General features: G+C 38.1%; 1 pseudogene; it reads right to left on the bottom strand.

Moving 5' to 3' along the window:
• Positions 1-20498: 20498 nt before the first annotated feature.
• On the bottom strand, positions 20499-64089 carry LOC118576205 (annotated as a pseudogene).
• Between the last annotated feature and the right edge of the window lie 8000 nt (positions 64090-72089).

The raw sequence follows: 72089 nt of genomic DNA, 5'->3' as shown, positions 1-72089 counted from the left end.
AATATCTTATGCCCTTCAACTGAAGAATGGATGAAGAAAATATGGTACATATACACAATGGAGTACTACTCAGCAGAGAAAAACAATGACATCATGAGGTTTGCAGGCAAATGGATGGATCTAGAAAAAATCATCCTGAGTGAGGTAACCCAGACTCAGAAGGACAAACATGGTAGGTACTCACTCATAGGAGGATACTTGATGTAAAACAAAGATGACTAGACTGCTACACAACTCCAGGGAGGCTACCTAGAAAACAGGACCCTAGGAAAGACACAGTGATCACCCAATGACAGAGAAATGGATGAGATCTACATGAGTAACGTGGACTACAGTGGGGGTAATGAAGGGCAAGGTTTGAGGGAAAGAAAGCTTAGGGGAGCAGGATATCCCAGCTGGATCAAGAACAGAAAGGGAGAACAAGGAATAACAGACCATGATAAATGAAGACCACATGAGAACAGGAAGAAGCAAAGTGCTAGAGAGGTCCCCAGAAATCCACAATGATACATCCTCTGTAGATTATTGGCAATGGTCAAGAGAAAGCCTGATCTGACCTAGTCTGGTGATCAGATGGCCAAACACCCTAACTGTTGTGCTGGAACTCTCATCTAATAACTGATGGAAGTGGATGCAGAGATCCTCAGCCAGGCCCCAGGTAGAGCTCTGGGAATTCCAATTGTTGAGAAAGAGGAGGGACTGTAAGAGTGTGAATTGTTGAGACCAAGATTGGAAAAACACAGGGACAAATAGCCAAACTAATGGAAACACATGAATTATGAACCAAAAGCTGTGGAGCCCCCAACTGGATCAGGCCCTATGGATAAGTGAGACACTTGAACAGCTTGAACTGTTTGAGAGGAACCCAGGCAGTGGGACAGGGACCTATCCTTAGTGCATGAGCTGGCTGTTTGGAACCTTGGGCTTACACAGGGACACTTTGCTCAGCCTGGAAGGAGGGGACTGGACCTGCCTGTACTGAATCTACCAGGTTGAATTGAATCCCCAGGGGAGTCTTGGCCCTGGAGGAGATGGGAATGGAGGGGAGGGGCTGGGGGAAGGTGGGAGCAGGGGCGGTATGGGGTAGGACAGGGGAACCCATGGCTGATGTGTAAATTTAAAATACAAATACAATAAATAAAAAAGGAGAAAAAATGTCTTCTTAATAATAAAAAAAAAAAAAAAAACCTGGAGCCAGATGATGGGGTGAAAACCGAATGATCAGATGAATAGAACAAGCTGATCATAAATTCTTACTGCTAAAATTGTCAAACCAAGAGAGAACTTCTTCATATATACCCATTCCTTATATACACTTCTGTACCTTGCCATCTTACTTCTTCTCTCTATCCAGCTACATCACTTCCTCTTTCTGTCAAGATCTATCACTTTCTGTTTGTCTGTACAGACCTCCAGACCTCTGTGGTTAACTAGTGCTGGGATTAAAGGCATGTGCCACTAAACCTGTGGTCTTGAACTCACAGTCATCTGGATGAACCTCTGCCTCCTGAATGCTAGGATTAAAGGTGTGTGCTACCACTGCCTGACCTCTATGTTTAATGTAGTAGCTGGCTTTATGCTCTGATCCCAAAGCAAGCCTTAATGTTATAGCGCAAATAAAATATCACAACATTTCTCCCTTTTTGTCTAAAATAAAAAGTTATAACTAATATAAGGAAGATGATATACAATAAGTACAATAAATATATACAATAAATACTGACAATTTCAGTGAAAATTCAATTATCTATCCAATTTTTATGAATCCAAAATGTACCTAATTCACTTTCTATCCTAACTTGTATTACCAATTGTCAACTATCTTTTGACGTCTTTCAAACTTATAATCTTTACACCTCTTTAGTGTGTTTCTTTACTGAATTTGTTAACAAGGAAAATTATAACTATAATCATCGAATGTCTAAACTACATAAGGAGTTTCTTTGATGTCCATCATTTCCTCTGAAGTAGATTGTTGTTGTCAGGAGCAGACATGTCTCATTTTCATAAAAAACACAAAACTATGTTATCAAAGCATCTTAAATGTCATATTCTGAAGATCTCTGAAGTGTTTGAAGATGACCTGGCTATCTAAAATACATTTCCAGTTAACCTTGAAAACATACCTAATATGTCTACAGATTGTAGTGGCTAACTACTAAACTACTTTTCTTTATTATTCTAAATAGTTGATAATAACTTTCAAGGACTAGAAAATTGCATTATATTGTTAAATGAACTGTATAGGTACAATACCTTGAACAAGATTAGAAATCTATGGAGAGTATTTCCTAACAAAATTAATCTCAAATTTGTATCATTTTAAATAATTTGTATGTAATATCCAAAATCCAAACAATGTAAAATATTTAGAACTAGTAGTTGCCTTTTAAAATTAGATTCAAATCTACCTTTTTATTTTATCAAATTTATATCTTCCCCCTTTTTCTTTTTAGAGTAGATTCAACAATATACTTCTTACCTATATTCTCTTTTCTCTTTATCTTTTACTTTTTTTCAAACAAGAACCTTAAATATAATCTCCTTTTTTAGCCTTTCTCTTCATCATTAACAACAACAACTTGTAACCAATCATCCTAAACAATGACAGCTATTTGTAAGTCACTGAAAGGCCAAAAACCACCCATCCCACTTCTAGGGCATGTGGGCATCATGTCCTTAAAATTACTTCCTGCTATCTGATGGCAATGGTATCTTTAGGGAATCCTGAAAATAAAATTTTGGGGTTAATTGTCAAGGTCTGGGAGAGTTAGCTGTATCATTTATTGTCCAGTCTCTGCATACTGTGAAAATACAGGGCTCATCTCAAGTCCATGCTGGAGTAGTCTGTGAGGCTGCATCATCTCAGCTAGCCATCTCCAAATTGTCCTGAGCAGTTTGTAATCCAAATCCAATATTTGGGTGGTGTTTCTCAGCTTAGTGGTATTATCATCATCCTAGTGGAATCATTGTTGCGGGGCCTCATCATCTTTTTGGAGACTTCAAATTTGCTGTTAGGCTTAGTCATGGTTCCCTGCAGAAAACTGACAGAGACTCAAACTCAAAATCATGTAAAGGAAGCTAGATGAAGCCTTTTTTCTAGAATTATTTAGCACTCTATATAATCACTAATACCATGAAAAAATTAATGTATATTTATACATGTATATCTTATAGATTTTGATGTAAAATTCATACCTTTAGACAAATTTTAAAGAGTTATAATAGAACCAAAGAATTATGAAATTACTGGCAATAGAATAGTCTCTTAATTTTGGTTTTCTTCTGTCTCATATTAGATGGATCTTCTGACATAATACAGAGATTTTTTTCTTTTTACAGTTTTTTTTTTCAGATTTCTTATTATAGATGGTTGTGAGCCACCATGTGGTTGCTGGCAATTGAACTCAGGACCTCTAGGAAGAACAGCCAGTGCTCTCAACCTCTGAGCCATCTCTCCAGCTGGATTTTCATTTTAACTAGCACATTTGGATTTAGAGAAGGAGAGAGCTATAAACCAACTCCAAAGCCAGCTTTAATTTTTAATTGAATTGGAACTACATAAAGACCATATGTGTTATGTATTTGTAGAGAACAGCAGAAACAAATATTTAGTAAGACTCATGAAATTTCATATGTGACACACCTATAGGTAAATTTACTCTTTTTCTTGGGACAATTTTTTTGTGGATGATTTGTCCTTTTTCTTCACGTGTATTATTTTTCCAGTGTTCTTTAGATTCTTTAGCTGAATACCTTCATTTTACTGAAAACAACAACATCAAAAACCCTTCCCCAATCCTAAATTTGAGGAGGTTCCTTTACAGGCATTTGTTTCTTTAATTGTTTTGGGAAGGGGTTTCTTTTATGATGGCAGGAAAGGACTGAACTGAAATTCCCTTAGGTGCCATGGGGAAGCCCCTCAGGGAGTTTCCCAATGGCAAAGGCAAAGGGTTACTTTGTCTGTCCCTGGTTGATCTACATTTGTTAGTCCAATGTTTGCCTTTACTCTGCATAATCCAGAAGGGAGGGCATTCTGTTGCCATTGTTCCTTGAAAAAAACATTGTTTCTAGGAATGCCCCATTTACCGTCTTTTTTGAGGTGACCTTGTTTACTGCAATTAAAGCATCTCACATTATTATTTTTCTTCAAACCTCTGGAAGTCACCTCTCCTATCCAAGTATTATCATGGTCGTGAGATTCACTATTAATTGTATCTCAGATTCATTCTTCCAAAGGGTGCTGATCTTGCCTATAATGGCCTACTTATCCTTTTCCATACTGCATTAGCATTTTCAAAAGCCAGATACTCAACTATTATTTGCCTAGCTTCTGAATTTTGTATCATCCTATTTATTGCTGAAGACAGTCTTTTTAAGAAATCCCCGAACGTTTCTTTTGGGACCTATATAACTTTTGTAAATGACTCACATTTTTCTCCTACTTCTTCAATTCTGTCCCAAGCATTCAAGGCATAAAATTAGGATGTGGTCATCATATAAATATTGTCTTTGTATATCAGCATAATCATCTTCTCCAAGAAGTTGATCTTGGGAAATTTCCATACCTCTAGTCCTACATCATTGTTCTATAGTCTTAGCCTCCTCTTTCTACCAGGTTCTCCATTGTAACTGTGTTCCAGTCTCTAAAACAGTTGTAGCCAAATATTTCCAGTCTTGAGGGATAATTCTATTGCAAGTAGACCATGAATTTAACATTTGATTTACAAACAGAGAATGCATAGCTTCCTTGAATCTCCTCAAAATTAACATTTGCACAGGAAATCAGCTCCTACACAATCTTCAGTATTTGATAATGAAAGGGAAAAATCAGTAGCCGTCTTGAGAGATGCTTCTCCTTCCCCTCCTCCAAAGGTATTTGATGACCAGCAGTTTTAGAAGTGATTAGAACTTGAACTTATAAGGCTGGGATAATAAATCTATGTATCCTGGACTTGACAAAACAAGATATGGGGAGTAATGGGCTCAACTCAACAGAAGTTGACCTTAGAGGAATCTAAGACAATAAATCTGAATGTGCCAACAAAAGCATGACATAGGGAATAAAAATTTATGTATCTATAGATACCCTGAATCCTGTTAGCAATTAATAACCTTATACTTACCTCACTCCTAGCTCCCTCATCCAATCCCAACCCGCATGTAAACTTTTCCTATATAAACCCCTTAAAGTGAGTGCTCAGGGGGCCATTCTCTTCCACCAACTATGTTGGATAGCGGACCAAGCTTGCTTGTTTTGTTAATAAAAAACCTCTGTGTGCTTGCATTGAATAATGGCTCTGTGGTGGTCTTTTGACCTGGGCACTACAATAACTAAAAGGTTACTGGATAGATTAATGTTGGCTGATTGAAAACATTAAGCTGTTCCTCTGTAACTGTTTAATTCAATGCTGAGATAGGTTCTCCTTTATATTCTTCTGTCTGGGTATGAGTATCTCTGTGATCTGTTTTAACAAGTTTTTCTAAAAACTTTTATCTTGGCACTCATATCAACCAATACTCTTAATGATAAAACAAAAATGATCAAACAAATAATACTCATAATTGACATTGTATAAATCTCATCAACATTAATTATTCTCTCATTTAATTGTTCCATTTTCAGACCGCCTAACATGTTATCAAACAGAGACCAAATTCCCTCCATTATAAAAATGTTTCCCATTTTTTAATGTAGAAAAAAAAATCTCTTTTCAATAATAACTCCCTTTAAGGTATCTTAATTGACTCACCAACTCTGCTGAATGCACAGAACAGTAGAAGCCCAGGGAGTTTCAAGGCAGTCCAAGATGGGGATCCAGAGAGAGCCCACAATCCATCAGGACAGAAGAAGCCAAAGAGACTCAAGCCCACATGGGGTGAGACTCTTAACAAGTGAATGTTGGGCTTGTAACCCAGAAAAGTGGCTTTTTGGGGAATTTATGCCACAAACGTTGAGGCACCAGCTGTAACACAAATTGCTAAATAATCCTATTAATAAAAAACCCGAAGTCAGATACTGGGATGAAAGCTGAAAGATCCAAGGAATAGAACAAGCTAGCCATAGTTCTTGCTGCTAGGAAATGCTCAACCCAAGAGCCCTACTTCCTGTATACTCATGCCTTATATACCTTGATGTGCTCTGCTGCCATCTTACTTCCTCTCTCCATCTAGCTGCAACATTTCTTCTTTTGGCCCAGATCTGTCACTTCCTTTCTGTCTGTATAGTCCTCCAGATTTCTATTGTTAACTAGTATTGGGATTAAAGGCGAGTGCTACAACCCTGGCTCTATTCCCAGTGTGGTCTTGAACTCATAGAGATCTGGATGAATCTCTGCCTCCCAAATGGCAAGAGTTAAATGTGTGTGCCACTGCTGCCTGACATGTTTAATACAGTGGCTGACATTATGCTCTGATTCCCAGGCAAGCTTTATTTGTTAGAGCACAAATAAAATATCACCACAAGGAAGAAAGAAATTAAACACATCTTAGAATTCAATGTAAATGAACACATAACATACTCAAACTTACAGGATAAATGAAACACAGCTATGAGAAAGTTCATAGCACTAAGTGCTTTCATGGAGAACTTGGAGAAGTTTCATACTAGCAACTTAACAGCACACCTGAAACCTCTAGAACAGAAAAAATACAAACACTACCAAGAGGAGTAGAAGGCAGGTAATAAACTGAAGGCTGAAATCAATAAAACAGAAAAAAAGAAAACAATAACAAGAATCAATGAAACAAACACTACGTTCTTGGATAAAATCAACAAGATAGACATACCTTTATCCAAAATAACTGAAAGGAAGAGAGAGAATATACAAATTAAAAAATTAGAAATGAAAAGGAGGACATAACAACAGACAATGGGGAAATCCAAAAAAATCATTAGGCCATACTTCAAAAACCTGTACTCCATAATGTAATCCACCATATAAACAATCTGAAATCAGAAAACCACATGGTCATCTCATTAGAGTCTGAAAAAGCCTGTGAAAACTTCAACCCTTATAAAAGAAAGCAATCAGTTGGGGCGGCTTACTTATTATGTGATTATCATTGACAGAGCATAGCAGCACTCGGGCAAACTTGGTACTGTAGAGATTGCTGAGAATTCTATATCCAGATTAGCAGCCATCAGGAATAGAGAGAACCAATGGGCTTGGTTATAACTTCTGAAACCCCTACCCTCAAGGACACACTTCTTCCAACAAGGCCACACATACTCCTGCAAGGCCATACTTCCTAATACCTCTCAAGAATCACTACTCTCTAATGACCGACCATTAAAATATATAAGCCTATGGGGGCCACTGGTATTTAAACCACCACAGAACCCACAGATATTTCAGTGCACTAAAGAAAGTTCTGTGCCACACTGATATTTCATTCCATGTACCAGCACATTCTTAACTAAATAAAGTTGTGAAACTAAGCATTATAACTAATACATGGAAACTAATAGTAGAGAAAGGAAGAAAAAAAACTCTGCATATAAGAAAAATCAGTTATCTTTTTGAGAAGTTAAGGTATAAATATTATTTTCTAATAAAAACAAAGTGGGATTTTCTGCTAAGTAAAACAAATGAATGTCATACCTATTTAAGGAGGAAAACAGAAGAAAGAAACTAAATAGCTATAAGAACATCAGACATGTTTATAAAGGATGTTTTCATTGTTCTGTGTTGTTAAGACAGGGTATTTCTATGGAGGCACACAAGCATTTAACCCTCATCTGTTTATCTGCACCTCAGGAGTGGAGAGATTGTAAGAGGACAAAACTATGATGAGAAAAATGTAGGGATGTGACAGGGAAATTACACTTGTGATTAATCTTCATCAGACTTCATTAGATTTATTCATCAGTTAAAATGATGATTCCCAACATCAGAAATAATTGTAAACAAGAAGTTATCATCTAAAATAGTATGCTTTCTTGGATAAAAATGTAATCTTAAAAAGAAAAAGCCTATAGATCAGAAAACAAGATACTGTATACTGTTTTTCATACACATAGTGTCTTATGCTTTGTGTTTTCCTAAATGAAATCCTTAAGTGTAAAAGTGAAACTTCTTAAAATTGATATAGCTAGAGATTTCAGTAGTTTATAACTTCATTGGATTTCCCTTAATATTTTATAGATTGGTTTTGCCTCATTGTGAACTATGACTTTTCTACCTAATAATTTAAATATTTGTTTATTTTACTTTATACATAGGAGTGTTTGCCTGAATGCATATAAGCACCACATGGACTCAGTGCTTGCAGAGGCCAGAAGAGGGCAAAGGATTCCCAGGAAGTGGAGTTATAGGCAGTTGTGCACTGCTGTGTGGGTACTGGGAACCAAACCTGTGGCCCCTGCAAGAGCAACAACTATGCTTAACCATATTCAAAACCAAAATTCAACATGTTTTAAAAATTCTGATAAGTTTAACATCTTCCTAAAATAAAATTCTAAGTGTTATTGTACTCAATTTAGCAATACGAAATGCCTCAAGGCTCTTGGAAAATCATAGGAATACCACTCTGTGTTCAATATATATGTATGTTAAACTAATTATGTTATATATCATATAAAATTTGCCGGAGCAGGAAGAAATGCTGTTTAACCATTTGTGAGTTAGGGCAAAATAAGGCAATAGTGTGTTTTGCAGAAACTGTATGATTCCTAAGAAACTGGTTTGCCACATTGCAGTATTATCACACGTATTTATTTGTATTTATACAAGGAGTCCTCGGCAAGAATAAATTGTAGAGCTCAAAGTCATTCCTGAATGACTTAAAGTACTTTATCCTTAAAATCTAACACATTGCCTACTTTATGACATCTATATAGGCATTAATAAAAAATTCTGGTTATACTTTGGAAGACAACATTTTGTGAATATGAAAGGGGGAAGAATGTTGTATATTACAGCAAAATAATGTGGAAAAACACTTTAATAACCAAAGAAAATGAGTACAACTAATTTGGAAATATTAAGAATTTCTGTTTCTAAACTTTATTCACAATTATTCTGTATTTCCTTTTTCTCTAAAAGTGCTAGAATATCAGTTGAAGATTTATGATATACATTATATATAATATATATATATATACATAAATATAAATATACATATATATGTATATATATATATTTATATAAAGCATCCATGACATAGGGTCCTGGGTGCTCACAAATTTTGTCAAAGGTAGTCAAAGTCCATACTAACTTACACCTATAAATAGAGACAAGAGTCAGAAATTGCAGGAGCAAGTCAGAGCAGCTTCCAGACTGTGAGGAGGAGGCAAGAAGGCTGGCTAGGGGTTGGCTGCCCAATGCATGGCTTAGGTCGCCCTGCCACCACGCCCCAGCAGGGGGAAACTTCACTGCAAGCAGGCCGCCATGTGCAAGCACAGGGAGAGCCAGGAAGGTTACAGCTTTGCTGTGAGTGCTGCCCAGGACAAGAACATGGGAATGGACCATGTGGCCAGAGGTACAAGAAGCAAGCCTCATTGGTGCCCACTGCCTACACTGTGTCCCCCTCTGCCTACTTGGCCACCAGCCCAGCACTTCTCCCAACCCTGGAAACTCCCAGGCACAAGAAGCAGAAGCATTGAGCCAAGGAGAACCAGGCAAGCTGTCAGGCCTGCAGGCACCACTGGCTGTAGGAGGTGACACCATCATGGGGCAGGAGTAGGTGAGGGAGCTGCCTGCTGTGGTGGGTATGAGAGCCAGGCTGGGCAGGGTGTCCAGAGACATGAGCACCACCACCACAACGAACATCACCACTACAACACTTCTACCAGCCTTTAACCCCACCAGGCCACCACATGAAAGAAACGCCCCCATGCCTCAAGGCATCATTATTCTATTAACTACTGTTATTATAACAATTATTGTTATTAATAATTATTGTTACTCCACTAACGTTTAGCTAGCCTTCATGTAGAAGATACGTGGAAAAACAGAGCTAATCTTTTATTTATATGTTGTGGGGATGATATAACCCATCTGAGAAGTGACTGGATTTTGAAGAGTTCTTGGGCCTCCCCAGCTACAGGGTCCACGCAGATATTCCCAAACCTCAGGAGCCCTCAGCCCAGCTGTCCCACTCCAGCTCTTCCAGGAGAACACCCTTGCCTGGCTCAGCTTCAGAGACCCCCAAGAGCTCTAGAGGACAACAGCTGCTACCTCTCAGTGTTATTATGTTTTGACTTTGCCCTTAACTGATTGTAAGGTGCTACAGGGGATCTCAGTGGATTGCCTTCATGACAATGCCTCCCTGCCCTTGTGTATTTTGGCACCTCACCCTAGACACCTTAGCTGTGCTTTCTGGAGTTACTGCCTCACATTGACCCAAGACAGCCCCATCCTTGGGGGTTGGGGGGAGGCATGCACAATGTGGAAGCTCCCCTCTCCTCCTGGGCCCCACTTAGCTTTTGAATGATGGGCCTGTGTTTAATGATTGTCCATGGTGCCAGCCTTCTTCTTCTGGAAACTGCTATAGAGAGAAGCAACCACATAAAGAAGCATGAGTTACCAAGGTGGCACCATTATATGACAGAAGCTGTGAAACCTGAGTTTGCCCTCACCAAAATCACTCTCTCAAAAGAGGCTCTCTACCAGCCTTTGTATATATAGGTTAAAAAAAAAAGACTCCAAAATTGCATGCTTGAGATTTTATTGGTATTATGAAGATAAATTAAGGCCACATTATTTCACTTGCACTGCCCAGCAAGGCCATTATCTTCTCACACATTTTCTGAAAGAAACAAACACAAAAGGAAGTTATGGGGAATATAAAATAAGATGAAGTTTCTCATCCCTTTCTGGCATCTGTAAATGATGTGGATGGAAGTCCATGTCTTTTTTTCTCTATCTCTACTCTTTCTCCCTCCCCACTCCGGTTCTCTTTACTCATTCTTGCTAATCACCAAGGACATAATGCACTCTGAGTTGTGTCTGATAAAATGAAGAAAATATATTTTATTGGTTACATGGCTTTAGCATGAATACAATCCATCTTAAACTGATGATTAGGACACATGGCTATAATCAATGCATTTTGGAGTGGAGGGAACGTGATCAGGGATTCAAGGGCATACTTGGCCACAGTCCAAGTTTGAAGCCAGTGTGGTCTATACTAACCATGTCCAAAGTCTCATTACAAATCATAAGACATATTTAGAAAGATGGTTGCTGAGACACATCCTATTCTAGTGAAACACAGAAACCAACTTGAAAGGCTACTGAAAAGGCTTTAGGTAATCAATGACAGCAAGTGCCACAGAATGTGATCGTTCATGGCAACAAAACCAAAACACCAAAAATTCAACAGAAGTATGGTATCTCTTTGAAATACTGTGGCTCCTCGACTGCTGGTGGGAATGCGAGCTTGTACAGCCACTTTGGAAACTAATATGGCCCTTCCTTAGAAAATTGGGAATCCATCTCCCCCAAGACCCAGCTATACCACTCTTGGGCATATACCCAAGGAATGCTCAATCATACCACAAGGGCATTTGCTCAGCTATGTTCATATCAGCATTGTTTGTAATAGCCAGAACCTGGAAATAACCTAGATGCCCTTCAACTGAAGAATGGATTAAAGGTGTGTGCCACCATTTCCTGACTTCTATCTTTAATATAGTGGCTGGCTTTTTCCTATGATCCTCAGATAAACTTTACTGGGTTACACACATAAAATAGCACTACATGTCCCCCTTTTTACTAATAAAAAATAAAAAAATTGTAACTCGTATAAGAAAAAATACATATAATAAGTACAATAACTATATACAATATTTATAAGCAATAAGTATATCAACAGTGTCTAGTCCATTTGCTTTTGACAAATTCAGCAAAAATATTCCATTACCTAGGCTGTTTTGGTGAGTCCAAAATGTACCTAATTCACCTTCTATCCTACCTTGTATTACCACAGAAAACTATCTTTTGATGTCTTTCAAATTTATACACTTTATACCTCTAGTGATTCTTTTCTGACATTGATAACAAGTAAAACTGTAACTACAACTATCTAATCTTCAACACCTAAGACACCTGAGAAGGAAATAATATTACCTAGTAAAAAGGAAGTGCAAACAAGCAACTTCCAAAACATGTGAGTTATGACGTAAATAGTCAGCTGCCTGGATAATCATCTGAGGATTTTCTGCAATGTTGGGGCATCATCTTTAACCTAGATGCTTAGCATAACTGAGAGACTCATTTGTGAAGCAGGATATACACAAGGCCTATAGCTCAACCCCATTATTCCATGTTCCATATAAACTTGAATTTTGTCACTATCATGTCATAATTCAGGATATTAAATTCTGGAAATTTCTGGTAGTTTTAGAATTTGGCTTCCCATTCTTCTCAACCTGTGGGTGGCTTCATCTCCTTTATTAAGTGACAGTCTATCATTGAGAGGCCAGACTCTGTCAGCCTAGTTACTCTTCCAAGAATAACTGCTCCAGCTACTGTTCCATTGTATACCAGGATCCATGGACCTCTGCCTGCTTAGCTGACTTCAAAGAAAGAGGCACTGTACCTTTTCTGGATTGGAAAGCCACTTCAGTAATGGTGCAATATTGTCCTGGCCTCAGAGGATGCCTGTTGTAAAGATGTAACCACACCTATCTTGAGAAAGATCACAGTCCTCTCTTTTGTGTCCTGCTTCTCTATTTTGTACAGCATACTGTCAGCAGTCATTGCAAGGGCACTTTCTTGCCTAGTGGCTAACTTTTGTCACAATGAAAGTTAACTCCATGTTGCATTTCTTCAATGACCATCATTTTCTCTGAAGTAGATTGGTGCTGCCAGGAGCAGACAAGTTTCATAGACATTAAAAAAGGAAAAAAATCAATGTTATTAAAATATCTTAAATGTCATATTCTCTAGCTGTCTGAAGTATTTTAAGATGAACTTCTATCTAAATATATCTCTGCTTGACCTTAAAACATACCAAATATGACTACAAATTCAATTGTAATGACTAACTACTAACTTTCATTTCTTTATATCATAATTAGTTGGTAATAATAACTTTCAAAAGTCAGCAATTTGCATTACACTGCTAAATGAACTATATAGTACAGTATCTTGACCAAGATTATAAATATATGTACAATATATCAATCTCAAATTTGTAGCAATACACATAACTTGTATACAAAAATCCAATCTGATGGAAAATATTTAAAACTAGTAGTCCTTTTTTTTAAAGTAGATTCAATAATCTACCTTTTATCTATATCATATCTACATCATTTCTATATCCTCTCTTGTTCCTTTTTAGAATAGATTCAGTAACCTACCCTTTATTCTATCATTTATATATCTTTTTTCTCATAGTAGATTCATTAATTTTTGTGTATATCCTCTTTTTTCTTTTCTCTTTTTTTTTCTCAAACAGGAACTTTAAATCTAGTCTCCTTTGTTTAGCCTTTTTCCTGAACATTAACAATAACAACTTGTAACCAATCATCCTAAACAATGACAATTACCCAAAACCCATTAAAAGACCACAAACCACCCACCCCACTTCTTGGGAATGTGGGTGTCATGTTCTTAAAATTACATCCCGCTGTTTGGGGGTGAAGTCATCTTTAGGGGATCCTGAAAAGAAAAATCTTGAGTTAATTGTCAAATCCTGGGAGAGGTGTCTGTATCTTATGTTGTCTAGTCTCTGCATAATTCGAAAGTGCAGGGCTTATCCAAGTTGTGTTCTAGTAGTTTCTGAGGCTGGATCATCTCAGGTACCTATCTCAAAATTGTCCTGAGCAGTTTGTAGTCTAAAACTGATCTTTGGGTGATGTTTGTCAGCTTAGTGGTATTATTATTGCCCATGTAGAATCATCCTTGTGGGACCCCATCATCCTTTTGGAGACTTCAAATTTGCTCTTAGGCAAGGTCATGATTTTCTGCAGAAAACTTGTGGAGACTCAAACACAAAAAAACATGTATAGGTACCTATATGAAGCCTTTTTTTTCTATAATTAGTTAGGAGTCTCTTGAGCTATTTAAATCCTCATCATCTCCTAAGGTTTTGAACCAATTATCAGTTCATCATTTTTTACTCCAGCAACAGTTCATACATGGGAAATGTCTCAGAATGATCTTTGAAAGCCATTAAGAGTCTGTAATTAATCTCTCTTAATTTGCACCTTTTGGGGTCTAATTTTTGAAGACCTATTTTATATCCTAAATAATTAATAGAATCTCCTCTTTGTATCATTTCAGGAGCAATTTGTAATCCCCAACAGGGCAAAATTTTCTTTACTTCTTCAAACATTCATTCCAATGTATCTACATTTGAGTCAGCTAGTAAAATATCATCCATGTATTGATAAATAATAGATTTTGGAAATTATTTAGGTATTACTTCCAGTGGCTGTCATACAAAATATAGGCACAGAGTTGGTTTATTTAATATTCCCTGTGGGAGAATACTCCATTGATATCTCTTAACCAGCTGAGAATTATTATAAATAGGCACTGTTAAGGCAAATCTTGCTCTGTCTTTTTCTTGTATGGATATTGACCAGCTGAGAAGAAATAGACTTTTAAATCAGTAACTATAAGAGGCCAGCCTTTAGGTAACAGAGTAGGCAAAGGAATTCCAGATTGTACAGAGCCCATTGGCTGAATTATCTTGTTAATCCCTCTTAGGACTGTTACCATTCTCCATTTACCAGATTTCTTTTTAATAGCAACTACAGGAGAATTCCAAGGGCTGGTTGATTCTTCAATTTGCTAAGCATTTAACTGCTCTTGTACCAGGTCTTCTAAGGCCTGTAGTTTCTGTGTTGTTAGAGACCATTGCTGAACCATACAGGCTTGTCTGTTAACTATTTGCAAGGTAGTGCTGTTGTTGTCTTTGGAAAATCAGAGTAGATGGTAGCAGTCCAAATGGGAATCTAGAGAGAGCCCACCAAGCACCAGGAGAGATAGTGCCAAAGAGACTCCAGACCACATGGCATGGGGATCTCGTCATATACAGCTCCAGCCTGAGCCATGTGGCCTGTAGGGCCACTGGTGGTTTTTTAATGAATTCTTGACATTATCATTGGGTGCCAATTGTAACATGCATCTTAAAAGGACTTAGTAAATAAAAAACCAAGAGCCAGTTATTGGGGTTAAAATCAGAGAGGTCAGAGAAATAGGAAAGACCACAGCTAATAGGAAATGCCACAGCTAACCTCACCTCATCAACTCCACAGACTCCAAAGAGAACTAATTCCTGTATACCCACGCCTATTTGCATTGATGTACTTCCAACTCATTTCTTCTCTGCAACCAGCTACATCACTTCTTCTCCCAGCCCAGTTCTGTCACTTCCTGTCTGTCTATACAGAACTCTAGACCTTTATGGTTAACTAGTTTTGGAATTTAAGGCATGTGCCACCATGCTTGACTCTGATCCCAGTGTGGCCTTGAAACTACAGAGATCCAGATGGATCCATGTCTCCCAAGTGATAGGATTAAAGGCATGTACTACCTTTGACCAACTATTATCTTTAATTTATAGTAGATTGTTTTTATCTCTGGCCCGCAGATAAATTTTATTGGGTTGCACAGATTAAATATCACCACGTTGCTAAATCTCAGTAATTATGATTTGGGAGATGGAGATACCTGTACCTGTATGTATGGAGACTTGCAAGCAAACAGGCTTCTCAACATGATGGTTTCAGGACAATGACATATCCAATTCTAAGTACAAGGTGAATAGTATCATATGAGTACCAACAGCCAAAGTTGCCCTCTGTCCATGCTTTACCATGCATGTAGGGAAACACAAACACACACATACACACAAACACACACACACACACACACACACACACACACACACACACACACACACACATGCATGCACGCACATAAAAAGAAAGAGAGAGAGAGAGAGAGAGAGAGAGAGAGAGAGAGAGAGAATAGAATATTTTTGATAATATAAATCTCCATATATTCCTCACTTTGAAACAACAAATTTGGAATTATGGACAGTCTTTGTGGTCCTGATTCAGATAAGGTTGCAGGGCATGCAACTTATCCAAACAAAAAATGCCCTATACATCATGAAAACGTATCTGACTATCACAAGCACAGTTACAGTATGTCTACAGATGGTCTATGGTTGATAATGAGAGCCAAGGGTATTAGACACCTTCATGGTTGCCAAAATATCAGTGAGTAAAAACATACATATATATGAACTGCCTGCCAAATACAATGAAATTTATGCAATGCTAAAACTCTAAAATAGGGATTGGCATCATATTTACACTTCATCAACTCTTACTCAAATCACACTGCCAATGCCTTATGTTATGCTTCCTGGCAGAAGCCCCAAAGAGGAATCAAGGATGCAGTGCATCCTCCTTTGTCAAATGTGAGGTCACCCAGTATGGGGATCAAAGGAGACTTTCTTCTGCTGTGTCTTATAAAGGCAGCTACTCCATTGCATGCAGCACACACTTGGAAGAAACTCCAGAGCCTCCTCCAAGATGCTGGTTGTCCTGTTCACAGTGGCCTTGCTGGCCCTCAGTTCTACTCAGCGCATCAGTGAAGGTAAGGAAACATGGCTGTTTGTTCAGTGAATCTACTTGTGTGTAACAGATCATACATTGCTCCTGGAAGACCTAGAGATAGAGAGGAGCATTAGCAGAAAGGCAGGACTGTAGAATGAATACCAAGGTAGTGCATCTGAATCCTCATTCCACACCAAGAACTTGAATGTTGTCATATCCAATAGAAATGTGATTAAATATTTGAACAGAAGTATGATAAAGTAGGGCTGGATTTCTAGATTCATCTCTCTGTGTTGTGAAGGATCAAAGAGGAAAGCTCACAGAAGGAAGTCCAGCTGTGAATACACTGAAACATAGTAATCAGTGGATAACAAACACCTTGTTTCAGTGAATGTGTAACAGAAGAAAGAAAGGACATAGGGACATAGGATAGTCAAAATCATTAATTTGAAAAGCTTATCACTTTGCTTCTCTCTGGTCCATGGAGACAATGCCTAGAAAATCAGTTGTCTGTGACCTGAGTTGCTAGTTCCAAGTAGCAAATACAATGTTTGATACCATCAATTTATGGATTAAGGGAAATTTTCCATAAAAACTAGGTGGGAGTTATGATGAGGGTGATTGAGATATGAGAAAGAGTAGCTATATAATATCCACTGAGATGTTAATAAATGTAAAAGAGCATTTGTTTCATCACTAAATTTATCTTTTCTTATGGTGTACTAATAAAGAACTTGAGACTACATATCAAAGCCCTAATTACAAAAACCTGTTGCAGGATTCCCCCAAGAATCCCCTCCCAAGCAAGGTTTTGGTCCTCAGCAAGGCCTATCCCAGCAAGGACCACACCAGCAAAGTCAGCAACAGAATCACCCCCCTCAACCAGGAAACCAGCAAGGCCCACCTAAACAAGGAGGCCACCAACAAAACAAAGGACCACAGCCTGGAAACCATCAAGGTCCACCCCAACAGGGAGGCCCACAGCAGAACCAACCCCCTCAGCCTGGAAACCATCAAGGCCCACCCCAACAGGGAGGCCCACAGCAGAACCAACCCCCTCAGCATGGAAACCATCCAGGCCCACTCCAACCAGGAGGCCCACAGCAGAACTGAAGACCTCAGCCTGGAAACCATCAAGGCCCACCCCAACCAGGAGGCCCACAGCAGAACCAAGGCCCACAGCCTGGAAATCAGCAAGGCCCACCCCAACAAGGAAGCCCACAGCAGAACCAGGGCCCTCAGCCTGGAAACCAGCAAGATCCAGCCCCACAGGGAGGCAGACCTCAGGGACCTTCCCAGGGCCAGCATCCTCAGTAAACAAAGATACATTGTCAGGTATGATTGGTATTTACTCTTCATTAAACATCATAATTCCTACAGTTTTATAAATACAAGCTGCACTAACTCAACGTTAAACACATTTATATTTCATAGTTTGGGTTCTCATTACTATTTGGATATTCTGTGATGGTATAGAAAGAGGATATATGTTTTGTATTCTCCTCAACATCTTGTGATTGTGAGGAGCAATGCCTATACAAGCTTGATAACATGATTGTCCATTATTTGTGCAAGAAGAGTTATGTTCTTCCTAAATCCTGCTGCCTCCTTGCTCATGGCAGCAACCCCAACTTTTGTAGTTCCACTCTATCATTCATTGCATCTCTAGTACATAGGACCTTAAGGCAGTGCTGCTAATTGTTTTCTGCATTTTTAGAATGCATTCATTTTAGCATATGCCCAAAGTAGGGATAAAAACAAACTAGAAACCATGGCATCAACTTAAATCTTAAAAGTGGGTGTCATCATCACTTCCCACCAAACCCACTGTCAAAGGCTACCACTTATTCTTTCAATAGGCTACTGGAAAGACACATACAGATATTTTCTATTATTTTCATATCTGCACATTATACTTATATTAATTCAAATTGTGTTTTAAAACAGCCACAGTATTTCAAAGAGATACCATACTTCTGTTGAATTTTTGGTGTTTTGGTTTTGTTGCCATGAACGATCACATTCTGTGGCACTTGCTGTCATTGATTACCTAAAGCCTTTTCAGTAGCCTTTCAAGTTGGTTTCTGTGTTTCACTAGAATAGGATGTGTCTCAGCAACCATCTTTCTAAATATGTCTTATGATTTGTAATGAGATTTTGGACAAGGTTAGTATAGACCACACTGGCTTCAAACTTGGTCTGTGGCCAAGTATGCCCTTGAATCCCTGATCACGTTCCCTCCACTCCAAAATGCATTGATTATAGCCATGTTTCCTAACCAACAGTTTAAGATGGATTGAATTCATGCTAAAGCCAATAAAATACATTTTCTTCATTTTATCAGACACAACTCATAGTGCATTATGTCCTTGGTGATTAGCAAGAATGAGTAAAGAGAACCAGTGTGGGGAGGGAGAAAGAGTAGAGATAGAGAAAAAAGACACGGAGTTCCATCCTGTAGCATGCATCTTAACAGGTCTTCTTAATAAAATCACACCTGAGGCCAGTTTATTTGGGTGAATGATGGAAAATCAGAGAAGCAGAACAAGACACAGCTTCCTCACCTCGCCAGTTCCTCAGCTGTCCTTGTCTCCTCAGATTGCAAGCTTCTGAGTCCTCATCCAAATAAATCTCAGCTGAACTGTACTGCTCCGAAGCCTTAAAGCCTAACCAGCCAAAATGCTTAACCAGCCAAATGCTTCCACTTTCTGGTCTTCACTCCTTATATATCTTTCTACTTCCTCCTGTCTCTCTATGGGTTTAAAGGCTAGATTTCTGGGATTAAAGGTGTGTGTCACCATGCCTGGCTGTTTTTAATGTGGCCTTGAACTCAGAGATCCAGAGGTATTTCTGTCTCTGAAATGCTAGGATTAAAGATGTGTGCTCCCACTGCCTATCCTCATGTTTAATATTGTGGCTGCCTTGCTCTCTGAACCCAGATAAGTTTATTTCGGGGAACACACAATATTTCGGGGAACCCAATATGACCACACTATCCACATCATTTACAGATGCTAGAAAGGGATGAGAAACTTCATCTTATTTTACATTTCCCATAACTTTCTTTTGTGTTTGTTTCTTTCAGAAAATGTGTGAGAAGATAATGGCCTTGCTGGGCAGTGCAAGTGGAATAATGTGGCCATAATTTATCTTCATAATACCAATAAAATCACAAGCATGCAATTTTGGAGTCTTTTTTTTAACCTATAGATACAAAGGCTGCTAGAGAGCCTCTTTTGAGGGAATGTTTTTGCTGAGGGCAAACTCAGGTTTCACAGCTTCTGTCATATAATGGTGCCATCTTGGTAACTCATGCTTCTTTATGTGGTTGCTTCTCTCTATAGCAGCTTCCAGAAGAAGAAGACCGGGACCATGGACAATCATTAAACACAGGCCCATCCTTCAAAAGCTAAGTGGGGCCCAGGAGGAGAGGGGAGCTTCCACATTGTGCATGCCTCCCCCCAACCCCCAAGGATGGGGCTGTCTTGGGTCAATATGAGGCAGTAACTCCAGAAAGCACAGCTAAGGTGTCTAGGGTGAGGTGCCAAAATACACAAGGGCAGGGAGGCATTGTCATGAAGGCAGTCCACTGAGATCCCCTGTAGCACCTTACAATCAGTTAAGGGCAAAGTCAAAACATAATAACACTGAGAGGTAGCAGCTGTTGTCCTCTAGAGCTCTTGGGGGTCTCTGAAGCTGAGCCAGGCAAGGGTGCTCTCCTGGAAGAGCTGCAGTGGGACAGCTGGGCTGAGGGCTCCTGAGGTTTGGGAATATCTGCGTGGACCCTGTAGCTAGGGTGGCCCAAGAACTCTTCAAAATCCAGTCACTTCTCAGATGGGTTATATCATCCCCACAACATATAAATAAAAGATTAGCTCTGTGTTTCCATGTATCTTCTACATGAAGGCTAGCTAAATATTAGTGGAGTAACAATAATTATTAATAAAAATAATTGTTATAATAACAGTAGTTAATAGAATAATGATGCCTTGAGGCATGGGGACGTTTCTTTCATGTGGTGGCCTGGTGGGGTTAAAGGCTGGTAGAAGTGGTTGTAGTGGTGATGTTCGTGATGGTGGTGGTGCTCATGTCTCTGAACATCCTGCCCAGCCTGGCTCTCATACCCACCACAGCAGGCAGCTCCCTCGCCTACTCCTGCCCCATGATGGTGGCACCTCCTACAGCCAGTGGGGCCTGCAGGCCTAGCAGCTTGCCTGGTTCTCCTTGGCTCGATGCTTCTGCTCTTGTGCCCGGGGATACCAGGTTGGGGAGAAGGGCTGGGCTAGTGGCCAAGTGGGCAGAAGGGGACACAGTGTGGGTGGTGGGTACCAGTGGAGGCTTGCTTCTTGTACCTCTGGCCACAAGGTTCATTCCCATGTTCTTGTCCTGGGCCTTGAGAGACCTCACAAAGTGCTTGCTCCCATGCTGAGTATCCTGGAGCCTTTGCTGGAGCTCTGATACCTTAGAAATGGGGTAATAAGGAGGTGGAAGGAGCCCAGGTCCACACTGTGGGGCCTCAGGTGTGGGATATGAGTGGCTTCTGGCTCATGAAAGCAAGAGCGAGTGGTGTTGGAGATTTGAGGGGGTTGCTCTGACTTCTGGGCCACTGAAGGGGAGCCAGGTCCAAACTGAGATGTGTAGTTCTCTACCCTTGCCAGGTTTAGGTGATTGTTTCTCCTCTGGATGTCCTTATCCACACAATGGTGGTGGCAACCAGGCTGCTCCAGGTGGCTGTCACCTTGGAACCTTAGTGGAGCTTGCTGCTTCTTCTCCCAGCCACGAAGCTTCTCAGTAGTCTTGGTGCCTGCTCGGAGCCTCGCACTCTGCAGATAAGTATGGTTGAAAAGGACACTCCTTTTGCTCAGGCTTCTATCAAGGGCCACAGTGAGCTTCATCCGAAGTGTCTTGCTTGATGTGGGTGAATGATTCACAGAAGAGTCAGCCACCTCATAGATGGTGTACAGCAAGCTGGTAATGTCCTCATGGGTGACTTTGCCATTGTTGCCATTGTTGTCAAAGTCATGCAGAGTGAAAGTCCATTCCTTTCGGCTGTCCTCCCCCACAGAAACAGCACACTGAAGCTCTTCAAACTTGAGCTGCATCTTGGAGCCAGGGCCAGGTTCATTCAGTTTCTCCACGCTCTTCTCATCTCCACTGCTCAGGCTATCGGGTGGTATAGCCACTTCTAGCTGGAAGTCGTCCTTGTCCCCCTCCTCCTCCTCACCGAGAGCCTCTCTGGATGTGTCATCCATGGGCTTCTGGGTGCCTTAACCAACAGTGCCTGCCAATCTCAGCTGTCAGGATCCTGAGACACTGCTTGGAAGGCGCTGCCTCCCGATCTACTGCTGGATGCCTTTCCTTACCTAAGCAGCACTCACAGCAAAGCTGTAACCTTCCTGGCTCTCCCTGTGCTTGCACATGGCAGCCTGCTTCCAGTGAAGTTTCCCCCTGCTGGGGCATGGTGGCAGGGCGACCTAAGCCATGCATTGGGCAGCCAACCCCTAGCCAGCCTTCTTGCCTCCTCCTCACAGTCTGAGAGCTGCTCTGACCTGCTCCTGCAATTTCTGACTCTGGTCTCTATTTATAGGTGTAAGTTAGTATGGACTTTGACTACCTTTGACACAATTTGTGAGCACCCAGGACCCTATGTCATGGATGCTTTATATAAATATAAATATAAATATATATGTTTATATTTATATATGTATATATTATATATAATGTATATCATAAATCTTCAACTGATAATCTAGTACTTTTAGTGGAAAAGGAAATACAGAATAATTGTGAATAAAGTTTAGAAACAGAAATTCTTAATATTTCCAAATTATCTGTACTCATTTTCTTTGGTTATTAAAGTGTTTTTCCACATTATTTTGCTGTAATATACAACATTCTTCCCCCTTTCATATTCACAAAATGTTGTATTCCAAAGTATAACCAGAATTTTTTATTAATGCCTATATAGATGTCATAAAGTAGGCAATGTGTTAGATTTTAAGGATAAAGTACTTTAAGTCATTCAGGAATGATTTTGAGCTCTACAATTTATTCTTGTCGAGGACTCCTTGTATAAATACAAATAAACAAATGTGATAATACAGTAATGTGGCAAACCAGTTTCTTAGGAATCATACAGTTTCTGCAAAACACACTATTGCCTTATTTTGACCTAACTCACAAATAGTTAAACAGCATTTCCTCCTGCTCCGGCAAATTTTATATGATATATAACAGAATTAGTTTAACATACGTATATATTGAACACAGAGTGATATTCCTATGATTTTCCAAGAGCCTTGAGGTATTTTGTATTGCTAAATCGAGTACAATAACACTTAGAATTTTATTTTAGGAAGATGTTAAACTTATCAGAATTTTTAAAACATGTTGAATTTTGGTTTTGAATATGGTTAATTATAGTTGTTGCTCTTGCAGGGGCCACAGGTTTGGTTCCCAGTACCCACACAGCAGTGCACAACTGCCTATAACTCCACTTCCTGGGAATCTTTTGCCCTCTTTTGGCCTCTGCAGGCACTGAGTCCATGTGGTGCTTATATGCATTCAGGCAAACACTCCTATGTATAAAGTAAAATAAACAAATATTTAACTTATTAGGTAGAAAAGTCATAGTTCACAATGAGGCAAAACCAATCTATAAAATATTAAGGGAAATCCAATGAAGTTATAAACTACTGAAATCTCTAGCTATGTCAATTTTAAGAAGTTTCACTTTTACACTTAAGGATTTCATTTAGGAAAACACAAAGCATAAGACACTATGTGTATGAAAAACAGTATACAGTATCTTGGTTTCTGATCTATATGCTTTTTCTTTTTAAGATTACATTTTATCCAAGAAAGCATACTATTTTAGATGATAACTTCTTGTTTACAATTATTTCTGATGTTGGGAATCATCATTTTAACTGATGAATAAATCTACTGAAGTCTGATGAAGAATAATCACAAGTGTAATTTCCCTGTCACATCCCTACATTTTTCTCATCATAGTTTTGTCCTCTTACAATCTCTCCACTCCTGAGGTGCAGATAAACAGATGAGGGTTAAATGCTTGTGTGCCTCCATAGAAATACCCTGTCTTAAAGAAACAGAACAAGGAAAACCCTCCTTTATAAACATGTCTGGTGTTCTTATAGCTATTTAGTTTCTTTCTTCTGTTTTCCTCCTTAAATAGGTATGACATTCATTTATTTTACTTCGCAGAAAATCCCACTTTGTTTTTATTAAAAAATAATATTTATACCTTAACTTCTCAAAAAGATAACTGATTTTTCTTATGTGCAGAAATTTTTTTCTTCCTTTCTCTACTTTTAGTTTCCATGTATTAGTTACAATACTTAGTTTCATAACTTTATTTAGTTAAGAATGTGCTGGTACATGGAATGAAATATCAGTGTGGCACAGAACTTTCTTTAGTGCACTGAAATATCTGTGGGTTCTGTGGTGGTTTAAATACCAGTGGCCCCCATAGGCTTATATATTTTAATGGTCGGTCATTAGAGAGTAGTGATTCTTGAGAGGGATTAGGAAGTATGGCCTTGTAGGAGTATGTGTGGCCTTGTTAGAAGAAGTATATCCTTGAGGGTAGGGGTTTCAGATATTCTAGCCATGCCCATTCATTCTCTCTATTCCTGATGCCTCCTAATCTGGATATAGAATTCTCAGCAATCTCTACAGTACCAATTTGCCTGAGTGCTGCCATGCTCTGTCAATGATAATCACATAATAAGTAAGCCGCCCCAACTAATTGCTTTCTTTTATAAGGGTTGAAGTTTTCACAGGCTTTTTCAGAAACTAATGAGATGACCATGTGGTTTTCTGATTTCAGATTGTTTATATGGTGGATTACATTATGGAGTATAGGTTTTTGAAGTATGGCCTAATGATTTTTTTGGATTTCCCCATTGTCTGTTGTTATGTCCTCCTTTTCATTTCTAATTTTTTAATTTTTACATTCTCTCTCTTCCTTTCAGTTATTTTGGATAAGGGTATGTCTATCTTGTTGATTTTCTCAAAGAACATAGTCTTTGTTTCATTGATTCTTGTTATTGTTTTCTTTGTTTCTGTTTTATTGATTTCAGCCTTCAGTTTATTGCCTGCCTTCTACTCCTCTTGGTAGTGTTTGTATTTTTTTGTTCTAGAGGTTTCAGGTGTGCTGTTAAGTTGCTAGTATGAAACTTCTCCAAGTTCTCCATGAAAGCACTTAGTGCTATGAACTTTCTCATAGCAGTGTTTCATTTATCCTGTAAGTTTGAGTATGTTATGTGTTCATTTACATTGAATTCTAAGATGTGTTTAATTTCTTTCTTCCTTGTGGTGATATTTTATTTGTGCTTCTAACAAATCAAGCTTGCCTGGGAATCAGAGCATTATGTCAGCCATTGTATTAAACATGTCAGGCAGCAGTGGCACACACATTTAACTCTGCCATTTGGGAGGCAGAGATTCATCCAGATCTCTGTGAGTTCAAGACCACACTGGGAATAGAGCCAGGGTTGTAGCACTCGCCTTTAATCCCAATACTAGTTAACAATAGAAATCTGGAGGTCTATACAGACAGAAAGGAAGTGACAGTTCTGGGCCAAAAGAAGAAATGATATAGCTAGATGGAGAGAGGAAGTAAGATGGCAGCAGAGCACATCAAGGTATATAAGGCATGAGTATACAGGAAGTAGGGCTCTTGGGTTGAGGATTTCCTAGCGGCAAGAACTGTGGCTAGCTTGTTCTATTCCTCGGATCTTTCAGCTTTCATCCCAATATTTGACTTCGGGTTTTTTATTAATAGGATCATCTAGCAATTTGTGTTACAGCTGGTGCCTCAACGTTTGTGGCATAAATTCCCCAAAAAGCCACTTGTCTGGGGTACAAGCCCGAGATTCACTTGTTAAGAGTCTCACCCCATGTGGGCTTGAGTCTCTTTGGCTTCTTCTGTCCTGATGGATTGTGGGCTCTCTCTGGATCCCCATCTTGGACTACCTTGAAACTCCCTGGGCTTCTACTGTTCTGTGCATTCAGCAGAGTTGGTGAGTCAATTAAGATACCTTAAAGGGAGAGATTATTGAAAAGAGATTTTTTTTCTACGTTAAAAAATGGGAAACATTTTTATAATGGAGGGAATTTGGTCTCTGTTTGATAACATGTTATGCGGTCTGAAAATGAAACAATTAAATGAGAGAATAATTAATGTTGATGAGATTTATACAATGTCAGTTATGAATAATATTTGTTTGATCATTTTTGTTTGATTATTAAAAGTATTGGTTGATATGAGTGCCAATATAAAAGTTTTTAGAAAAACTTGTTAAAACAGATCACAGAGATACTCACACTCAGACAGAAGAATATAAAGGAGAACCTATCTCAGCATTGAATTAACAGTTACAGAGGAACAGCTTAATGTTTTCAATCAGCCAACATTAATCTATCCAGTAACCTTTTAGTTATTGTTGTACCCAGGTCACAAGACCCAAAGCAAGACCACCACAGAGCCATTATCCAATGCAAGCACACAGAGGTTTTTTATTAACAAAACAAGCAAGCTTGGTCTGCCATCCAACATAGCAGGTGGAAGAGAATGGCCCCCCTGAGCACTCACTTTTAGGGGTTTATATAGGAAAAGTTTACATGCAGGTTGGGATTGAATGAGGGAGCTGGGAGTGAGGTAAGTATAAGGTTACTAATTGCTAACAGGATTCAGGCTATCTATAGATACATAAATTTTTATTCCCTATGTCGTGCTTTTGTTGACACATTCAGATTTATTGTCTTACATTCCTCTAAGGTCAACTTCTGTTCAGTTGAGCCCATTACTCCCCATATCTTGTTTTGTCAAGTCCAGGATACATAGATTTATTATCCCAGCCTTATATGTTCAAGTTCTAATCACTTCTAAAACTGCTGGTTAGCAAATACCTTTGGAGGAGGGGAAGGAGAAGCATCTCTCAAGACAGCTACTGATTTTTCCCTTTCATTATCAAATACTGAAGATTGTGTAGGAGCTGATTTCCTGTGCAAATGTTAATTTTGAGGAGATTCAAGGAAGCTATGCATTCTCTGTTTGTAAATCAAATGTTAAATTCATGGTCTACTTGCAATAGAATTATCCCTCAAGACTGGAAATATTTGGCTACAACTGTTTTAGAGACTGGAACACCGTTACAATGGAGAACCTGGTAGAAAGAGGAGGCTAAGACTATAGAACAATGATGTAGGACTAGAGGTATGGAAATTTCCCAAGATCAACTTCTTGGAGAAGATGATTATGCTGATATACAAAGACAATATTTATATGATGACCACATCCTAATTTTATGCCTTGAATGCTTGGAACAGAATTGAAGAAGTAGGAGAAAAATGTGAGTCATTTACAAAAGTTATACAAGTCCCAAAAGAAACCTTCAGGGATTTCTTAAAAAAGGCTGTCTTCAGCAATAAATAGGATGATACAATATTCAGAAGCTAGGCAAATAATAATTGAGTATCTGGCTTTTGAAAATGCTAATGCAGTATGGAAAAGGATAAGTAGGCCATTATAGGCAAGATCAGCACCCTTTGGAAGAATGAATCTGAGATACAATTAATAGTGAATCTCACGACCATGATAATACTTGGATAGGAGAGGTGACTTCCAGAGGTTTGAAGAAAAATAATAATGTGAGATGCTTTAATTGCAGTAAACAAGGTCACCTCAAAAAAGACGGTAAATGGGGCATTCCTAGAAACAATTTTTTTTTCAAGGAACAATGGCAACAGAATGCCCTCCCTTCTGGATTATCCAGAGTAAAGGCAAACATTGGACTAACAAATGTAGATCAACCAGGGACAGACAAAGTAACCCTTTGCCTTTGCCATTGGGAAACTCCTTGAGGGGCTTCTCCACGGCCCCTAAGGCAATTTCAGCTCTGTCCTTTCTTGCCATCATAAAAGAAACCCCTTTCCAAAACAATTAAAGAAACAAATGCCTGTAAAGGAACCTCCTCAAATTTAGGATTGGGGAAGGGTTTTTGTTGTTGTTGTTGTTGTTGTTGTTGTTTTCAGTAAAATGAAGGTATTCAGCTAAAGAATCTAAAGAACACTGGAAAAATAATACACGTGAAGAAAAAGGACAAATCATCCACAAAAAAATTGTCCCAAGAAAAAGAGTAAATTTACCTATAGGTGTGTCACATATGAAATTTCATGAGTCTTACTAAATATTTGTTTCTGCTGTTCTCTACAAATACATAACACATATGGTCTTTATGTAGTTCCAGTTCAATTAAAAATTAAAGCTGGCTTTGGAGTTGGATTATAGCTCTCTCCTCTAAATCAAAATGTGCTTGTTAAAATGAAAATCCACCTGGAGAGAGGGCTCAGAGGTTAAGAGCACTGACTGTTCTTCCTAGAGGTCCTGAGTTCAATTCCCAGCAACCACATGGTGGCTCACAACCATCTACAATAAGAAATCTGAAAAAAAAAAACTGTAAAAAGAAAAAATCTCTGTATCATGTCAGAAGTTCCATCTAATATGAGACAGAAGAAAACCAAAATTAAGAGACTATTCTATTGCCAGTAATTTCATAATTCTTTGGTTCTATTATAACTCTTTAAAATTTGTCTTAAGGTATGAATTTTACATCAAAATTTATAAGATTTATATGTATAAATATATATTAATTTTTTCATGATATTAATGATCATATAGAGTTCTAAATAATTCTAGAAAAAAGGCTTCATCTAGCTTCCTTTACATGATTTTGAGTTTGAGTCTCTGTCATTTTTCTGCAGGGAACCATGACTAAACCTAACAGCAAATTTGAAGTCTCCAAAAAGATGATGAGGCCCCGCAACAATGATTCCATTAGGATGATGATAATACCACTAAGCTGAGAAACACCACCCAAATATTGGATTTGGATTACAAACTGCTCAGGACAATTTGGAGATGGCTAGCTGAGATGATGCAGCCTCACAGACTACTCCAGCATGGACATGAGATGAGCCTTGTATTTTCACAGTATGCAGAGACTGGACAATAAATGATACAGCTAACTCTCCCAGACTTTGACAATTAACCCCAAAATTTTATTTTCAGGATTCCCTAAAGATACCATTGCCATCAGGTAGCAGGAAGTAATTTTAAGGACATGATGCCAACATTCCCTAGAAGTGGGATGGGTGGTTTTTGGCCTTTCAATGACTTACAAATAGCTGTCATTGTTTAGGATGATTGGTTACAAGTTGTTGTTGTTAATGATGAAGAGAAAGGCTAAAAAAGGAGATTATATTTAAGGTTCTTGTTTGAAAAAAAGTAAAAGATAAAGAGAAAAGAGAATATAGGTAAGAAGTAGATTGTTGAATCTACTCTAAAAAGAAAAAGGGGGAAGATATAAATTTGATAAAATAAAAAGGTAGATTTGAATCTAATTTTAAAAGGCAACTACTAGTTCTAAATATTTTACATTGTTTGGATTTTGGATATTACATACAAATTATTTAAAATGATACAAATTTGAGATTAATTTTGTTAGGAAATACTCTCCATAGATTTCTAATCTTGTTCAAGGTATTGTACCTATACAGTTCATTTAACAATATAATGCAATTTTCTAGTCCTTGAAAGTTATTATCAACTATTTAGAATAATAAAGAAAAGTAGTTTAGTAGTTAGCCACTACAATCTGTAGACATATTAGGTATGTTTTCAAGGTTAACAGGAAATGTATTTTAGATAGCCAGGTCATCTTCAAACACTTCAGAGATCTTCAGAATATGACATTTAAGATGCTTTGATAACATAGTTTTGTGTTTTTTATGAAAATGAGACATGTCTGCTCCTGACAACACCAATCTACTTCAGAGGAAATGATGGACATCAAAGAAACTCCTTATGTAGTTTAGACATTCGATGATTATAGTTATAATTTTCCTTGTTAACAAATTCAGTAAAGAAACACACTAAAGAGGTGTAAAGATTATAAGTTTGAAAGACGTCAAAAGATAGTTGACAATTGGTAATACAAGTTAGGATAGAAAGTGAATTAGGTACATTTTGGATTCATAAAAATTGGATAGATAATTGAATTTTCACTGAAATTGTCAGTATTTATTGTATATATTTATTGTACTAATTGTATATCATCTTTCTTATATTAGTTATAACTTTTTATTTTAGACAAAAAAGGGAGAAATGTGGTGATATTTTATTTGCGCTATAAAATTAAGGCTTGCTTTGGGATCAGAGCATAAAGCCAGCTACTACATTAAACATAGAGGTCAGGCAGTGGTAGCACACACCTTTAATCCTAGCATTCAGGAGGCAGAGGTTCATCCAGATGACTGTGAGTTCAAGACCACAGGTTTAGTGGCACATGCCTTTAATCCCAGCACTAGTTAACCACAGAGGTCTGGAGGTCTGTACAGACAAACAGAAAGTGATAGATCTGGACAGAAAGAGGAAGTGATGTAGCTGGATAGAGAGAAGAAGTAAGATGGTACAGAAATGTATATAAGGAATGGGTATATATGAAGAAGCTCTCTCTTGGTTTGACAATTTTAGCAGTAAGAATTTATGATCAGCTTGTTCTATTCATCTGATCATTCGGTTTTCACCCCAATATCTGGCTCCAGGTTTTTTTCATTATTAAGAAGAAATTTTTCTCCTTTTTTATTTACTGTATTTGCATTTTAAATTTACACATCAGCCATGGGTTCCCCTGTCCTACCCCATACCGCCCCTGCTCCCACCTTCCCCCAGCCCCTCCCCTCCATTCCCATCTCCTCCAGGGCCAAGACTCCCCTGGGGATTCAATTCAACCTGGTAGATTCAGTACAGGCAGGTCCAGTCCCCTCCTTCCAGGCTGAGCAAAGTGTCCCTGTGTAAGCCCCAGGTTCCAAACAGCCAGCTCATGCACTAAGGACAGGTCCCTGTCCCACTGCCTGGGTGCCTCCCAAACAGTTCAAGCTATTCAATTGTCTCACTTATCCAGAGGGCCTGATCCAGTTGGGGGCTCCACAGCTTTTGGTTCATAATTCATGTGTTTCCATTAGTTTGGCTATTTGTCCCTGTGCTTTTCCAATCTTGGTCTCAACAATTCACACTCTTACAGTCCCTCCTCTTTCTGAACAATTGGATTCCCAGAGCTCTACCTGGGGCCTGGCTGAGGATCTCTGCATCCACTTCCATCAGTTATTAGATGAGAGTTCCAGCACAACAATTAGGGTGTTTGGCCATCTGATCTCCAGACTAGGTCAGATCAGGCTTTCTCTTGACCATTACCAATAATCTACAGAGGATGTATCATTGTGGATTTCCGGGGACCTCTCTAGCACTTTGCTTCTTCCTATTCTCATGTGGTCTTCATTTATGATGGTCTGTTATTCCTTGTTCTCCCTTTCTGTTCTTGATCCAGCTGGGAAATCCTGCCCCCATAAGCTTTCTTTCCCTCAAAACTTGCCCTTCATTACCCCCATTGTAGTCCAGGTTACTCATGTAGATCTCATCCATTTCTCTGTCATTGGGTGATCACTGTGTTTTTCCTAGGGTCCTGTTTTCTAGGTAGCCTCCCTGGAGTTGTGTATCAGTCTAGTCATCTTTGTTTTACATCTAGTATCCTACTATGAGTGAGTACATACCATGTTTGTCTTTCTGAGTCTGGGTTACCTCACTCAGGATGATTTTTTCTAGATTCATCCATTTGCCTGCAAACCTCATGATGTCATTGTTTTAATCTGCTGAGTAGTACTCCATTGTGTATATGTACCATATTTTCTTTATCCATTCTTCAGTTGAAGGGCATAAGACATTTTAAAATTCATGTTAAACTTTCTTCATGATAAATGTCTTGGAGAGATCAGGATACAAGGAATAAAAGTGTAATAAAAGCAATAAACAGCAATTGAACAGCCAACATCAAATTAAATGGAAAGAAATTCAAAGCAATTTCATTAAAATCAGGAACAAGACAATGCTATGCACTCTGTCCATATCTTTTCAATATAGTACTCAAGTTCTAGCTATAAAAATAATGCAGCAAATGGAGATCAAGTGGATATAAAATGCAAAAGAAGAAGTCAAAGAATTGCTATTTGCAAATGACATGATAGTACACATAAGTGAAACTAAGAATTCAACAAGGTACTGCTACTTCTGAGAAACAGCTTTATAGAAGTGCCAAAAACTTATTAGCCATCTTATATACAAACAATAAAGGGACCATGTTGCTGGAGAGTTTCTCTTCAGGTGCCACCAAGCCCTTGCGGTCCTACAACCCATGTATAAAATAATCACTCAGATGCTTGTATTACTTATAAACTGTATGGCCATGGCAGGCTTCTTGTTATCTACTTCTTTTATCTTAAATTAACCCATTTCTATTAATCTATAACTTGCCAGGTGGCTCATGACTTACCTGTACCTTACATCTTCCTTGTCATGGTGGTGGCTGGCTGGTCTCTCTCCTCTGCCTTCTACTTCCCCAAATTCTCTTCTCTGCTTGTCCCACCTATACTTCCTGCCTGGCTACTGGCCAATCAGTGTTTTATTTTAATCAGTCAGAGCAACACATTTGACATTATTGAACATCCCACACTTCCCCTTTTCTTTTTTTAAAAAGCAAGCTTTTAACTTTTATATAGTAAAATTACAGATTACAAAACAATTATCAAGCAAGAATTACAGTTACAGTATTAAAGAAGCTATCTGATCTATCTTATATTTGTGAGTCTAAGGTTTTATATCTAACTTATCTTTTATCATAACTGAGGAAATTGTAACTATCTAGTGTTCAACCACATCAAAGACCTCAGAAGGATATAATACTACCTAGGAAATGGGAAGAGAATGCAAGCTACTTTTGGGAGTCTTGAGACAATAGACAGAGACAACTGGCAGCTTGGACAGTCATACAATGTTCTTTTGTAAAGTTGGGCCAGAATTGCTCTAAGCACTTTGTAGTCCAAAGCTGATCTGTAGATGATGTTTGTCAGCTTAGTGATATAATTTTCCACGTGGAATTGTCGTTGTGGGGCCCCATCTTCTTCCTGGAGATTTCAGTTGATGTTAGGCCTTGCCGTGATTTCCTGCAGAAAACTGAAAAGAGACTCAAACACAAAGACATGTATAGGCAGCTAATCAAAGCCTTTTCTCTAGAATTAGTTAGTACTCTATATGACCATTATTATCTTAACGAAGTTTAAATATATATATCTTGTAAATTTTGATATAAAATTCATACTTTAAGAAAAGTTTTAAGAATCAGAATAGAATCAAGGAATTGAGATTAGTAATAGAATAGTCCCTTAATTAATTTGGTTTTTCTCCTGTCCCATGTCAGAAGATGGCTCTTTCTTCTGGTATGATCCAGGGAGTTTTCATTTTCCTTTTAACAACATGCTTGAGTTTTAAGGGGGAGAGAGCCATTCTCCAACTCGTCAGCTTTAAACTTTAATTGAACTGGGACTACAAGAAGACCAATAGTATTAATTTTTTTAGAGAAGAGCAGAAACAAACATTTAGGAAGATTTGTGAAATTTTGTAGATGATATACCAATAGGCCATTTTATTCTTTTTCCTATGACAAATGATTTGTCCTTTTTCTTCAGTTGTCTCATTTGTTCTTCAGATTCCTTAGCCTTCATTCTCCTAAAAGAAAAAAAAAAAAAAAGACAAAAAAAAAAAACCCTTCCCCAAGACTAATTTTGGGAGGTTCCCTTTTGGCAAGTTACATCTGATTAAGTGAAAAGGCATGTATTAATGGTATAAGTGAGTTTAAACTGGATGGTCATGTTGGTTGATGAACTATCACCTCCTTTAATTAAGAGGTCTCTCTTGTTCAAATCAAACATTTCTCAATTTTGATGGTACCCACAGCTTATCTTCTCCTGCACAAACAAAAGCAAAACCTTGTCCCCAACGTAACACATACCCTGGTTTCTATTCTGAGGTCAGCACATCCTTGAAGTATATAGGCTGATTTAATTCTGTTGTTTTTTCTATTAACCAATGTCTCTCTGCAGCAGTTGTTCCTTTCTCATTGGCATTGAGAAAATTAAAGTTAATAGACCATTGTGCAGTCTATTTCTGGGGGTTTTTGTTACCCCTTTCTGTTTATTTATCATGTCCTTTAGAGTTCTGTTGTATCTTTCTATAACTGCTTGGCTTGTAGGATTTTGTGGTATACCTGTAATATGATTTATATCATAATAAGCAAAAAAAACCTGTTTCATTTTAATAAAGACATATGCTGGAGCACTGTCAGTTTTAATTTGTGCAGGTATACCCATGATGGCCATGACATCTAGCAAATGAGTGATTACAAAATCAGCTTTTTCAGAACTCAAAGCAGTCGCCTGTAGTTAGAGTTTTCCTGCCTGGCCCAGTCAGGACAAATCTCTCTTACCCGCCAGTCCCACAGTTGCTCAGACCCAACCAAGAAAGCACACAGAAACTTACATTGTTTAGAAACTGTATGGCCGTGGCAGGCTTCTTGTTATCTACTTCTTCTATCTTAAATTAACCCATTTCTGTTAGTCTATACTTTGCCACATGGCTTTTGGCTTACCAGTGTCTTTACATGTTGCTTTTCATGGCGGCGGCTGGCCGTGTCTCTCTCCAGCCTTCTGCTTCCTAGAATGCTCTTCTCTCTTGTCCCACCTATACTTCCTGCCTGGCCACTGGACAATCAGAACTTTATTTATTTTAACCAATCAGAGCAACATATTTGACATACAGAACATCCCACGGCAGTTGTCCATTGAAATCCTGAATAAGTATTGATAGTATGGTGTACATATTTCAATTTTCCAATTCCGCAAAGTGAAACACATCCATCTGCCAGATTTCATTCCTCTGAGTACCCTTTGGGTTACATCCTGCTGATAATGGTATCTGATTGTAGAAGGAACAAGTAGGACATTTCTTTACAATTTCCTTGGCTTGTTGCCAGGTTATGGAAAAATCCTTTTTTAAACCTTTACTATTGACATGATGTTTCTTATGAAATTCTGAGGCCTCCAGCACATTTCCTATCAATAATTTATCAACTCATCATTACCTTGTGCTAGAGGGCCTGGCAGACCAGTATGGGATCAGATGTGAGTTATATATAAAGGATGACTCCTTTCCCTGACTGTATCTTGTAATTGAATAAATAGTGAAGTTAATTCTGAAACATCAGGGATAAATTCTGCAGTCTCTATATGTAATACCACTCTTTCAGCATACTGAGAGTCAGTAACTATGTTGAGATTTCTGAAAAATCCATTAATACCAACAGAATAGCATACAATTCCAATTTTTGAACTGAATTATAAGGACTTTGAGCCACTTCGCTTAAATTTTCTGATTTGTAACCTGCCTTTCCTTGTTTGTTGGCATCTGTATAAAATGTCCGAACTCCAGATATGGGTTTTTCATGTACAATTCGAGGCAAGATCCAATCAGCTCTCTTTATAAGATCAATTCTATTGCTTTTAGGATACTTGCTGTTAATTTCTCCCAAAAAATTACTGCAAGCTCTTTGCCAAGGTTCACTTTCTGTCCATAACTTTTCAATGTCCTCTTTAGTTAATGGTACAACAATTTCTACTGGGTCTATTCCTGCTAATTGACGAAGTCTCAATTTAACTTTCAAAATTAATTCAGAGATTTTTTTCCACATTAAGTTTTTTATTTTCATTTGGTTTATTTGGTAAAAATATCCATTCCAATATAATATCTTCTCTCTACATGAATATTCCTGTAGTAGAATGCCTAGAAGGTAAAATAAACAAAATGCAATCTAGCTTTGGATCAATACGATCTATATGTTCTTCATGTACTTTTTTTTTCTACCAAGGCCAATTCTTTCTCAGCTTTGGATGATAATTCTCATGGACTATTTAAGTCCTTGTCACCTTCTAAGGTTTTGAACAAATTATTCAGTTAATCATTTTTTATCCCAGCAATAGTTCATAGATGAGTAATGTCCCCAAATAATCTTTGAAAGTCATTAAGAGTCTGTAGGCGATCTCTCCTAATTTGTACCTTTTGAGGTCTAATTTTTTGTAGCTCTGTTTTATATCCTAAATAATTAATAGAATCTACTCTTTGTATCTTTTCTGGAGCAATTTGTAATCCCCAGCAAGGCAATATTTTCTTTACTTCTTCAAACATTCTTTCTAAAGTATCTGCATTTGAGTCAGCTAGTAAAATATCATCCATATAATGATAAATTATAGATTTAGGAAATTTTTTACATATCAATTTGAAGGGCTATTGTACAAAATATTGGCACAGGGTTGGACTATTCAACATTCCTTGTGGGAGAACTCTCCATTGAAATCTTCTAACCAGTTGAGAATTATTGTAAGTAGGCACTATGAAAGCAAATCTTCCTCTGTCTTTTTCTTGTAAGGGTATTGAAAAGAAACAGTCTTTTAAATCGATAACTATGAGAGGCCATCCTTTAGGTAACAGAGTAGGCAAAGGAATTCCAGATTGTAGAGAGCCCATTGGCTGAATTACTTTGTTAATTGCTGTAAGGTCTGTTATCATTCTCCATTTACCAGATTTCTTTTTAATAACAAATACAGGAGAATTCCATGGGCTAGTAGATTCTTCAATATGCTGAGCATTTAACTGTTCTTTTACCAGCTCTTCTAAAGCCTGGAGTTTCTCTGTTGTTAAAGGCCATTGATGAACCCATACAGGCTTGTCTGTTAACCATTTTAAAGGTAGAGCTGTTGGTGTCTTTGGAAGATCATCAGTTTTTGTGCCCTGTTCTTGTATAATATGGATGGCTGGTTACCACTCATTAGAATAATACCTTCTAATATTTCTCTCAGAAACATGTGCTAGTTTATGATTTATTTCTGAGGTTGGAGGGATGTTAATCTGAGTATTCCATTGTTGTAACAGGTCTCGACCCCACAGGTTCATGGCTATGTTAGCCACATATGGTTTTAATCTGCCTCTCTGTCCTTCTGGGCCTATACATTCGAGCCATCTTGCACTCTGTTTAACTTGAGATAATGTTCCAATTCCTAACAGTTGAACATTTACCTCCTGAAGAGGCCAAGATGGATGCCAAAATTCTGGTGCAATTATGGTCACATCATCACCCGTGTCTACCAGACCAGACAACAAAACACCATTTATTTTTATTGTTAATTTTGGTCTTTGTTCATTTATAGAAGTTTGCCAAAAAATTTTCTTTATGGTTTCTCCTGAATTTTCTGTTCTCTCTGTCTCAGTTGTTCCATTACTCTGAGTAGCCTGGTTTATTCCAATAGGCATTTGGTTATTTAACTGCTCTGAGTAGGGGTCTCCTCTACGATTGCAGGAAAGGTCTGAACTGGATTCACTGTAGGGGCCTGCCTGAGGCCCCTCTAGAAGTTTCCCAAAGACTGGGGCAAAGTATTACCTTGTCTGTCCCTTGTTGATCTACATTCATTGGTCCAGTGTCTTCCCTTACCATACCTTCTACATACTCCCAAAGGAAGGGGCATTCTGTTGCCATTGTTCCTTGAAGAAACATTGTTTCTAGAAATGCCCTGTTTACAGTCCCTTTTCAAATGTCCTTGCTTTCCACATCCAAAACATCTGAAATTTCTCAAACCTCTTGAAATTTCTTCTCCTACCCACATATTATCACGATCATGAGCCTCAATATTTACCATGTCTCTAATCCAGTCTTCCAAGGGTGCAGATCTTGCCTTTAATGGCCTGATTATTCTCTTGCATGCTTCATTTGCATTCTCAAAAGCCAAAGATTCAATTATTATCTGGCTATCTTCTGAATTTGGGACCATTCTCTTTCCTGCTAAAGTCAGTCTTTGTTAGAAATCTGTGAAAGATTCTTTTGGGCCCTGTATAACCTTTGTAAATGACTCAGTTTTCTTTCCTGGTTCCTCAACTCTGTCCCAGGCATTCAAGGCTGCCATTCAACATAGAATTAGAGAATGCAAATAGATCCATATCTATCACCCTACATAAAACTCAAGTAAGTAGATAAAATAGTCAATATAAATCCATTTACACTGAACATGATAGAAGAGAAAGTGAGGAAATAGCTTAGAACACATTGGCACAGGAGACAACATCCTGAATAGCACACAAATAGTACAGATACTAAGGTTGACACCTAATAAATTGGAACTCTTGAAAAAGCTCAAAAGTTGTAGCATGAATATTAAATGGTCTTATTAATAAGAGCAAACCCAGAGTCAGGCATTGGGGTAAATGCTGGAAGATCAGAGAAGGAGAACAAGCCACAGCCACCTCACTTTGCCAGTTCCTCAGCTAATCCTGTTTCCTCAGACTGGAAGTGTCTGAGTCCTCATCCAGAATGAATCTCAGATGAACTGTGCTGCTCAAAAGTCTAAAAGTTTAACCAGCCAAATGCTTCTAGTTTCTGGTCTTCATGCCTTATATATCTTTCTGCTTTCTGCCATCACTCCCTAGGATTAAAGGCTCACTTCTTAGGTACCACCACATTCCCCCTTTTTTGTCTAAAATTTAAAAAAGCTTATAACTAATACAAGAAAAACTATCCAATAAGTATATACAATATATACAGTCAAGAATTACATTAACAATTTCTAGTACATTAACATTTGACTGATTCAGACAAAAAAAACTCCATTATATATATTAACAATGTCCAGTCCAGTAACATTTGATAAACTCAGACAAAAAAATTTCATTACTTATCCTATTTAAAACAAGTAGTTCCTTTTCAAAAGATTCAATGGCCTTCTTCTTAATCTTATATCCATATTCTCTTTTCTCTTTTCATAATAGATTCAACAATCTACCTTTTGTCATTCCTATATCTTCCCCCTTTTCTTTTTAGAATAGATTCAATGATCTACCCATTTATCCTATTATTTCTTTATCTTTTTTCTCAGAGCAGATTCACTGATCTCAAATCTATATTCACTACTTTCTTTTTTAAACAAAAACTCTAAATCTAATCTCCTTGTTCAGCTTTTTTCTTGACCATTAAAAATTAACTACTTGTAACCAACCATCATAAACAATGACAATATCCATATCTCATTAAACAACCAAAAACATCCCATCCCACCTCTTGGGAATATGGAAGTCATGTTCTTAAAATTACTTCCTGCTATTTTGAGGCAAAGGCATATTTAGGGGATCCTGAAAAGATAAATTTGGGGTTAATTGTCAAGTCCTGAGAGAGGTAGCTGTATCATTTGTCCAGTCTCTGCATAATGGGAAAGTGCATAGCTTATTTCAAGTCTTTGCTCCAATAGTCTGTGAAGCTGGATCATCTCAGCTAGCCTTCTCAAAATTGTCCTGAGTAGTTTGTAGTCCAAAGCCGATCTTTGAGTGGTGTTAATCAGCTTAATGGCTTTATCATAGTCCATGTGGAATCCTCATCGTGTGATCCCATCATCCTTTTGGAGATTTAAAGTTGATGTTAAGTTGTGGTCATGGTTCAATGCAGATTTTTTTCTTTTTTCTTCCTTTTAATCTTTCTTAATTTCTTTCTTTCTTTCTTTCTTTCTTTCTTTCTTTCTTTCTTTCTTTCTTTCTTTCTTTCATTCTTTCTTCTTCTTCTTCTTCTTCTTCTTCTTCTTCTTCTTCTTCTTCTCCTTCCTTCTCCTTCTCCTTCTCCTCCTTGTCCTCCTCCTACTTGTCCTTCTCCTCCTCCTCCTCCTCCTTCTCCTCCTCCTCCTCTTCCTTCTTCTTCTTCCTCTTCTTCTTTTGTGCCTCCTCTGTGGTTTGGAGCAATCATAATTGCATCTGTTGCAGAATTGAGTAGCACAGCCAGTACCAAGTCTGCAATACAACAGGTTTCATTCTTCCTCACCAAGATATTCTTTGATTTCAAATCTCTGTGACTAATAGCTGGCTTTCCTTGTGTACCAACAATCTCCATGTGAAGATGGACAAGACAGCTTGCCTTAGACAGGGTGAGTTTGATCATCCCTTCCACTGTAACAGTGTATCCGTTCAAGTAATCAAAAAGTGATCCATGCTCATGGTAATCTGACACCAGCAGAGCTGAGTCCATGTGTCATTGTCTCTGTTATCTGCTGCTATAAATCCTAGGAAGTTTTCATGGCATAGCTTCACAGTCTGATAAGTCTCTGCCTCTCCAAATATCTTCATAGCAAATTCTCCCCACCCACTTGTCTTGCCAAACTTTTCCAAACTGACCTTTGCTGATACTTTCTTGTAACACAATGGTCTTGAAAATTGTTCTCTGAACAAGCAGCAGCAAACCTGCCACCATCAATACGATGAGAAGCAGCTGGTAACATGGAGCAGCAGCCATCACGTCCATGGTCCCACCACCACCATTTGTAGACTGGCCCAGCCCCAGCCATAGCTTCTCCTTAGCAAGCCTCCTAGGCTTGCTTCAAATTTGGGATCCTCCTGCCTCCACCTCCTTCAGCAAATCCTACCAGCATGCACCACCACAACTGGCCGAGTGTAGCTCAGGCCTGATGTAACCGGTCAAATGCTTCTAGTTTCTGGTCTTCATGCTTTATATATCTTTCTGCTTTCTGCCATCACTCCCTGAGATAAAGGCTCACTTCTTGGGATTAAAGGCATGTGTCACCACGCCTGGCTGTTTCCAATCTCTTGAACTTACAGAGATCCAGAGGGATTTCTGCCTCTGGAAAGCTAGGATTAAATGTGTGAGTGCCACCATTTTCTAGCCTCTATATCTAGTGGCTGTTCTATTCTTTGACCCCAGATAAGTTTATTAGGGTGCACAATTTTGGGGGAAACACAATGCCACCCCAAAAAGCTTCCATAAGGCAAAGGGCACTGTCAATCAGGAAAAGAAAATGGAAGACTGAAGAATGTAGAGAGCTGCATGCAGCCGCACCTTAAAGATGGCGCAGGCTTCCACCCTCCTCCCTCCCGAAGGCAAGTGCTCGAAGTGGTAAACAATCCTTAATTGGCTAAGGCTGAGAATCTGGCTTGCTTAGGAGCACCTGGACCTATTGGTAGTGCCCACATGGCGTATCAGGGTTGGCTACTCAGTGATTACTTAAGGCTGTGAGCGGGTTTCCCCGGGGTCAGAAGTCAGAAGATTGTTCAAGGTTCCTGAGTAAACTGCTGAAAGAAGAGCTTGGTGTTGCATCTTCCTTGCTGGTCGAGGTGGGCTCGACAGAAGAATGGGGAAAGATCTTTACCAATCCACATCTGACAGAAAGCTGATCTCCAACATACAGAACTGAAGAAATTAAATATCAAAAACCAAATAATCCAATTAAAATTAGGATATGGACCTAAACAGAAAATTGATAAGAGAAGAACCACAAATATCAGAGAAACACATAAAAGAATGTTCATCATCCATAGCAATCTGGGAAATGCAAATAAAAATGACTCAGAGATTCAATTTTACATCTGTCAAAGTGTCTAAATTCAAAAACACAAAATATAGCTTATTCTGGAGAGGATATAGAGCAAGGAGAATACTCCTAAATTGCTGATGGGAGTGTAAACTTGTACAGTCACCTTGGAAATGAACACAGTTATTTCTCACAAAATTGGGAACCAATCTACCTCAAGACTCAGCTTTCCCAATCCTGGACATATACCAAAAGGATGCTAAATCATATGACAAGGACACTTGCTCAAGTATGTTCATAGAAGCTTTATACTTTATAACCAAAACCTGTAAATAAGCTAGATGCCCTCAACCAACGAACTGATAAAGAAGATATGGTGCATTTTCACATTGGAGTAATACTCTGCTGTTAAAACCAATGAATCAGGAAATTTTAATGAAAAAGGATAGAAAGAAAAAATCATCCTGAGTGAAGTAACTCAGACATAGAAAGACAAACATAGTATATATTCACAAGTGGATATTAACTCTTAAGTAAAGGCTAAACATGTTACAATCCATAGACCAAAAGAGGCTAGGGAATAAGGAGGTCCCAAAGTGAGATGCAAGGAAAGGGAAAATGGAAGAGATCTCCTTGGTGGACTGGGGGGTGTGTATGGATGGGAACTTAAGTTGGGACATGAGTAGGGAGAGAGTTCTGAAGGAGATGACTGAAAAGGGGGGCTTTTTGAGGTCTGGTAGAAATCTGATGCAAGGGAATCTTCTATGAATCTACAAGGATGACACTACTTATGACGACTAGCACTAGTGAATATGTAGCCTGAACTGGCCATCTCCTCCAATAAATTGGTTACTACACCAATTGTCATTAGCAAGCCTTCATCCAATAAGTGATGGAAATAGATAGAGACCCATAGACAAACATTAGGCCAAGCTGGGGGAATCCTGCAGAAGAGATGGAGTAAGAACGAGAGGAGTCAAGGGCATCATAAGAAACCCCACAGAAACAACTATCCTAGGTCATGGGTACTCACAGAGTCTAAACCAAGAAACAGGGGGCTTGTGTGGGACCAACCTAAGCTCTCTACATATATATGACAGTTGGGTAGCTAGGTCTATTTGTAGGACTCCTTATAATGAGAGGTGTCTTTCTCTAATGCTTTGGCTGGCTTTTGGGAGCCCATTCCTCATACAGGATTGAATTGCCCAGCCGAACTACAAAGGCAGGTGCTTAGTCTTATGACATTGACATGCCATGCTTTGTTGATTCCCATTGGATGCTTGGCCTTTCTGAACAGAAACAGAGGAGGATTGGATTGAAGGGGAGAGAGTAGGGACTCTGGAATTGGAGGAGAGAAGAGGAAGGGAAACTGCAGTTGGAATGAAAAATAAATAGGAAAATATAGAAAATATAGAAAAAGAAATAGGGCTATAGTGGTCATTGTGTCACTTCACCACAAATGGAAATTGATTAAGACAAGCTCCAAAATAAAGAGACAAAAATTGATAATCTTGTGTTAGCAATAGTGTTTCTATTACCTCCTGTTGTCATTCTAGTTGATCCCATTAGTCTGGGATAGCCTAGAAATGAGGCTGACCAAAGACTCATGCAGTAACCAATTTGTTCAGAACACCAGACAATTTGTATTCTGCGGGTTAAAGAATGTCAGATGAGTAATGGTTGCATAAGTTTAGGTTGTATACAGGCACAAAGATATCTGTGCTTGGAAACATTTCTGAATAAAATAAGTAAGCAGCAATGTAACTCTTGAAAAAAACCAACTCCTATTTACTATAACTTGGAGGGAGGGACATGAAAGCACATTCCAAGAACAACTCGGGTTTTGGAGAAATAAAGGTTACAAGACTTTGCATGTATCCTTGCAGTAATCTCACATGTTCTCAGAATTCTCTTTACTCAGCTTTATTCTTGGACCATGTTCAGACACCTTCCTTGTAAAATGACCTAGAAAATTATTAAGTACGTATTTGACTTTATCATAGCAAAACTCAAAATGCTTATCTTATGAATCACAATTGGAAAATCATCCAGCATATCTGCTATGAAATATAACCATTGTTGTAACCTTACTGGCACACTTTTTTTTCTCATGTTTTATTGCTACTCATATTTTTTCTGAACATTATGGTATGTAACAGCTGTATTCCAAGGCATTTTTTCTTAAAAATATTTGTTAAATAGTTTTCTGTTATAATTTCTACATATTTACCATGTTCACATATTTCCATTTCACAGACTGAAGAATCTGGTTCGCTTCCCCAGTTTCAAGTTATACCCAATTTAGCTACATAATAAATTGGAGATTTGGGATTACTGTTTTTTCTTTTTAAAATTTGTTTCTTCACAGTAATATGTAGCAGAGAACTTGAGGGAAGACCCTTTTGCTGAAGAAAGAACACACTTCAATTGTGAAGAATCAAGGTAACCTGGTAACCTCTTTGCTGATGATATCCAAAGGTGCAATGCAGGCTTCCAGGTTTGAAAATGTATCAACTGTGGTACTCAGCTTTAAATCCTGTGAATTTTGATAACAATCAGCCTAGCAAGATACACATAATGGTACAACTGTGGCATTAATATCTTGAGGATATCTAAAGCTTTGTGATTGGATATACAAACCTCTCAAGAAGACAGAAACCAGGAAGGAACTCATGCCTGGTACTGTGTACATGTAGCCAAGAACTGGTGGCTGGAGAAATCATAATTCACAGATGAAAACCAACTACTGCTGTTTTGTTGATGTGATATAATACACAACTTCCATCTAAATATTTAATTTTATACCTATACACATACCCACAGCTGTCTCTTTCACCAAGGAAGCATTTTTTGCAGCTAACAAAGACTTGGATATCACAACTACTTAAAGTACTCATAAGTGACTCTTGAGAGTTCATCATCAGGAAGGACAAAAAGCACAACTCATACACCCACAAATCCAGAAACATCACAAAAGAGGATGCAGAAATATTGTGATTTCCAGAGCACTGAGAGGAATGCTGAAATATTGCATTTTCTGAGCATGACAGAGATGCAGCACCACAAAATCTCAACTATATGGCTATCTGCATAAGACTTACATAAGACCACACCAGCCAATACTCGCACATGGACTGAGGATAGGCTCACAAAGCCACACTCCTAGATGAATAGTTCCAGGCAATCAACAGGTAGTGATAAAGGAAAAGTCAGTTTCCTCTAGGAACAAGCACTTTGACAAATTGCCCTTGTAGTTGGAGTTTTCTCTGGTCTTGCCTGGGCCCACGGCCACTCAGACCCAAATAAACACACAGAGGCTTATATTATATTATTTTCAAACCATGTTTCCCAATGGCTCAGGTTTCTCTCTAGATAGCTCTTACATCTTAAGTTAACCAACTTCTATAAATCTATACTTTGCCATGTGGCTTGTAGCTTACTGGTACTTTATATCTTGCGGCTAGCAGCATCTCCTCAGTTCTGTCTTTCTCCTTCCTCTCTCTCTAGTTAGAATGTCCTGCCTAACCCTATTCTGCCTCACCATTGGACAGCTTTATTTATCAACCAATCAGAGCAACATATATTCATAGCATATAGAACGACATTTCACAGCATGCCCTTGCCAAGTGGTTAACCCTATTCCCAAGTATTTATGAATAACACTAATAGGTCTTAATGGGTGTTACATATGTGTACGTAAGTAACAAATATATCAATAAATAATAATTATAGAAAAGATCTGAGATGAGAAGATTAATTTCAAATGGCAATTTATTTTCAGCTTTAATTTACAAAACCAAACAAGTTCCATAGAAATAAATATAAAATGGCTCAACAATTAAGCATTTTCATGATATATAAAATGACTCTAGAAGAAAACTTTACCTATAAGTTGTAGCTACCCTACTGCTACTGTGGTGCAAAATCACATAGTGTCATTCACTTGATGTTTTCTGAATAAATATTCTCTATATTAGCATATTTGTGTTCTGTCAACCTTCACTGAAAATGAGTGTTTGTAATAAAGAATGTTTATTACACTTAACCTACATACCATTAAGTCTTTACATTCTCAAGTAAAAGGTGGAAGGATGCTTCTAAGGACCAACAGTCAAAGATGTTCCCTGATTACCCCATATCTCACCATGCATTTAAACAAATGCATACTACATACACACAGAGAGAGGGGGGAAAGACAGAGAGACAGAGAGAGAGAGGGACACACACAAGAATAGAATATTTTATGTTGTCTGAAGCACTGAGAATTCTCCATTTGGGAATAACAATTAAGAGGTTTTGGCAGTCCTTCTGGACCTAGTTAAGTTAACATAGCATGGAGTAGGTTGATAATGTAGGGATTGCATTCTACCTCTTTATTATGAAACCCTTAGCTAAATATCACACCCATAGGTACAGTGAAATACAATGGCGAGCAGAGAACTCAGTAGGATGAAGGAGTTTTACAAGTACTGCCTAACTTGGGTTACTGCAGTGGTTCTCAACCATCCTATGCTGTGATACTTTTTTATAATTCCTCATGCTGTGGGAACCCCAAACTTAAAACTGGCTTTTACCTACTTCATAGTGGTAACTTTTCTACTATTATGAATCATAATGTAAATATCTTATATGTAGGATATCTGGTATGTGATCCCTGTAAAGGGTTTTTTTCAAATTCCAAAGGGATCAGGACCCACTATTTGAGAACAGCTTGTTTATACCATGTAGTCTTCTTAATCAAGATGGTGGTGAAGTTATATGGCATGTATTCTTTAACATTAGTGAAGATGGCTGTCAGCCACGTGATTGCTTTTATCCTGATGAGGTCATCAGCCAAGATGGCTGAAAGCCACATAGCTGATATTTACTCCAAGGTATACCAACAGGCACACACAATTTTTTCCTTTCTTTCTCTTTTTTAAACACATCTATCTTTTAAACAAGAGAGTTGGGTACAAGTTACATATATAGTATGCTATAGTGGATGTATTTTAAATAAGAGTTGAATCCAAGTTACATACAGGCAGGCTGTAACAAATTAAGATTCCTTATGTGTATATTTTTGAACTATAAACCCCCCCCCATTTTTTAAATGAGTTTTAAGAAAATTTTCTGTTACAGGTCTTATACATTTTTCTCAAGCGTAGTTTTGTTGTTTTTGAGAAAAGAGAAAAATTATGTGACTTTCCATGTTTTATGAGAATGGATTGGACCCTGAAAAGTTAACACATAATTGTCCAGAGTTTGGCAGTGAAAGGGGAAGTGGTGTAGAGAGAAGGACTGTGTAGAAATATGTATGAAGCTGCTCTATTAAGTGGGGTGAGTGTTTGTTAGAATATGTAAAGAACTAGTAGTCAGTACATGTTACAATGTGTGTAAAGAGCTATGCAGTAAACCAGGTAGTTGTGGCACACACCTTTAATCCCAGCACTCAGGAGGCAGAGCTAGTTGGATCTTTGTGAGTTCAAGGCCAGCTTGGTCTACAAAGCAAGATCCAAGGCAGGCACCAAAACTACGCAGAGAAACCCTGTCTTGAAAAACAAAGAAACAAACAAAAAAGAACTATGCAGTATAGATGTAACTGTCTTGTTAAATAAGAAACACAGAGCCAATTGCAGAGTTAAAAGCCAAGTGGTCAGAGCAATAGTTAAGAGCTATAAACCTTACCCTTCACTGCCATTCCTGTCCTTCCCTTAGCAAGAGGCCTACTTCCTGTGTTTTTCTCTTTTTTATAGACTTTCTGTTCTGCTTTCTCATTGGTTGTAAACCCAACCACATGACCTCCTTGTCACTGCCTGTCTGTACAGATCTCCAGGTCTTCTATGGTTGATATTGAGATTAAAGGTGTGTGTCTCCATGCTGGCTGTATTCCTTAAACGCACAGAGATCTACCTGTCATGTGATCTGGATTAAAGGTGTATGCTACCCCCCCCAGATTCTGCTATGGCTTGCTATTAGATCTGACCCCCAGCCAATTTTATTTATTAACATACAAATAAAATCACATTTCAGTACAAATAAAATATCACCATAATGCAGTGAGTGAGTATGTGCTGAATGAGAGATGTAATAGAAGGGGCAAAGAGAGGAAGAAAAGGGGTGTGTGTGTGTGTGTGTGTGTGTGTGTGTGTGTGTGTGTGTGTGTGATAAGAGAGCAGGAGATGTTTGCAGAGAGTGTTGGGTAGAAGATGACTAGGTTTGTAGAAGAGTGAGCTTATACAGCTATATAGAAAAGATATTTCTTGAAGAAGATGAAGTGAAAGAGAAAGTTACCATCAGAAAGCATGTGTGTTTTCTTATTTTTTCCTTCAGATAGAAAAAAATCTAGCCCTTAGATGGACAAGAAGTTTTCCTAAGCCCTTGCTATATTTGATCAAATGAAAAGCATTTGTTAGTTTTATGAGATAGTTTTGATCAAATGATCACACTTTGATGAAGTATTACCTCTTCTAATCAATGTCTCTTTTGTTCTGGTTTCTCCTAAAATATTTCTTTTGTCTTCTAAAGCTGTTCTAAGAGTCAGAGCTGTATGGTTGTAACAGTAGGCATTAGGTCCTTTAATTGCTCTGGGTAAGAGTTTCCCCCATGATGACAAGGAACAATTAAACCAAATTTGATATGGCAGCCTGCAAGAGCCACACACACACCCCTCCAAAGGTGTTGCTGGTAGCAAAAGGTTACCTTGTCTGTACCTTTTTTTATCTGCATTCATTGCTCCAATGTCTGCCTTTGCTGCACCCTTCTGCATGTTCCAGAAGACAGTGGCCATCTGTTTGGATTATTCCTAGAAAACACATTGTTTTTAGGAATGGCCTGCCTACAATCCCTTTTTAGGTGACCTTGTTTTCCACAATTAAAACACCTGAGATTTTTATTTTTCTTCAAGCCTCTGAAAAACACCTCTCCTATCTAAGCATCATCATGGTTACGAGCATCAATGTAAACTATGTCTTGGATCCCTTCCTCTATGGGTGCTGATCTTGCATTCAAAAGGCCTAACTGTCCCTTTGTATTGTGAATTAACATTTTCAAAAGCCAAAGATTGAATAAATATTTTATTATTATTGATATTATTCTATTTACAGCTGAAGTCATTCTTTGTAAAAAAAAAAAACCAGCAGTGAAAGTTTCTTTTGGGCTCTGTTTAAATTTAGTAAATGACTCAATTCTTTAGCCAACTCCTTCAGCTCTGTCCCAAACATTCAAAGCTGTTGCACAGCATAAAGCTGGGGTGTATTCATCATCACAAAGACTGTCTTTGTATATCAGCATAATTACTCTCTCCAAGAAGTTGGTCTTGGGAAATTTCTATACCTCTAGTCCTACTTCATTGTTCAATGGTCTTAGCCTCTTCTTTCCATCAGGTCCTCCATTGTAATTGAGGACCAGGTCCCAATACTGCTGTAACCAAATCTTTCCAGTCTTATGGGACACTTCTGTTACTAGTTGACCTTGAATTTAATATCTGTCTCACAAAAGGTCAATGCATAGTATATTAGAATATTGCTTCCTTAAATCTCTTCAAATGTAACATTTCCAAAGGAATTGAGTCAGCTCATACATAGCCTTGGGGATATCTGTCATTTGGCAGTTGTTGCATAAGGTGACTGGATAAATTAAGGTTGGTTTTTTGATAACTTTGAGCTTTTCCTCTCTAATTTTATAATGTAATGGTGAGATAGGTTGTCCTTTAAATTCCTCTGTCTTTGTCTGCATATCTCTATTATCGGTTTTAGTAAGTTTTTTTAAGCTTGTAATTTATCAGTCAAAATCGCATTATTTTCTTTAATAACCTTTCCTAAGGCCTATATGTTGGTACCCATATCAGCCAACATTTGTAGGGATAGAATAAGAACTATCAAACAGATAAGGTTTAGAACTGTTATTACATAAATCCCAGTTAAGTTAATTATCTTCTCATTTAATTGTTCCATTTTTAAACTATACATTATGGAAACATACAGAGATCTACTGCCTCTATCCTAATAGTTTCCCATGTTTTATGTTTGTTTGTTTGGTTGGTTGGTTGGTTTTCTGAGACAGGGTTTCTCTGTGTAGCTTTGGGCCTTTCCTGGATCTCGCTCTGTAGACCAGGCTGGCCTCAAACTCACAAAGATCCGCCTGCCTCTGCCTCCCAAGTGCTGGGTGCTGGGATTAAAGGTGTGCACCACCACTGCCTGGTTCTAGTTTCCCATTTTTTAATGTGGGTAATCTCTCTCTCTCTCTCTCTCTCTCTCTCTCTCTCTCTCTCTCTTAAACTGGCTCCCCCTTTTAAGAATTCCAAGTTGTCTCACCAATTTTGCTGACAATGACAATATAGTGTAAGACCAGCTGTAGCTGTGTATCATTTCTGGGCAGAGAACAGAGCCAGTGCACAGCCTGGTGGAGGACAGCTACCTCTGTTGGCATGTTGCAGCCTGAGTGTGGAGTTCAGGGAAACCCCACAACCCATGGAGAAAAGGAGTCAATGAGCTAGCCAACTGAACAGCAGACACTGAGGAACATGTGAAAAAAAAAAACACATGTGACTGTTGGGAAGTGAAAGCACAGAGCTGCCTGAAGGCAGAGCTGGATGATGGTGAAGGGCTGACCTCAGCAGCACTCGGAGCCCAGGAGGCTGTAGAGTTTAGGGCTTGTGGAGATTGCTGTAGAGAGGCTGCAACAGGGAAATACCAGGCTCAATCAGAGGAGCTGGGGGAAAAATTAAAGCCAGTCTCATAGTGACCAGTAGATGAAGCTGCCTTGTGCAGCTCTGGTGTGTGCAGGATGCCTGTGGGTGCAAAGCCCCAGACAAACAGGTATTTCATGAATACCAAAAGTTGTGCCCCATATGAAGCATTATTCTAATTAATCTTATCAATAAAAAATCAGAAGTCAAATACTAAGAACCTGAAAATTAGAGAACACAGAGCAGCCACAGTCTCTTCCTACCTCTTCAGTTCCTCTGTCCAAAAGGGATAATATTCTCTCTCAGCTGCACCTTACAACTTCCTGTCTCCTATATCTACAGTCCTCCAATCTTCTGTCATCAGCTACTGAATAGTTCCACCCTCTGACTCCAAGGAAGTTTTATTTGTCAGAACACAATCAAAATGTATCACAGGACAAAAACAAAATAAACAAAAAATGCTGGAGGTATCACAGTCCCTGGTCACAGCTCTACTACAGAGTTATTGAAATCTTATCTTGGTGAATTTAAAGTTTTATACCTAAAACATTTTCTATTATAACTTGTAATACTATCTTAAAATTATCTTTTTAGACCTTAAGACATTTTCTTAGATACACAGTCTAAGCTTTTATGCCTCTCATCCTTATACATTTTATAGATCTTTTATTAATTTTTTATTTAAATTTGATTGTTGTGAGAGTTTCATCTGTTTAGCCAATGACTTTTCGGGTGTCTAGCCCAAGGAACATGGTTTTCTCTGGATATGATACCAGATAAAAACTGAGGATAGTGGTCAAGTACTTGTTCTCTCTCTCTCTCTCTCTCTCTCTCTCTCTCTCTCTCTCTCTGTATGTCAGAGCAGGAACAAGCAGTAGAGAGCCATGGTTTGAGGTTGGTCTTTATCACCCTTGGGCAGAATGGCAGGCCAGCAGCAGCTGGATATGCAGCAGCATCTACATTGCTCTACATTCATTCCTTTGTTATTCTCATTGCACCCTTTAATAAGTTATTGACCAGACTTTTGTGGGTTATCACTTCATTTGTTAACAAAGAAAACTGCACCTATAACTACCTCATTCTCAACGATATTAGAGAACCAAGAAAGATATAATATTACCTGAGTAAACAGGAAGTGCAGAGCAAGCAATTTCCAAAACTATAGAAATTATAAAAACAACTGACTATCTGGATAGTCACCCAAGGTTCCTCTGCAACATTAGGGTATCCATCTTTGTCCTACAGACCTAGAATATCTGACAGACTTTCCTGTGAAGCAGAAATTTTTGAAGGAATTTCCCATTCTGTTTTGGTAAAGTTTAACAGTTCTGTTCTCAGATACAGTTTGGACATTATATTTTCACTAGTTGAGACAAGGGCAGTTTCTTGCCCTAATAGCTAGATTTTTGCAAACTCCATATGAAGGTTCTTTGATATCCATCATCATTTTTTGAAGTAAAATGTTGCTGCCAGGAGCTGACATGTCTCACTGTCATTAAAAATCTTATGTTATTAAAATATTTTAAATGTCATATTCTGTAGGTCTTTGAAGTGTTGTAAGATCACCTGTCTAAAATAGATCTCTATGTGACCTTTAAAACATACCTAACATGACTGTGTTTGATTGTTATAGATGACTATTAAACTCTATTTATTTATTATTCTAAATAGCTTTCAAGGACTGAAACTTTACATATCTAAAGGAGCTACATAGGTACAATACTTTAAACAAGTATAGAAACACATATACAGTATAACAAAAATAACCTTAAATTTGTATCAATATACAAAAATACACACCAATGTAAAATATTTTAAACTAGTGGTTGTTCAAATGTAGGCTCAACAATTCACCCTTTTATCATATTATTTCTGTACTATATCCCCCCTATTTTTCCCCTCAGAAAGAGATCTCTAAATCTAATCTCCTTTGTTTTTTTCTTACCATGACCAAAACAACCTGTAACCAACCCCCCAAACAATAACAGATATCCATAACCCATTGAATTACTGTAAACCACCCCACCCTCTTAGGAACGTGAGTATCATGTCCTCTATTCAGCTTTCTGTTGTCTGGGGGTGATGACATCATTAGAGAACCTGAGAAAAATTGAGATAAAGGACAAGTCCTGGGAAAACTAGTCATAACACTTGTTGTCTGGTGTCTGTGCAATGCCAAAGCACCAGGCTTATCTGTGGTCCTGGCTATAACAGTCTGTGAGCCTGGATCATCTCAGGCAGCAGCCTTAAATATAATCTGGATGTAGAACTCTGAGGAAACTTCAACAGAGGCACTCTTGGAGGATGGATCACACAGGCCAACCATTTTCATTGGAGTCTCGTCCCCTTACTCTGAAAACACACAAATTTTAAAGGTTACATATGTATCTGCTTTAACACAAATATGGACTGTGCACTGTACACAAATCATTCAAAGCTAATTTTCTGTTGTATACTTGAGGAGGTAAAATATCTGTCACCTGTCTTTTATTTTCCTAGGTTTATTTCTTTGTCTTTAGCCTAGATATTCATGGGTTCTTTCCTGATCAACTCTGATCTTTATCAACCTTGAAGGAATCCAGAGCCTTTCATTTTCTGTGGAAACAAAAGCATAATCTCTTCTCCAAAACAATATATTTTCTGACTTCCATTTTAAAGTAAAGGAATTCCTAAAATATCTAGGTTGGTTTAATTCAGTAGTCCCTCTTAGAATCCCATGTCTCTCAGCAGCTGTCATTCACTCATCAGCAATCAAAAGATTCAAATCAACAAGATACCATATAGGATCTAAAAACCCTTGTGTATATTTCATCTTTACATAGCTTATCCTTATATTACTTTGTTTTCTCTTTAGAGACTTAACTTAATTTATAAACTATTCATTTTTTGGTATAATGGTCTATATCCATTTTAATTTTTCTGTAAGTCTACACACATTTTAAACATATTTTGCCCTTTTAGAGGTTTTATATGTCTGGTCTTGGTTTTACTAAATATCTGAAGTGTTCTCTGATTATGTGAGACAAATCCTAATCTACTATGTCAGTTTCTAGTGCAGCTCAGCTTAGCACATGTCCCTGGAGCATGGTGCTGGTGGCTGGCTCCAGCTCATAGGCATTCTCTGTATGCTGAGCCTAAAGAGAGACTTAAGTCACCAGGAAGCCAAGGCAAGAAGCCATGTTTGACTCCATGTTTTGAACTTTTTTTTTTTTTTTTTTAGCTTTCTCAGGCCTTTTGTGAATATATGTGTCTGGACATTAGGCACCAGATGTAGACAGCTTTCTTGGGCCTCCAGCACTTGTTATTAATTATGAAGTCTTAGCTTATGAAATCAGACTTATTTCTAACTAGCTCTTATAACTTAAATTAACCCATTTCTATTAATCTACATGCTGTCTCTGCTCATTACCTCATCTCTCCATAATGCCCATGCTGCTTCCTATATATCTGGCTGGTAACTCTGCATTACTTCTTCCCAGAGTTCTGTCTCTGTCCTGAAGTTCTGCCAAACCTCCTACCTTGCTATTGACCATTCAACCTTTTATTGCACCAATCACAGCAATGTTTATTTCACACAGTGTACAGGAATATTCCAAAACAGCATGGCAGTTTGTTGTGGAATGTCTTTGTGTATACTGTGAATGTGCTGCTCCCATCGGCTAATAAATAAACTGCATTGGCCTATGGCAGGGCAGGATAGTGTTAGAGTACATTCAAACTGAAGATGAGATGAAGAAGGGTGGAGTCCATAGATATGCCAGCCCACCCTGAAAGGAACAACAAGATATCAGCAGAGCAATAAAGTCACGGCCACATGGCAACATACTGATTATAGGAATGGGTTAATTTAAGATGAAAGAGCTACCTAGCAAGGAGCTGAAGCCATAGGCCATACAGTTGGTAATTAGTACAAGCCTCTGAATGATTATTTTATAAGCCTCTGTGGGACCACAGGTGGGAGAGATTCATCCTAACTACTGGGCAAGGCAGGACCAGAGAAATTTCCCTCTACAGCAGTTGTAGCTGGAATCTGAAAGCTCACAATTTTAACTGCAAGCATGAAGCAAAGAGAATGAACTGGAAACAGGCTGAGGTTGAATTATTTCAAAGCCCTTACCCAGTAACATACTTCCACTGGCAAGGCAGAACCTCCCAAACCTCCCTAAACAGTACCACTACCTAGGAGTCAACTGTTCAAACATCTGATCCTATGGGGGAACATTCTTATTCAAGTGGCTATTCTGAGAGATAGGAAGTGCTCTGTGTGATAGCTACCCTGCTTGCTCAGTTTTCCAGAAGTCATTCTTAGACTCTGCTTCAAATTTTCGTCCTGCAACCAGTTCTACTGAAGCAATATTCTGGTGCATCAAAATCATCTAGAGTTTGCTTGAAATCAGCAAAGTGCATAGTTTGGGCAATATGCTAAGGAATCCAAACAAAAAGCTTCAGAAACTTACCAAGATTACCCTTAACATTCCACTTAATTAGCTCATAGTAGGAAATCAGTGAGTCTCACATCAGGACACTGACTAGCTTCATCTGAAACTTCTTAGCAGTGAAGGTTGTGACTCATAACCTTATCCTCCTCTGCACCTGGTACTTTCACTCCATGCATCTATTCTCAGTTCTGATTATCTGCCCAATTTTTCATTGCCTTGTCTTTTCTCATGACAACTCATTCTCTGGGCTAATAGATTTAGTGTCCCAGGTGGAAAAGTATTTACTTGAACATGAGTCCTGGAGAATGACTGTATATTTGCAATTTTAACCTGTGTGACAATCTGGGACAAAGATAAGAGCCATCCATGCAGGTGAGCCTTTTCTGATCAGCTCCCACTGCTTGGGGCTTTTGAGAATCTCAGTAGAGAGACCTATTACACTGAGATATTAATAAATAAACTTTAGAGAAATGTCTATGGCAAGGAATTGCATACTGTTCTTAGGAAAGATGCCATGGGACAAAGTCCCTGGACAAACAATTCTAATGACTTAACCAGAAGAAAGAACTTATGCATGGTTCTGGAAATGGGGTCAAGAGCTTCTATCTCTACAGTTCATAAATACTAGTTTACTAAGATTTTGCTAAAGGAAATATATACAATTGCCTGCTAAATACTTAACGCTTGCACCCACAGATTAGTGCTTCTCTTTGTCTTCATCAGAGAAACCTCTTTTTGAAATTGGTGATAGTTAATACAAAGATTCACAATGGGTAAAAGTGTTTAATATAAGTGTCTATGGTGTCCTTAGATCTATGCAAGACATCTGAAGCACCACCTCAAAGACTCAGGAAACATAGGTGTAACTAGAAAGTTTTCTCTCCGGTCCCACCAAACCCCAGCAGTCTGACCGCTCACTTATAAAATAAACACACAGGCACTTATATTATTTAAACTGTCCAGCCTAATGTCTCAAGCTTCTTGTTAAATATTCTTATATATTAAATTAACCCATTTCTATTAGTTTATAAGTTGCCACGTGGCTTGTGGCTTACTGGTACCTTACATCTCCCTTGTCATAGTGGCGGCTGGCAGTGTCTCTCTGCCTCAGCCTTCCACTTTCCCCAACCCTCTTCTCTGTTTGTCCCACCTATACTTTCTGCCTGGCTACTGGCCAATCAGTGTTTTATTTATTAACCAATCAGAACAACACATTTGACATACAGAACATCCCACAGCACATAGGAGCAAAGGCAGAAAGAATTTAAGAACCAGAGGTGGGGAATTCAGAGTACCAGTATCTTGCTGAGTATGGTGGTGCACACACACCTTTAATCCCAGTACTCTGAAGGCAGAGACAGGAGGAGCTCTGTGAATTTGAGGCCAGCCCACTCTACATAGAAAGTTCCAGGACAGGCAGAACTACATAAAGAGACCCTGTCTTAAAAAAAAAAAACAACAAAAAACTGGCTCCCTAAAGAATCAGTGTCTTCTACATATAACACTGTCATTGCTCCCATGAACTCATTGTACCTAAGGTTATTCACCACTCATCAAACATTCTTTTTTTAGCAGATGAAGGCTACAACTTGCCAAAATGTAAATAATAAGTGACCATAGGGAGTCCAGTCTCAATTGGTATACCTACAAGACAACTCCTACAAGCAAGGTTCAGGAAATACCGTGGAAAATTTGATAGAAAGATGATAAAAGTCAGAAAACCAAGAGGCCACTATGATATACTATCTTCTAGACTTGACAGGTGAGCTGCACCCATAAAAATCTCAACAATATCATTACCTGAACAATATCTGCCTAGTGCAGATAATGCTCTATATGCCAGTATATGTTTAGTACTTCACAAGGTACTATATGTCAGAACATGGTTCAAGAATGAAATTGTGTGAGAATTCTGAGTGCTCAATAGAAAACTCCAGGAAAATAAGGTAAGAATCTTATGTGCTACATGCCACAGGAAAATATAATGGAATTCAGCTGCTAACACACAAGCTACTACTTGGAAAGGTCAAGGACCTCTCCAAAGACTTAAGAAGTCTTGGTGATATTTTAATATATATATATTAGCTGGTTCCTAAATGATTTTCTTGCATGCTTCCAAGAACTCCTAACAGTCTATTTATCTAAAATGCCTGTCAAGATTTCAAGTAAAAAAAAAAAAAAACAAAAAACAAAACAAAACAAAACAAAAAACAAAAACAACTCCTGTCCCCTAGGTCAGGCAGATAGCTTTATTTCTTGTGCAGTTTTGGGTGAGACACTACTTTCTTATACAACCATACTAATAGAGCCCTAACTTCTTACCTAACCACATCTAGGAATGTAGATTGAGCACATAGATCCCCTTTTTTGATATACTAACCGGTCATTACCACTCAGTTGACCTCCTCTTTTACCACTCCCACTTGGGTTGTAAAAGAAAGTCTGATGGTCACTGCCTAAGGAAAATTCTTACCTACCTTTATGATCTAGTAAGAATTCAAGCCTGATGACCTTGCTATTGCTTGGGTTATAACTGAACACCTCAGAGACTTGAGAAGGCTTAGAATATAAAGAGATGGATAGGAAGAGAGGAGTGGAGAACTTGAGGATGGAGAACTGAGAGGGATAAAGAGGATTTTGACCAGAGAGAACTTGTGGATGAAATGGAAGCTGAGGAAGAGTCAGATGGGGAAACCCTAGCTGGGTAAGAAAGAGATGAGAAGGACCTAGATGAGGCTGAATTAAGATGAGAGAATGAAGATAGAACTTAAATGGAACAGTAGATTAAAGGTAGAGAGAAATCAGGAAAGAAGGGGGCTAGGCACGAGAACAGAACTGAACCTGTGTAGGTAGGATTTTATCTCAGAGGAATAAAGTAGATGGACAAAGAGCTTGGTGTACTTAGATTCATTTCCCGAAAATAATTCTTACCATTTGTAGTTTTCTATTCTGAAGCCCTGGGAAGTATAATATTAACTCTGGTCCTTTTAATATTATACAACAGCTATGACCTCAGATTCTTCAAAAACACAGTTCTTAGAATATGCTTTTGTGCCCTTCCCAGGTGGCTAGGAGTGAGTTTATTTGAGATAATCTGGTTATAGTTATATATTTATATGCCTCTATGGTAGCAGTTCTCTACCTTCTTAATTCTATGACCCTTTAATAAAGTTCTTCAGATTATGGTAAACTCTACCCATAAAATTATTTTGATGCTAAGAGTAAAAGTAGCAAAATTTTACTTCTGTTATTAATCATAAATATCTGATATACAATCCCCAAATGGATTGAAACCTACAGGTTGAGAACCACTGCTCTACAGAAAAACAATTTTTGTCATATATGGCTTGTCATTGTGATTGTACACTTTACTCATGTAATGCTTTTTAAATCTCAAAGTTTGAACTGTCTAATATTCTATATGAATTTCCAAACAGTCTTAATAAATAAAATCATGGAGCCAAATATAGGGTTGAAAGCCTTAGAGATCAGAGAAATAGTGAAAGCCACCAATCTTTTCTCTCAAGCTCTGCAACTACCAAAAGGTGAGTCACTTCCTGTCTACCCACGCTTTTATTGCCTTGCTGTTCTGCGCTCTCATTAGCTCTTAGCCCAGCTACTTCACTTCCTTTTTACTGCCTCTCTATACAGACCTCCAGGTCTCTATGGTTGGTACTGGTATTAAAGGCATGTGTCACCACCACACTTGGCTCTGATTCCTAGTGTAACCCTGAACACACAGAGAGACCCTGCCTGCCAAGTGATCCAATTAAGGGCATGTGCTAACAGTGCCTGACATTTGTGTTTACCTTAAAATGGTTTGCCATCTTCTTTATTCTCCAGGCAAACTTTATTTATTAACATATAAATAAAATATCACCTCATTTCAGCACAAATAAAATATCACCACATAATACTCTAAATAAAGTTGGCTGCTGCATATCACTTTAGTACACTTCATTTTCAAGCTCCAGTCTCCAAAGTCACAATACCTTTAGAGTGGTAAACACTACCACTAGTTGAAAAGCTATAGGCCATCAATGACTGCTCTGTGTGTGTGTGTGTGTGTGTGTGTGTGTGTGTGTGAGAGAGAGAGAGAGAGAGAGAGAGAGAGAGAGAGAGAGAGAGAGAGAATCAATTTTCTTCAGGGATGAACTCATTGATAAGTCATTCAATTCTAAGAGTCTGTCTTAAAAACATGTACATATATGGCCAACACTAGATAGATTCAGTAGTTTGTATATGTGTGGTTATATATGTAACAATAGAAATATAGAAGAGATCATGAATTCAAAAGAAGATGCAAAAGACACAGGAGGAGTTGGAAAGAGGAGAAGAAGGAGTAGAAATGATGTGAATACATTCTACTCATACCCCAAGGGCATTTGCTCAGCTATGTTCATATCAGCATTGTTTATAATAGCCAGAATCTGGAAACAACCTACACATCCTTCAACTGAACAATGGATAAAGAAAATATGGTACATATACACAATGGAGTACTACTCAGCAGAGAAAAACAATGACATCATGAGGTTTGCAGGCAAATGGATTGATCTAGAAAAAAACCATCCTGAGTGAGGTAACCCAGACTCAGAAGGACAAACATGGGATGTACTCACTCATAGGAGGATACCAGATGTAAAACAAAGATGACTAGACTGCTATACAACTCCAGGGAAGCTACCTAGAAAATGGGACCCTAGGAAAGACACGGGGATCACCCAATGACAGACAAATGGATGAGATCTGCATGAACAACCTGGACGAGAGTGGGAGTAATGAAGGGCAAGATTTGAGAGAAAGAAAGCTTAGGGGAGCAGGATATCCCAGCTGGATCAAGAACAGAAAGGGAGAACAAGGAATAACAGACCATGATAAATGAAGACCACATGAGAACAGGAATAGGCAGAGTACTGGAGAGGTCCCCAGAAATCCACAATGATACATCCTCTGTAGATTATTGGCAATGGTCAAGAGAAAGCCTGATCTGACCTAGTCTGGTGATCAGATGACTAAACACCCTAAACGGTGGTGCTGGAACTCTCATCCAATAACTGATGGAAGTGGATGTAGAGATCCTCAGCCAGGCCCCAGGTGGAGCTCCAGGAGTCCAACTGGCGATAAAGAGGAGAGACTGCAAGAGCGTGAATTGTTGAATCCAAGATTGCAAAAAGCACAGGGACAAATAACCAATCGAAGCACATGAATTATTAACCAAAGGCTGTGGAGCCCCCAGCTTGATCAGGCTCTCTGGAAAAGTGAGACAATTGATTAGCTTGAACTGTTTGGGAGGCACCCAGGCTGTGGGACTGGGACCTGTCCTTAGTACATGAGCTGGCTGTTTGGAACCTTGAGCTTACACAGGGACACTTTCCTCAGCCTGGAAGGAGGGGAACTGGACCTGCCTGTACTGAATCCACCAGTTTTAAATGAATCCCCAGGGGAGTCTTGGCCCTGGAGGATACGGGAATAGAGGGGAGGGAACGTGGAGAAGATGTGGGTGGGACCAGGAGGGGGGAGGACAGGGGATCCCATGGCTGATGTGTAAAATTAAAACATAATAATAATAATAAATTTAAAAAATTAAAAGAAAAAAATCAAAATTAAACTTCATTGAATTCTACAACCCAAACCAAAATGAACAGAGGATTGAGTTCGCCTGTTGGGAAATAGTTAGTCAACATCTACTATAGATGACAATTTATATAAATGCAATCATGATGTATGAAAAAATCCTGACCTAGAAAAAAAGCTAATATATTTCAAATTCTTATAACTCACATTGTCCTTAAATAAGACAGCCTTATCTTCTCAGTATAACACCTGTTTTATTTGCACATCTATTACTTTATGCATTTGCTTTATAGCATTTGGTATAGTTTCATAGTGAACTGCGATTTTATTAAGTTGTGATTTTTCACCTTTCTCATAGTTACAATAAACTACCACAGAACAAGTTGCAAATTAAGTGGTTTTTTTCTCAAAATAATATTGGGAGATTCCATAGAGTGCTTGGACTCCCACAAAAGAATTTTTTCAAAATAATTTTTTCTCCTGTGTGAAATAAGAGGTAATAGGCTAGTTAAGACTATTTGCACTGTAAATTTTACAAGAATAAAGTGAATTTAGTTTTCTCTCAGCAACATAGACATGAGTGAATAAATACGATTTTTAGATATGAATGGTTTCTGATAAGATAGTGTATTTGAACACTTGATCCCTAGCTAGTGGCACTGTTGTTAGTGCTAGACCTTTGAGAAGGTGGGGATTGACAGGAATAAATGATTTGATGGGGACAGAACTTCTGGGGACAGCACTGTCCCTGCTCCCACTTCAGCTCCTTCTGTTTCAAGATTAATTCTGTGAAGTGATAAGTGCTCCCCCTCAACCTCTGTTTGTCACAAGTCCTTTCCTTCACCTTGTCTTCCCAACATGTTGAATTGTATCTTTCAAATATCAATGAGAATTGGGGGTCATTAGAGGCATTGGAAGGAGGGAAGGATACAAGGAAAGTGATGTAATTATAATTCAATTAAAATATTAAAAAGATGTCCTTATTGCCCATAACCACTTCGTCTCAGTTATTTGACTTCTACAAGTATAAAACCAACTAATACATAGGTGCCCCAGAAGCTGTGTGGAATTTCTAATTAGCTAATTTCTCATGGTATAATATTATCACTTATAATTACAACTATTGTTTTAGCATGCTGGAAGTCCAGCACCAGCAATAAAAATAGAAGCTGAGCATGATGGTGCACTCTTTTAATCCCAACACTCAGGAGGCAGGTAGATCTCTCTGAGTTCAATGCCAGCCTCATCATCATACAAGTTCCAGGACAGCCTGGGCTACATGAACAGACCATGTCTCAAAAAATAAACAGGCAAAAAACAAAAACAAAACAAAAAGCCAAACAAAGTAGATAGACTTTAAAATAATTCCTATGGGACTTATTTCTTTTCTTTTTTCTTTCTTTCTTTCTTTCTTTCTTTTTTTTTTTTTTTTTTTTTTGGTTTTTCGAGACAGGGTTTCTCTGTAGCTTTGGAGCCTGTCCTGGACTAGCTCTGTAGACCAGGCTAGCCTCAAACTCACAGAGATCCACCTCCTCTGCCTCCTGAGTGCTGGGATTACAGGTGTGCACCACCACCACCACACGGCTACTTATTTCTTAAAAGATACTGTTTTATTTACTTTATGAAATCTACATGGTTAGTAAAAGTGGTTGTTATATAATGAAGACAGTTTTGCAAACATGAAGAAAGGGGATAGAACTATAGTGGTGTCTAAGAATTTCATGTGTAAACTTATTAACATCCTGAGAAAATGGAATCAATTATTTTAAAAATATTAAAAATTTCTCTGCCTCTAAATTTCCTCACTTTTTATTCTGTTATTTTGACTTTCCTTTAAAAATATAAATTTTTTTCTTCTGGATTGGGGTCCAGTTGCATTTTTTTTTTTCATCTAGCAGCTGGTCTGTAGATAGAGGGGGCAGGGAGCTAGAAGTATCTATGAGATAGAAGCTTCTGGTTTGTAATCTGAGTCCAAGGCCCTGAATTCATCCACACCCCAAAAGACAGGCAGTAGTCAGAAGTTGCATGCTCATCATTTTATTGGTGGAGGGAAGATAAAGAAAGCTATAATTATATTACATCATAGTCTTCTAAGGACATTGTCTTCTTAGCTTATGATGTTTTTTTATTCACTTTCTGAAAGAAACAGAAAAAAAGGTTATAGGGAAAGTGTGACAAAGAAGTTTCTAATCTTTTGTTGGTGAATGAGATAGATGACAACGCATCTCCTCCTCTTTATCTACTGTTTTCTGTCTTTGTGTTCTGATTTATTTGTGTTCACTTTAGCTTTGCACCCAACACATTATTTGCCCTCAGCTGTTACATGTGAAATGAAGAAAGAGTAGGGTTTTGTTTTGGTTTGGTTTGGTTTGTTTTGCAAAATTGAAAGTATTGGTTGAAAGTATCCTAGGATTAATTTACAAAGCTTCTCTGTAAAATATGTCCTGTAATAGTAATACATTGATAACATCTAAAATGTCTGGTAACAAGGTGAGAGACAGCATGGCAGTACCACACATATAACACTATGCAACCTCAAAAAGCAAAACAAATCTAAAAAAGCAATGTTGAAAACAAGAGCAAATAACACAGAAGACACATATGTGTATATGTGTGTGTGTATATGTGCATATATATATAAAATTGTATATATGTATATATATTCAAATATATAGTTGAAGTGATATGGAAATTTCTCAAGAGTTACATTATTATATGCATCTATAACATACAGAGTTCAATATAAATGTATCACTAATGAAAAGTGATTATCCATATTTATGTAAAATCAAGTATTTAAAATGTTTTCCAATTGAATTAAAGATAGTAGCTGTTGGGAAAAAGGAAGTAGGAAAACACAACATGCTTTAAGATTGATATTTCTCTTTTGTGTGTTGAGTTCAGAGACTAACTCCCAAGGTTGTCCTCTGAACTTCACAAAACAAGCCCTGGAACATGCACACCCATTCTCTATACTCAAACAAGCATACACCTACAGGCACATAAGCATATATACACAGAAACACAGATGAGCTGCTGTTGTGTCTCAGCATGGAGGCAGACAACTTTAGAGAGAACACTGATACACATTGGGTGCAATGCTTGCCTTTTTTTAATTATTTTTTTTTTTTTGAGCAGAGGATCGAACCCAGGGCATTGTGCTTGCTAGGCGAGCGCTTGACCACTGAGCTAAATGCCCAACCACATGCTTCTTGAATTAAGAATTATCATGAAGAGGTTTTAAGAACTGAGTCCCTCCTATCCCTCCTACCATAGGATAACTGAATATTAATAAATGAAATGAGATCCTAGTCTCTCCATATACTTTCAAAACATGGTCAAAGTTTAAGGAATTATAAATTTATTTTTTCTAAAAATATTGAAATTTAGGAGTTTCACGGAAACATTGAAAAAGAACTCACACCTGACAGTGCTTTCTTGGTTACTGGTGACACTGGCCTTGGGAAGATCCCTAAGCTGCGGTTACCTGCCATTTCGTTGCAGCTGTTGTTCCTGCTGCTGCGGAAACCTATGAAGCTGCTGTGACTCTTGTTGAGGCAGCTGCATCTGAGACTGTTGTGTCTGCTGCTGCAACTGAAGCATTTGTGGTGGCTGCAGCAGGGGACGCGTTTGTGGCAGCTGCAGTTTCTGACATTCTTGTGGCCTTTCCTGTGACTGCTGAAGCCCTCCTTTAGCCTGTGGTGCTTCTATAGGAAGGTCACGGTTTGTGCCATCAACAGGGGATCCTTGGGAGAATCCTGAAAAGGATTGTCTCTGTTATTGTTGGTAACCACAACTTCTGTGTGTGTACAGAGTAAGACTAAATGAGCTGAGTGGTGAGAGGCTAACAACGTTCTCAAAGACTGTAATCTTTTCTCTAAAGTGCCCCTCAATTTCTAATGTCCACATTCACCACTGTGTTGTCCCGAGGAATGCCTTTAAATCTGAAAAACAATGGCACAGACCATCTTCTCTTGCCATATGCTATGAAGCCTTAAGGTTTTGGAGAAGAAAATTGCTATAGGATGTCTCCACAGACAAGGGAGCCATCAAGACTTTGGAAATTAAAATTAATGGTTTAACTCTTTCCCAGAAACAGTCCTCATATATGCTTTTCTCCTTCATTTGTCCTGTATCCACTATGTATGTAACAAGGGATCTCTCACATGCTGTCTCTTTTGTCATGCTGTAGCTTAGTCACACAATTTTCCCAGACTCCAATACACTTTTAGCAGCCCGGAGAGTTGTTTCTGTAAGAGCAAATCTCACCTTTTCATCTGGCCTGTTGAAATATTAGTTTCAATTGTACGACTTTTTGAAATAAAAGCCTGCAGGGTCTTGAGATGGTATAAGGACTCAAGTGGTCTTTACTTTGACCTGAAAACTCTACAATCATGTTTTGTTTCACTTTTTAGTTCTCTTGCCCCTCCTCTGTTTGTATGGTCCCCTGTACCCCACACGGAATCACAGGCCTCATACCCATAATACATACCTTCATCTGGGCCCTGAGCGGAGCTGAGAGCCAACAAAGCCACTGTGAGCAGGACCACCAGCATCTTGGAGGAGGCTCTGGAGTTGCTCCCAAGTGTGTGCTGGGAAAGCAATGCCACTGTCTCTATAAGTAGTAGTGGAACAATAACATCTTTGAACCCCAACTGGGTGACCTTGTTCCTGATCAAACAGGATGCATTGTGTCCCTGACTCTCCTCTTTGACATTTTAGCTCAACAGGATGTGTTGGGGAGTGGAACTTTGGCAGGATTTTGAGGGAACGATATCACACAATCAATCTAGATATTAGAATTTTGCCATCCCTATGTGAATTTCATTCTATTTAGCAGATTGTGAACATACCCATTCACTGAATGGAGCTAAGTGGCAAGTTTTTGTACACATGTTTATATCTGTTGCAATTAATCCTTTAGCCAACTTTAAGATGGTTCATATTTGGTGATAATATTATCACTCAAAGTCCAGAAGTTACACTTTATATATCCCATGTATATAATATTCAACTATGGTTTTTGTGATATAGAAGACATATCTCCTTGGCTCTGTGATTGGTTATAAAACTATATTTGCTACCTCATCCTACTGTGTCCCAGAAGATTGCCTAGGATTCTACACATAGTTCCTAATAATGGAAGACTTGGTATTGAAGGAATGTATGGTCTAAAACACTCTGGTTGCATTAGTATTCTTTTAAGTTATTCAAACCAACACAGTTACAGAATCCACTATAAGATTCTGCAGCACAGAAATATAGATTCAAATTTTCTTGATAATACATGCTATAGGCTATTTCATGTCTCTCAGCCATCTGGTACCTTTCCTTTTTCTAGAATGTTTCTGGAGTTAGGGCCTTTCATCTTTGAGGAAATTATTTTGCTTGTTTGCTAATTGCTAACATTGAATACTGATTAGCCCTGGTTATACAGTTGACTAAGGTAGCAAGCACATCACCTCACACAGAATCTTGGTTTGTACCATGTCACATATATGTCATTTATAATCAGATATGATTTTATTCTTGAGCTGACCTGAAATAGAGGGAAGTATCTCTTCAGTACCCTTATACTCTTTCATCCCTACTCTCTACTGGTTTGTTATAGATGACATTTCTGATCCATTATCCCCTTGTTCCTTTATCATGTCCATTTGGGGTATGTGCACTTCTTGCTGTCTTTCAGCTAATTACTTAATTATATTTAGTGGTTAAATCTCTGGCAACTATCTCATTCTCTTCATCAAAAATCTAAATTGGGTTCTTGTAGATGTAACTGTCTTTTTAAATAAGAAACACAGACCCAATGGCAGAGTTAAAAGCCAAGAGGTCATAGCAATAGTTAAGAGCTATAAACCTTACCCTTCACTGCTTCTCTGTCTTTTCTCTCCACAAGAGAGCTACTTCCTGTGTCCTGTCTTTTATATAGATTTTCTGTTCTGTCTTCGCATTGGTTGTAAACCCAACCACATGACCTCCTCATCACTGCCTGTATGTACAGCCCTCCAGGTCTTCTATGGTTGGTATTGAGATTAAAGTTGTGTGTCTGCCATGCTGGCTGTATCCTTGAACACACAGAGATCTGCCTAGCTCTGCCTCCCAAGTGCTGGGATTAAAGCCCAGCTTCTGCTATGGCTCTTGCCTCTTGGCTTTCAACTCTGTAACTGGCTCTGTGTTTCTTATTTAACAAGACAGTTACATCTACATTTGGTGCCCTATCATTTCACATTTACATGGGATTTTTATTATTTTAACTTTTCTGCAGGGCTGATGTTAATTTGCTGACAGTTTGGCAAGAGGTAAGACAAGGTAGGCCATGTCACTAGAAATCCTGTCAGCACCATCACCAACTCTTGACAATGAGACCTGCCCCAGGCACATTAGTATCTTTTCAGCCCCTTTGTGCAGGGGTGTTAGATTAGTATAGTAAGGTTCTCAAGGTCATTATGTTTACAATAGATAACAGGTCCCTTGAACCTGACCAGAACATTCTCTCTGGCATGGTCACAGATAAATTCTGAAGTGTGACTCTATCAACACTTAATGATTTTTCACTGATAATATAAAACGTATAGAGGTTTCTCCTCACTTCATCCCACAGCCCTTCTACTTAGTGCCATGACAGCTCTTGGTTTCCTCAAGTGCTGTAAAGAGAATTTGGCAGAGAAGTTTCCTGCTGAGGTGGCTTATGGCAAATTTCTAGGTGGGAAAGGAAGGTCAGGGTGTAGGAACAGGAGTCAGAGCCAGCCAGGTGGAGGACTTGAACACTTGTATTGGCTGTGGAACAGAGGTGTTGATTCTGCCAAAAATCACTCAGCTCAGTCCTTTTCCTGACCTTCTCCTGTGAAAGCAGTGTCTAAAAGAGATTAGTGCATTATGAAAGAACATACTACTTATAAATCCTCCAGATCCAACAAAAATGGAGGTTGTGAAAGAACTGAGAGAGGGGCTAGCAATTTTGGAGGGTAGGGTAGAAGCAATGATCAAAACAGTAGTAGGCATATGAAAAATTAGGATTTGTTGACACACTTAAGCATTTATTCCATTTACCTCGCAATACATATGTAAAGGTTAGCATGTCATCAAGAGACCTTAAGGTTCTCTATCCTAAAAAAAAAAAAAAAAAAACTTTCCCATAGTAACTGAGCCTGGTTTCCAAAATATTGCAGACAGTTTGGTACATGCAGCAAGTTCAGGCCCTTCAGTAGCCCTCTCTGTGGCTTCTGGATGCTGACCTTTAAGCTGTGCCCTCACCCGGGCTTTGCTCTTTGCACATGGCTATCCTGTATTTACCTCCATGTCCTCATATTCTTCTACTTATAAGAACAGGAGTCACACTGGATTAGAGATAACATGACTGCTTCATTTTTAATTAATCATGTCTTTACAGGTTCCACTTCCAAATACAGTCATATTTTAATGATTTGGGGGTTAGGAGTTCAATGCAGGATCAGAAAAGATAAGGACAGAATACCACCTATGACAGTTCCCTGTGAGTGCTCATTTAATTATATCCATTTCATCCCATTGGTCAAATATCTAGCTGTGACTTGAACATTTAAGTTCCCTCAGGAGTGTCTTTTAAAATTCAGTTTGTTTGATTTTCAAAATATCACCGTATGACCACTTGAAAAGTCTATACACCAAGACCATGCCTCTCCAGTGTTATTTCTCTTGTGGAGGACTTTATTGGAGCCCCTGGCTGAGTTTGGTAACATTTGTGTCCTCAACTTCATGTTTTATTAATTCTTAAAGTTGCTAGAATGATCTATTCAAGATAAAATGAAGTTGGCATCACCACATTGCTGAAAAGCTACACTTGTCATTAGATATAAATTACATTTTCCTCTCCCTAAAGCCTCATGTTCTTTATTCTCTCTCTCTCTCTCTCTCTCTCTCTCTCTGTCTCTCTCTCTCTCCCTCTCTCTCTCTCTCTTTCTCTCACCCTCCCTCCCTCCCTCCCTCTCTTTATTTACTTTCTTGATCTCTTCCTCTCTCTATGTGCTTTTCCCCTCAAGTCATTTTATTTGCCTTTGCAATTTCTTCTTCTTTTTAGTTTTACATCAGTCTCACTATGTAGTCCAGGCTGACATAGAACTCAAGTTCCTTCTTCCTTTGCTTACTGCTTGGAATAATACCATGTGTCACTCTGTTCAGCTCCCTTCTTTTCCTCAAAGAGTGATACATTCTATAAACAGAACAGAAAGCTTATTTTTCCAGCTTTGTCAAGTATTAATTAGCTTAAAACAAATAACTGAGGTTTAGTGGGAAAAATGAACATATCCAATGTAAGTGGATTGCCTCTAGATGGTTCCAGATCATAACAGGTCAGCTCAATTAGAGATGGTACTGTGAGTTTTAAATACATCAAGAATTTGGGTGATATAATTTGGAAATTATATCAATGGCCTAAAGTATACATTTCCTTGATTTGCCTAGAGATTCTTGCTACATTATTATGATGCAGGTGCCTAGGTTTTACTGGTTTTGATGTTCCCTATCTATATGTTTCCCAAACTATTTTAGAATGTTTAAGTTTTTGTAACCTGTCCTCTACAAGGTTATTTATTATACAGAGTGTTCATTAAGCATTAATGACCAGTATTTTATCCTCAAAACCAAACTGCTAGTTTTATGTAGTTAGTTTTGTGATCTCACTTTAAAGGTAGATTGATTGAATTCCAGTTGTATGTTGTTATTAAGGTAATCATTGGTCTAGGATGCATTCGTCTTGCTCCATTTCAGGCTAGCATAAAAATAAGTTGGTGTTAAAGACTGTTATTGTGTCTCATTTCTTTAATATTATTTATTTGCTTCTAAGTTAAGACAAGAAAATATGTACTTGTATTATAAACTGCCTAATATACAGTATTTCTGAATTTTGACAGACAGGACTACAAAAATTAAGTTTTTCTATAAATGTGATTTTTGTACCAGTGCCTCCTTGCAGTTCCTTCCTCCCAATGTAGCTCCCCCACAAAGTAGATTGTGTATATCCCTCTTGATGCACACCTACATAGGTTTTTGACAGGAGTCATGTTAACATCAGATAACATTGTGTATGTTCTTTTGCATGGGATACATCTATTGCTCCCAATGTATGTAATTTTAGAAAGCCAAGAGGTATACTGCTAAAAACATTGACTACCAAAGCACAAATTTTTATACCTTTAAATTGCATTATTTCCTTTGTCTGAGGGTCAATACTGCCAAGGCTCAGAAGTTATATCCTCAGAAGTCAGATACAGAGAAGGCATTGTTCACATTCAGTGGGGAGGCAGCTGAAGGAATTATTTTAGCAGTACTCTGCTGTGTTGTTACCTTTTGGTGGCTGCTCTCAGTTCATAGTGAAATACAGTCACAGCTTCTTTCATAGGATATAGGGACCATCATATACTGCCTCTATATTTTCTGAAGGTATCATGAAGAAGATGTGCAGCTATTCTAACCACAGGGATTTTGTTCTAGTGATTAGTGAATAATGCATGTTTCTTCAAGGTGACCATGAACTTTTTTTTTTCTTTCGGAACCAGGAGTTCTTCCCTCCTGTTTAAGAACAGCAGTAGTGTCATAAATTCCCTCATCCACATTTTAACACAATGGCATAAAAATTAGGATATGTGTCATATTTTGTGTTGCAGAGAATGTGTGTGATAATATCTTTTGTCTAATAATGTCATATGATGAGAATTGGCATCCTGTGTTTGAAAGATAAATTCTGTTTCCTTGTCCGGAAATGCCCACATTTTGTAACTGCCAAAACTAACACAACAGGTCAAAAGAGATGTTGTGTGACTTCTAGTTCTAGATCATAAAAATGCCATGTTTTCCAAGGTCCTCTCTTAGTACATGACAGGTTATTAAAGGAATACTCTGAAGATGTACAATTATAACTTAAATCTAATTGCATTTGTAATCATTCCTAAGAATCATTTGATATATATTTTTTCCTTTAGAGATAAAACATCCATATTTATCATAACATAAATTTTCATCCTTAAATATTTTTACACCTAAAGATTTATTGGCCATTACATTATGTTTTTCAGAATGGTGTGTGCTTTATATTAATTAGTTCCATTAGGCTGTATGATGGATCTATATTGCTTTTCTACAGTTTATACATTGTTTACTTAGCATGATTGGGGACATTACCAGGACCAAATACTTAACTGTAAAGATAATAGGAGAGAAAGAGATAGGTAAAGAGAAAGGACAATATTACTGGTAGGAATGAATTAAAATGGACATTTTCAAGCTTTTTCCTACAAGGCATAATATAGCTTTATATGAGAGTTTATGCACATTTGTTTATTTCTGCACACATTAAATATAATATCTGTAAATTTCCATTCTTCCTAAGGTGTTGGATATGCAGCCTATTTTTTACAATCAAGAAACTATCAAATGATACAATTATGTTTCTATATATGATAACCTCATCAGTATGATTTCTTAAAAAAAAATGTGTGATTTCACTCCCATCAGTGAAACATCTCAAAAATTTCTAAGAGAAAACTATTAATAATGTGGAAAACTTCTTTCTCCTTTAACTGAGCAGACATAGACCTCATGGATTCTAACCCTCGGAACTACAAGCCAAATTAAATGAATTCTTTTATAAGTTGCCTTGTCCATGGTGTTTTATCACAGCCATAGAAAAGTAACTAAAACAAAGAATTCCAACTTTCAGAAGTCAGTATTTATTTAAATGCAGAAAGTCTTGCCCGAAATGTTGCAGAAGGGGTTTGCTACTAAAAGCACATTACTTAAAAATGAATTTGCAGATTCAGTCATACAAAATTAGCAACATCTGTGGTCCAAGGAAGCCAGGATCCCACTTGAGCTGCAGCTTATTAGTGATGTCTAAGGTGTACTGGTTTTATAGGCATGAAAGATGCAAGACTGAAGGGGTGCTGGTCCACAATTTTAGAGAGATGCTGAAGTCAAGTAATGCATTTATTTGGGTTTGGAGTCTCTGCAGGGAGGCTTCGGGAGGCCATTGCATGGAACTGTAAAGGTGAAGTTACAATCAGAATTCCAGGACACTAAAGATGTCAGAAATGTGCAATTTCTGATGCAGAAAGCTTTAGGAATTGAGTGGAGCCAGGCCAAGATAGAAACTCACCTTCCTGCAGGCAACAGAGCTGAAGAAGTGGAGTTACTCAAGTACTTTGCATCCCAGATGATGGTATCACAAGCCAAGAGACCACATGATTCCATCTCAAATTCTAGGTAACTAGGATGGAGCTTTAATGATTTAGTGAATTTATGTATTTTGGTCTTCCTTTGGAGCAGTCTTTCAGGATCATGCTCTCACGCCTTCCTTTTGGAATGAGAATGTTCATTCTGTTCATTTTGTTCACTCTGTTAAATTTAAGTAACATGTGATTTGATTGGTCAAGAACTCTTGTTAAAAAAATACACATAGTCTCAAAGGAGACTTAATTCTTATACTTTTTCTTATTATTTGGTTTTTAAGAATTTCATTCATGAATATACTTTATTTACACAATTTCCCTGATACCACTATGTAAAGAAATAGAGGAAGGAAATGGCTGCTGATGGAGAGAAGTAGAATCTTTTTCCTCCTGGAATGAAAAATTTTCCAATCCAAAATGTTCAACAATAAATCCACATACAAATGAGCAATGCTAAACTGACTCAGAGAGAGAGAGAGAGAGAGAGAGAGAGAGAGAGAGAGAGAGAGAGAGAGAATAATTAACAAGAAGATATTATGATTCTAAGAAGCTTCTTTTTTACACTTACACTTTTAAACAACACAATTGTTAAAGACTCTGCAGGCTTTTGAAGTAGATCTCAATCCCAAGTGCATTGTGGTGATTCATGAATTGTTTTTTATGGAACTGTTTATGTAAAAATGTATGTTTGTATGCAATATCCAAAAATCCAATCCAATGTAAAATATTTAAAACTAGTAGTTGCCTTTTAAAAGTAGATTAAAATCTACCTTTTTATCTTATCATATTTATATCTTCCCCTTTTTTTCTTTTCAGAGTAAATTCAAAAATCTAATTCATTTTTTTTTACTTCTCCCTTTCCTTTATAATTTTTTAAAACAAAATCTCAAGCCTAGTTAGAAAACCCAAAGTTTTCTGTTTAAACAATTCCATTTGTAATACAAAAGCAGTTCAATTAATGTAGTTGGAGATCTCCTCTCCAGGTGCCACCAAGCCCCCGCAGTCCCACAACCCACGCTTATATTACTTAAAAACTGTATGGCCATGGCAGGCTTCTTGTTGTCTACTTCTTCTATCTTAAATTAACCCATTTCTGTTAGTCTATAAGTTGCCACGTGGCTCATGGCTTACCAATACTTTACATCTTCCTTGTCATGGCAGTGGCTGGCTGTCTCTCCCCACTCAGCCTTCCACCTCCCACAATTCTCCTCCTCCTTGTTTTACCTACCCTATCCTCCCTGCCTGGCTACTGGCCAATTAGCACTTTATTTATTTTAACCAATCAGAGCAACATATTTGTCATACAGAACATCCCACAGAACTCCCCCTTTTCTTTTTTAGGGGAACACTGT

The sequence above is a fragment of the Onychomys torridus genome, unplaced genomic scaffold (assembly GCF_903995425.1).
Source record: "Onychomys torridus unplaced genomic scaffold, mOncTor1.1, whole genome shotgun sequence".
Taxonomy (NCBI): Eukaryota; Metazoa; Chordata; class Mammalia; order Rodentia; family Cricetidae; genus Onychomys; species Onychomys torridus.
This window is presented reverse-complemented; position numbering and strand designations above follow the sequence as displayed.